The following is a 72,089-nucleotide window of genomic DNA, read 5'->3' as shown; positions in this document are numbered from 1 at the left end:
TGAAAAAGTTTGAGAACCAATGGCTTAAGTAGCTTATTTTGGGCTTGTTTTCCTAGACCTGGTTGCTTGTTTCTCTCGCAAAACCTGGCAACACTGTCAACTCACCGCATTGAGACGCAGTGTCGCTGCGTCGTTGTTTCTTCAGACGGTCGTATTTGGACCTGAGAGCCTCGTTTTCAGTCTTGACTGAACACATCTCTTCTTGGAGCTCTTCCACCATGGTCTCATAAAGTGTCCTGGTCTCTGACAACGCGTTTCTCAGCGTGACGTCCAGAACGGCGGCGTAGCGCGACTTGAAGTCGCTTTCTGACGACATAACTGACGACATAGTAGCACTGTTGTGTCTTCTGTTTTTCAGTGGGTGACCGTTATTAACGGTTAACACACATTGATGCCTCTTACTTACAGGCAGCTTCTTACTTACAGGCAGCTTGTGAGTTGGGCAGCTAGCTAGCAGCAGCTCCAACAAAGTGAACAAACAATGAAAATAAATATCTATATCCGGGTCATTTTCTTATGCCTATTCTTCTTTTGGGACGGATGTGTATTACCGCCACCACCTGGACTGGAGTGTGGAATAGGACAGTCTGTAGTTCTCAAACCTTTTCATTTTAAGGACCCCCTACACCATAGTTGTACCCTTTTAGTAATGTTTATATGTGCTCTTTTTTGTAATGTTGCTTGTTTTCTGTATGGGGACTACAGGTGGAAATGGAGATGGCCACAGACCCCCATTTGATACGATTTATAGACTGGGTCCCTAATCTACACTGCAAAATCCTCAGTGTTAATTTAACTGTCAATTGTACGCTTTCCGAGTTAACGGTCCATCAATCACGGGACCACTGAAACCCCCCCAAGGACCCCACTTTGAGAACCACTGGAATGTTGCAAAACCCTTTTAACAAAATCAGTTTATTTAAAAAAAAAAAAGGGGGGGCGGCTGACGGTATGCCTTGCCTGCTGTTTTCTCCAAGAATCCTGACAATGAGAAGTCACAGTGTTATAGTGACTGTTGAAGAAGGTGATTCCTCTCAAAATTATATTTTCTTCAAACCTGTACAACATGCTCTCAGACAAGTAATTGTATTTTCTCTCCTTTGTTTCTAGCACGCCATCCTCCTATAAAGAATACATCACATGGATGCACCTGGGATGTGTCATCAGTGTTGTAGCCTGGGGTCATAGGGTGTTTCGGGTCTCGCAACATACACCCTCGCCCAGGTGACCCAGCCGGGGTTGATCAAGCCCCAACTTACATCCCAGGTAGCTACCCACGGTCAGTCCTATAGGGAAAGACAGGGCCACTGTCTTTCCGCTTCTCCGGAACTACTCTGCCTGAACACGGGGAGGCTCTGGCACGTGGAGGGACTAGGCTCTGTGGGTGGCCTCCTGGCCGGGCTCCTCCTTCGTCTCACCAGGTCCATGACCTGAGCGCTGTACCAAATCCGCTGCACCAGATCCAAACATTTCCTTCTGGCGTGATGGTTCCTTGGGCCGATACCACTAGATTGGGCCGTCTAATGGTATTAGCTCCACTTGCGGTTTGCTGGAATGGCCCTCCTAAAGGCTTCACTGTGGGTTTGTTGGGCTTCTTCCTCACGGAAGACACAGCCTGGGGCGCTAACCCATACTGCTCCCGGTATGCCGTCTACATTCCGGCTGTCACCTTTCTCTCCGGTGGTCACCAAACTATTCCTGGTTGTCACATAGTCTAATTCCTATGAGCCACTATAAATAGAGTCACTAACTATAAAGAATACATCACATGGATGCACCTGAGATGTATCATCAGTGTCATCAGTGGAGATGATGTATCATCATCTCCCAGGCTAGCACCAATATCAAGTGGTGGGTGTCTCCTCCAGCTAAACGAGGCACAATCAGAAATCCACCTATTCAGCCAATTCTACCCTCTTCCAGTCACACCTTGGCAGCTTGTCCAAAAATATCAAGCATGCGGCCCCATAATCTGGGCATGATCTTTGAATCCTACTTCTCCTTTGATGAACAGGTGACTATAGGATTGTACAATACTGCTAATTATAGGTGAGACACATTGCCAAAATGATGTCCTTCTTTTGTAGACCTTGAAAAGTGAATTCATGCTTTAATTTCATCACCCTTGGACTGTATCTCCCTGTACTCCCGGCTCAGTAATAAACAAAAAGCTCTCTCCCGTCATCAACTGGAGCAAGATTCTAAATGATTCGAAGAAATGCAACCATATTGCACCCATCCTGGCTTCTATCCATTGGCTGCCAGTGAGTTTCAGAATTGATCTGATGGCTTTCAAGCCTTGCAGCAAGGCCTGGCTCCTTTTAGAAATGCTGGTCCCATATGAGCCTGAGTGCCTTATCACCTACAGTAGGGTGATCAGGCAACACACAAGCCAAGTTTGAAGTCAATCGGATGAATCCATGGCACACACACACACACACACACACACACACACACACACACACACACACACACACACACACACACACACGCTGTGATTGTGCATACTTTGTTTAATGGAACGTGTAGGTCTACATGCTTAAGTGTTTCTTTTGCCAGAATATCCACCTACTCATTTTCCTCCACACAGGTAGGCCTACCCATAAGAATTATGTTTTAAAAAATCCATAATTAATGATCATTTATAGCCCTACATACATTTCCATCCTGTACATTATAAGAAATATTTAATTGATAATAGCTGTTATGAATGATGATCTAACAGAACATAATGGTTGTTAGTGCAGAAAAGCTGACAGATGTGATAACAGTGTTATTTATTCCTATTTCCTGGCCATCTGCAGTTTGCGTACCAGGCAAATGTCAGTGTAGAATAGATGATGGCATGATCACCTACCTGCTAAGCAGATGCTATACTCCCCTGGAGAGCCTGGGCAGCACTGTGGAGTCATGATCTTTGACTTATTCAGTGCCTTTAACAAGATCCAACCACGCTGAAAAGCTCTCTGTGATGCAGGTGGACCAAGGCTTCATGGATCACGGACTATACCTCACTCGCAGACTGCAGTATGTCAGACTACAGGCCTGCCTGTCAGATGTGCTTGTGCTGGTGAGTATTCACCCTCTACACCCCCGACTTCTGCTTCAACTCGGGAACATGTCACCTGGATGACAATTAATCGCTTTTGCTAGTGGACTGTGGACTACTAGGATCCGATTGCACACACACAACTATTTACAGTATGTCATAATAAAATATACAGCTACTGAACCTCCTTTATATGGCCTGATTACATATGATACAACGATGAGACCTTAGTCCTATACATTGTGGTGTCAGGATAACATCTTAACATCAAGCATCAGTCAGTATACACACACATGACCTAAAGTCCTCACCCCACCACAGATAGATTGTTAACTTCCTCTCTTCCTCACCAAGCTCTCAATCTCCAACAAAAAAGGACATCTGCCTGTTGTCTCAGGTTGTCCTGGAAAACCTTGAAAAACTGGAAAATTACTAAATAATGTCCTGGAAATTATGTTCTTGTCCTGGTAGATTGTGGTAGCCAAAGTGTATAACAGAGCTTAAGTGATTAATGTTATAATCTAAATATGCAAAATAACTAGCAACTGAAGTTTTCAAATAATGGTGGGAGAGAAGTAAAGGTAACCCCAAAATTGTACTTAAGTACAGTAAATGTATATTTACTTTCCACGACTAGTTACTGTAAGTTTATTAAGTTTTTATTCTTGTCATTTTGCCAACGTATCACATGGTCGAAAGGGTCCAGACACCTGCATGGTAAGACAAACCTTGTGAGACATGCTGTTGAAACGTGTGAAACAAAGATAAGAGCAGGTGATTTACACACCCCTTCAGCACATCAGTAGTGGATTCTTATTGAGGGGCCTTTTTATTCCATCAGGGACTACCAAGCAAAAGTATATTCTCTGTTCTTGCCACAAAAAACAACTCCCCATTCCTTACATTGGTGTCAGAACTGGGATTGGCAGCTATGCTGAGAGGAATAAACAAACTCATGAAGTGCATGCAAGCCATTGAAGGGGCATGACCAAAAAAGAGAGTGGATAGCCTAATGTTAGGGGTCAACGAGAAGAAGACATCACCATCCTACCCGATGGAGCCAGCGCCTTACAACCAGCAGCTGGAGATCGTCACCTGGGGGAGCAGTCAAGCATGACTGCCCCATCAAATCAAATCAAATCAAACTTGATTTATAAAGCACATTTAAAAACAACAGAAGCTAACCAAAGTGCTGCACAAGGTTGAAACAAACAAAGCATCAATAAGCGCCCATTGGCGCACAGACAAATACAGTAGGCCTACATTGTTAAGACACAGTAGCGGATCAAGGGCAATTAAAAGCCAAAGAGAATAGGTGGGTTTTAATGAGGGATCTGAAAGCCCCAATGGACTGGGCAGATCGATAAGAAAAATTTCACCTACTCCTTTACACCTGTAAACCAGTGATTGCCAATAAATCTGATTCTAATTCCGATTCTGACAAGAGCGATTCAACTGGCCAGCCATTTAAGGAGTGATGCAGCACCGTTTTGGCCGCCAGGCCTGCTGATGACGCCCAAGTTGTCAGCTGCCGAAGAAAAGAGGGAGAGAGTCTGAGTGCTGGATCTCCCCCAGACAGTATAAACGACACGGTTATCTCACCTTTGATGCTACGAGATGCTTTGCTCTCGAAAGCCTTCATCTGGTGACTCTAGACAGAATTACCCTGAGAACACCTGTACATGCCAAGGACCTTGACGCAGCCCTAACTGAGGTGCCCCCCCCCGGCACGAGGCACAGAGAACATCAGGCAGATTATGAGGGGAGCAACAATGAAGAGGTGTCAAGTTGCCAAGTCACCACTGCACCTCCACGATGACTACATTGGGGGACCAGGAAAACGGCCTGTCATTCTATGGAGGGATGTTACTGATGCTGAAAGCCAGGCCATTACACACCATTGCCTGCCACCAACCCCTGTGTCTCTCTCTCTCTCTCTCTCTGTGTGTGTGTGTGTGTGTGTGTGTGTGTGTGTGTGTGTGTGTGTGTGTGTGTGTGTGTGTGTGTGTGTGTGTGTGTGTGTGAGTGTGTGCGCGTGCGTGTGCACGTGCGTGCGTTCGTGCGTGCGCATGTGTGTGCATAAAGATGTCAATAATAATTCCCAGAACCTTTTTGCAATGCAATTGAATTAATAATCTAATATGTCAGTGGCGCGGGAAGGGGGGGGGCTATGGGGGCTGCAGCCCCCCTGGTGATGGGAGCAGCCCCCCTGGTGATGGGAAGAAAAAAAAAAAAAAAAAAAAACGTTTTATTTTATTTTATTTTTTATAATATATATATTTTTTATGGATCATAGCAGTCTGTTACGGTCATGGATGAACTTCAACCTGGTGTTTGCACTGTCTTTCTGCCTTTTTGTGGGGAAAAACACAGAAAACCCCCAAAAAATCACAAAAAAAATCGCGCGCGGGCGCGAGGAGTCCCCCCCGACGCACAGCCCCCCTAGGTATTAAGGACTTCCCGCGCGCCTGTAATATGTAATAAGAAAATTCAGCATTAGGGCCAGTAGTCTCATCCTGCAACATTGTTTGAAATATAGTAGGCCACTAGTACAGAATAGTAGGCCTGCAGTATGTACATAATTAGTCAGGGGATATAAACAGGACAGAAATAAAATCCTTACCAAAAGAAATCTTCACCAATGTTTGTAAAAGTGTCTAGTAACACATCTCACAAAGACTGAAATGCAGTTTCCCTAGGGGAATTTTTGACAGCTGCTGAAAGTTGGGGTACCCACCATAACCTTGCACCAAAACCACTCCTTGGGCTAAAAACGGCCCAATCTCAATGGGCTTCTTACACAAAAAGTATACCTGTAAATTGGAAAAGGATGGCTATGGCCGTTTTTAGCCCAAGGAGTGGTTTTGGTGCAAAACAAATGCTTGCAATGGATTCAGAATCATAAAAACACCTTAGTTTGACCTCTCACATGCTACTTAAAACAGAATTAAAATTTGTTTTTGTTCCCGCATAAGGTTATGGTGGGTACCCCAACTTTCAGGAGCTGTCACAAATTCTCCTAGGGAAACTGCATTTCAGTCTTTGTGAGATGTGTTACTAGACACCTTTACAAACACATTGGTGAAGATTTTTTTTGGCAAGGAATTTATTCCAAGATGTTTTTAATATCCCCTGACTAAATGCCAAAGTTTGACCCAGACTAATTCATTATGACTTTTGCTTTATTGTTAATCTGTTTAGATTTAGAAATACTCAATTAAATTATCTGTACTTTACTTGAGTATTTCTAAACTCAATTTCTAGGCGACTTAAGTACAGTACGCCTACTCAAGCAAAGGTACTTCTTTACCGGCGTCCACACTGGATATAGTCTTTCTTTCTTTCCTTCATTCCTTGGTGCGTCCTTATTTTCTTCGTCTCCTTTTCACCACCCTCCTGTCCAGTAGGTTGTGGTAATGCGCCTCTAAGCTGCTTTGACAAACACCAAAGAAGTCTCGGAACTGCGCATGCGCACACGGGGATTCAGACAGTCAGTGAGAAAAGTTGAGGTCCAGAGTTGTAACAGGACACTACAGTATTATTACACTTATGAAAACATTCGTCATCTGTTTTATATCAATAGCTATCTTTTATTAAAGTCTCGTGGGACTCACTCAAGTGACATTGTATCGATTGGAAGTTTTTCTCGCGACGTTTCACTTTTTTCTGCAGTTTATTTTGTTGGACTAACTTGCCTACATGACGCCATGGCTTCCAAACCTCAGCGAGAGTAACGGATAGACAATAATAACAAGATCTAATATCTATTATTGTCATTGATCGATCCAGCGGAGAGAGGGCGATGCGTTCAGAACAAACTATTTTTCTGGAGTTTCAGTGCAATTGCGGTTCTTTTGTGTAATAGACTCTTATGACGTCGCCATGGTTTCCAAACCTAGCCTCGCCCAGTAATAACGGGACAAACAGAATCATTATAGATCACTGATTTTGATCACCACCAGGACCAACGATGAGTAGTCTAGGCATCCCAGCCAACGCGCTGCTGCTGCTCCGCGCCTGTGACGAGGGGGACTACGAGACCGCCCGTGGGGTCCTGGAACCCGGCGGGGGGTCCGCCGGATCCAGGGAGTCCGCAACCGGCAGGTAGGGGCAGGGGTCATCAATAAATGATGATAAATATAGCTGCAAGCAGCGGTACAGGGGCCAAGGAATGAAATAGAATATAGGCAATATGATAAAGGCAATACAATATGCACATTAAGCCATAGTAACAGAATAGATTGAACTTGAGACAAAGCAGCCCATGCAATTAACAAATGAGCATTCTGAGCATTCTGAACAGCTGAGCAGAGGGCTGAAGGATTGTGGATATTGTAATGTCTCTCTATTGTGTTGCTTATAATGCAGATTTCAAACTCTGTTATCGTGACAAAAGCAATTTGTTTTACTTCATCTTTCTAGAACACAGATGGAGTAGTATTCTAATTTGGCTTATACATTTTGTCACCATAGCGTCAGTATGTGGTTAGTCTGCTTCATATTCCGACAGTGGATGATGGGGGTGCCCTTCTGCCACTGTAAGAAGTTAACTTTAAACCAACAATATAAAATAAGCTACGTAGCGCCGGCATTTTGTTTTCAAAGGTCAATATTGGAGGTCATGGTCCTGTTTGTAATGATAATAATAATAATAATAATAATAATAATAATAATAATAATAATAATAATAGTAATAATAATAATAATAATAATAATAAAGACCTTAAATGATTCCAACAGGGGAAACAACTTTTTCAGCTTGACCCAGCTGGACCCAGGTCATATTTTGCAATATGGGGAGAGCCCATTCATGGACACCTCAACCCATGGCCAGGAACAGGAATCGAACCCTTGACCTTCGTACTTACAGGCTGCCACACTATCAATTGAACTAAAGCTCTGGCCACCATCATGGTGTCTGTTGATGATACTACTCAACTAGTCTAGATCATTAGTCGTTAGTTAGTCATTAGTCGTTCACAAACCAGAAAAGTGATGTCTCCTTGAAACCGAAACTAGTGAAAATAGCCGATCTACAAGCTCACAACGCGTTGCTATCCGAAAAGTTGTGAGCTTGTAGATCGGCTATTTTTACAAGGAAATATGTCATACATTGAAAATAAATACCTAAAAGTAGCATTTCAGGTGCAGTAGCATTTCAAGTGACAAATGTTTTCCTCATAAGGAGACGCATACGTGTATTGAAGTTTTATTGCTGTCGGTTCATGAGGTAGGCATAGACACTATGGCACATTAGGAGTCCACTATTCAGGGCTAGGTCTTAGTGTTTTTGGTTATTATTTTATTGATTGATTGATTGATTGATTAGAACGATTGCGATTAGGCGATTATGTACTAACTGTGACAGACTTACTGGCAGGCAGAGCAGACTGCTGCGGTCGGACGCCTGGTCATCGGAACCGTCGTGCGACGGCGTGTCCCTGGCGCCGCTGGTACCGGTGGACTGCACCGACGAGGACGGCAACACCCCCCTGCAGTTCGCCTCGGCCAGCGGACACGAGAACCTGGTCCGCTTCCTGCTGAGGAAAGGAGCTTCGGTGGACAGCAGAAACAACTACGGATGGACGCCTCTGATGCAGGCTGCCAGGTACTGTTGCCTGCCTAGCAACGTGTAGGGTTGGGATCCATTTTAAACGATTCGGGTTCCTTAACGATTCCCTCTTAACGGCCCAATTCTTTATGGATTCCTATATTTAAAAGAAATCTAGTGTATCATTTTGGCTTTCATTATAATTTTTCATAAACACAAATTCAATCATACATACAGTATTGCATCATATCATTGTAGTGGTTCTCAAAATGAGGTCCAGGTACCCTCTGGTCCTTGAAATTAAAACGTTTGAGAACCACGGGTATTGTAATTGTATAGCGGACGTGAAGTCCACATACCAGCTCTGACAGTGTGATAAACCCTGGCAACGCGTAGTACATACACTCTAGTGATTCTCAAACTTTTAAATTTCAAGGACACCCATAACTCTTGAGACAAAAGGAAGCAAATGGACCTGTACCGGTCAGAGAGGGTCAGAGTTACAGACCCATAAGGGTCCATTTGGTTCCTAACTATCAGTCATGTAGCCGGGGACCCTCAAGGACCCCTGGGGATTCCCGGACCCCACGTTTTATTTTAATCAAAAATAACTGCCCCAATATCTAACATTATAAACTTGTGTAAGACAAGAAAGGAAACAGTCTTAAACATCAGATCAATCTTGTCTTTGGTCAGATGTAGAAAGTTCTGGTACAAACATGCAATGCTTGCTCAGGGTGGAGGGGACAACGTCGGGTCTCTGCTCTATATGCAAAGTGTCTTGAGACAATGTGTTTGGCACCATAATACAATTGACTTGAATGTCATCAATACAATTAACATGTTTATTTATTATCATCGTTTTGTTTTGTTTCTACTCAGGTTTGGTAACCTGAGTGTGGCCCACATCCTCCTGGAGAACGGTGCAGAGATTAATGGCCGCAACCGTTTGGGTGCCAGTGTCCTGAGCATGGCGGCCCGTGGAGGCCACACCCACGTGGTCAAGCTGCTCCTTGAGGGCGGGGCATACGTTGATGACTTTGATCACCTGGCCGTCGGGACAGACGGAACCGTCCCCAATGGTAACAACAACAACAGGTAAGGTGCTGTGCATGCTGTAGTTATGCTCGGTTTCAGAGATCTGACGTCTATTACAGACCTAATAGAAAATAACAACGAGCACTCTCAGTCTGTATCTGGTGCAGTTTGCGGGTGCACGGCTCACAAAGATCCACAGTAAATAAAGCAATAGTCCTTCTGGTACTTTTAATTCATACGCGTTTTAATTCATTCGTTACACGTTTCGCCGTCAAGCCTTCCTCAGCGTGTAACATACACGCTGAGGAAGGCTTGACGCCGAAACGCGTCCGTGTATGCTGTTGTCCGTGCTGCATATGAATTAAAAGTACCGGAAGGACTTTGGAGTGCTGGATATTGCTTTATTTACTGTATGTTACAGACCTGTCTTGATACTGTGAAACTAAAAGTCAGTTTGTGAAATGGATGGAAACTGAGCCTGTAATGAAGAATTCATTCTGATCAATTTCAGTAATTATAAATCCTGAAGAATTATCTAATGACTGGCTGGAACCAGATGCTTCAAAGCTTTGTTCATTGACATTTTAAAATGGATTAAGTTCTCAGTCGCCACGACTGATTTCAGTCATTTTTTATAACATTAAAAACAGTATTATCAAAGTAGAAATATAATACATTTTCAGAAGCAATTGTTTTTTGCTTTAATCCCTACCAAAATCATGAATTAAAGGGCCTATAACCCATCCAATAATAGCCCAAGAAATCAGACCACCTCAAGAATCAGTATCCAATCTGGACATCTAAAGTTTAGATTCTAAACCCCTCACTTACATGGTACACATGAGGACGCACCAAAAGCAACAGTGCCCTCTGGTGGCGACTTTCACCAAAAGTGGGGCAACAATTCATAAACAGCTATGATGACTATCACTTTTTTATAAGTCATCTGCACCACTCAAACATGTACAGCTGGATGTCCGTTGACAATTAGCTAGTTTAAAACAAGTGTTGGTGCATATCTTCCATAATCAATGAGAATACATTTGAAGCTCATCCAGCTGATAGCGCTGCCTTCTGTACCTTCTTCTGTATGATCTGAATCAGAATTCTTTATTTAGCCACATTTGTTTTACATGCGGAATTTGGCTTTGCAAGGTTGGTGCAAAGGACAGCAACACATATTAGAAACATTTTGCACATGAAATGGTGATGTAGCCCAGGCTGTCCATAGATATTGCTATGACTGTGCTTTTTGTACGATATGCAAACCCTTGTGAGAATACTTCTTTACACCTGCTAATATAGTACTGTGAACGCCGCTTAGAATTCCATTTGTTGTAGCCTACGTGCTTACACCCCTAACATACAGTACATAATACTGTAATAACCATGAATACGTACGGAATGAAAGTGTAGAACAAATAGTTTAAACATAGCTACAATTACCTCTACATTATTGAAAATATTTATGTACACGATAATATACATGGATAAGCTATGTACAAGATGTACTAACAGACTGAATATACAGATTGTGCACAGAAAAGTGTACATTTTTGGAGTTAAATTAACATTGAGGATAACACTGTGTGTAGCATAGCATAGTATGTACCAATACATAAAGACGACGCTATACTGTGGGACTTGTGTTACACAGCGTGGCTGGCTTTGGTGGTGGTGGTGGTGGTGAAGGTTATGTGAGCAGTCGACTCGGGGGCTATGGCGGTGGTGGTGCGGGAGGATGCAAGGACTTCATGGACATTACCGCCCTGATGGTGGCCTCTCTGCTCGGCCACGAGGCCGCGGTTCGCCTTCTGCTAGAGTGGGGCTCCGACGTCAACTTCTGTCAGAAGACGAGCGGCTGGGGGGCACTGATGCTGGCTACACTCAGCGGGAAGGTGGGTGTGATGTTACTGCTTATATTATTAGCAGCACAATTTGTGACGATTTGAGTTTATTTGAAGCTAAAGTGTGATGCCACTCTCTCTCTCTCTTGCTCTATTTGCACTCTCTCTCTCTATACACACAGGGATTTTCTTGTCTATACTTACATTTTCTTTATTTTAGTTTGTTTATGTTCACTATTTAGTTATATTGTAGGTAGAGGCCTTGTATAAGCCCCTTTGGGTTTCCTGTTGTTTCCTAATGAGGCACACGATGGTCGCTCTGCTCGTTCAGTTGTCTAATTAGCTCTGAAGTAACAACAGTTCAGTACAGTAAGGACACAATCTGACATGGTTACTGTCTGTGTGTAAGTCTTGTTGATGGTTTATATTGTTGTATACTTTGTTCTTTATGGATGGCGTTCTGTTTTTGTGTGATGTCTGTACCCTGCTGTATCTACAGGTACAATTATTTTTCTTGCCCTGTAACTGTATCTTACGCTGCTGTGCTGCCTTTGGCGACTGAATTTCCCTTGCGGGATCAATAAATGTCTTATCTTAACTGCTCAGCTAAATATAGAAAATGTCACTGTTTGCACAGGTGAGTGTCTCCCAGCAGCTGGTGGAGCGAGGAGCTGACCCTGACCGGACCAATGTTCTGTCCAAGACCGCCTTTGAGCTGGCACTGATGCTGAACCAAAGAGATATTAAGGCCTATCTGGACTCCATCACCAGCGTACGACCCCACACAGGTGTGTGTGTGTGTGTGTGTGTGTGTGTGTGTGTGTGTGTGTGTGTGTGTGTGTGTGTGTGTGTGTGTGTGTGTGTGTGTGTGTGTGTGTGTGTGTGTGTGTGTGTGTGTGTGTGTGTGTGTGGGGTCACTGTGCTGAACTGCAGATACAGATGGCGTAACAAAAAAGCCAAATAATGGCCGATATATCAGGATGACCAATGTATTGGTCAGGCTCTAGTTGTTATGCAAGTAATGTGGGTTGAGTAACACCGATAATAATGAAAGTAATACTTAGTTTTATAGTACCTGTATCATATCAACTCATAGGTGCTGACATACTGTCATTTTATCACTCCTACCCGGGTTGATTAAAAAGTATGTGATAAATATATAAATTATATAAACAAACTTGACTCCTCTGCTCCTCATAGACGATGAGAAGAGCAGACCAGATGTCTTCAGTGCCCTCAAGTTAGGTGAGTGAAGTTTCTTACATGGGAAATACATATGTATGTCAATTTTAGCTAAAAAGATATCAGCACGTTTTGGTTTTTTCTTTGTTTGTTTTTTCTTCATATATATGGAGCTATAGTATACTGTATATTCATGAACAGATGTGTGTATGTTATCCAGGAAATTCCCAACTAGTTAAAGAGATCCTGGAGGAAGACCCCGCCCAGGTGAATTCATCCAATCAGGAGGGAGCATCGCCACTGATGATGGCGGCTGTAAGTGGCCAGTTGGAAGTGGTTCAGCTGATGGTGGAAAACAACGCCAACGTGGATAAACAAGATTGTGTCCACGGATGGACAGCGCTCATGCAAGCCACCTACCATGGGTAAGCGGGAGATCTTGTTAAAGGGACTACACCATGAATGTTAACTGTTTCTTCTTCTTTTTTTGTGTGTTTTTGGTCTCCCCTATCTCTCTTATATCCCCAAAAATACCCCAGTTTGAACACTCAGGCTTTCACAGCAAATCTGGGGTTTTCTGTAAATTGGTCTCAAAACAGGCCAAACTGATTTGGTCCCTGACGTGACGTCACGTCAGGGTACAATCCCTCCAGTTTTTCAGTTCCAACCAAAAAAGATTACAAAAAAAAAAAAAAATCATTTTTCCACACAGAACCAGGAGATAACATGCATACAAACTGGCTCAATAGTGCCCCGTGCCAAACAGGACAATGTGGTATTGCAGGTGAAAGTGCTTTATAAGCCAGAGAGAAGTTGGAATGAGTATATCTGAGGCTTGATTTAGGCTCAAACCTTTTGAAAAACGTTTCAATTCATGGTGTTTTATACTTAGTTGGACGTGGGTGTCGAGCTCCGAAAACAGCTGGTCTACAAGCTCAGGGTGTCGCAGAACATGGAAAGTGAGGGAGACTGGTGGAGACAGACGCGTCGTCCTGGAGGAGAGAGGGCGCGACACGATGCAACACTTTTGCGACACGTTTCGAGCTTGTAGCTGGGCTATTTTCAAATATCCGAAGTATAAAACAGAGTTAAAGTGGTTAAAATGTTCCTCACCCTAACCCCCTAGAACCCCCCTCAAGGACCCTTGGGGGTCCCTGAACCCCACTTTAAGAACCACTGAAATGTTGGAGAGAAAGGAGGAGGCCGTAGAGTCGGAGGGGAAGGAGTCATCAGAGGGAAGATGAGAGCAGAGTATAGAAGATGAAAGTTCCGGTTAAATTGAGTGGTGACGCAGCATGTGCGTCGTGGATGCTACACCGACTCAGCTCAATCTTACACATTGTCACATGCTACGATACATACATGTAGTGAAACAAAATGAAAATTCAGGCTGAGTGTCAGGCTGGCTCATACCCATTTGCCATGTGTCCCATGTGCAGCTTTCAACGGTTTGTTTTGCCATTGAAGACGCCATTGTTTCTACTTTATCTCCCAAATTAGATGTTCCCAGTGCCCCATATGTACTTTGTATTGTTTTAGACTAGGTGGGTATACTATCTAGTATTTGTGTTTTCATTGCTTGTTTCCATTTTGGTCTCAGTTGGTGTGGTTTTTCTTCTTCAGTAATAAGGATGTGGTGAAGTACCTGTTGAACCAGGGTGCGGACGTGAACCTGCGAGCTAAGAACGGATACACCGCCTTCGATTTGGTCATGCTGCTTAACGACCCAGGTAGAGTCTCACTTAATCTTAGTCTTGAAAAGTCTTTCTCAAAGAAATGAGCAAATTTAAAAAATATATATATAACAATTATACTCATGCAACCCACTTTTCTCAGACGTATTAACCTATTTAGATCTGAGGCCGATTCTAGAAAACACTTTTCTGAAAAAAACGTAGGTCTGTTTCGGTCAAATTTTCAAAGAAAATAAATATTGTGACGCCCATGTGCCCATGTGTGTTCTCCCTTCCTCCTGTTGTCCCACTCTTCACGTCTGTCACTCTCTTGCTCTCAGACACGGAGCTGGTGCGTCTGTTGGCGTCGGTGTGTATGCAGGTGGATAAAGAGAAGGGGAAGCAGCGCCGTGTCACTTCCGTGGCGCGCTCCAAGAGCCGACACGCCCTCCACAATGTCCCCGTGCCCCCTGACGACAGAGGTGGTCTGAAGGTAACCGTTTGATCACAATATGTGTATAAACACATTATATTGTCTAGTATATTGAACCTGTGTTGGTTCCAATGTTATTATGTAGTCAAAAGCTCTTATTACCTTTCATTGGTTAAATATTTATAAAACCCACTGGCTCACATAACCACTTTCAACCTGGCTTCCCTATTTTGAGCCTGTCATTGCAGGTGAAAACTTTCAACAATGTGACACATTGTGAGCACTGCTTTTGTGTCACTGTTGTACGACTGAATACAAAGCAGGCTTAAGTGGTTAAAGGATGAAAAATTGCATTAATTTATTAAAAAAATGGAGATACAAGGTTTCTGCCTGGCAGCGAAAATACACTGTACTGTGAATATGTGTATGAAATCAATTTGTGCTTTAAAATGCATTAAAACACAGTGATGATGTGACTTTCACCATAAAGGATACAGTAAAATGTATTGTGCTGGAATGCCTATCTCAAGCAAGTCTCTCTGCAAGTTGATTTTCATACTGTATTGAAATGACACAGATAAGGTTGAAAATTGGTGAAGTGCTCCTTTAAGGTATTTGCTTCTACCCACTTGCAGTCTTGGTGGAACCGGATGTCCAATCGGTTTCGCCGGCTGAAGTTGACTCATACCCTGAGGCACGGCCTTTCGTCCAATCGCCTCGCTCCGTTCCCTGACGACGTTGAGGTCTCATTGGATGCCACCATGAAGGCGGACGGGACATTTAATGAGGCCATTGGGGCGCTGGCTCCCCCTCCTGCCCTGGCAGGAAATGACATCAGCGCAGCCTGGACCGCCAAGAGCAAAGACAAGAGTGAGTCATGTTTAGGTTTTTTAACGATCATGACACGCAGTGATTTACAGTAAGTGGAGGTGAAGTGGCATGGTGTTCATTCTTGAATGCAATATATTTGTACTGTCTTGCAGCACTGCAAAAAAAAAGTGTGTTATCAAAGAGAACGTTTAGTGATATTTGATCTTTTTACAGGTGTTGGCAGGACAGAAAAGGAGGACTTTCTAATAACTACAATGGTAGGCACGTTTAAATGGAAATAGGAATGGTTTAAAGCTTTGTTCACGCTTGGTTGGGCTTATGAATGATTTCACATGCAGCAGTGAGTACCTGAGTAGAGAATAATTTTACCTTCATCTACCGCGGTAGTAGTGTTTCACCTACATATATTTTAGTGTGGCAGCCCGCCACGGTAACATAACCCCCACACAAATGTCCTCCCTAATCAGCTTATCTACTAGGAGCACGCTTACTGTACAGGGCACTACTGCAATTGAAGGACTTAGTTGCTTTTATCTCACATTCAAATCACGTCAAACTCAAAAAACAAAACATAGCATAATTGGCCAGTTGGAATTAGCCTGGTAAACCCTCCCTCCGGAAAATCTCATTTCCATTTGATTTCAGGAAGGAGTCTGGCCTGAAGGCTTGTATGGGCGTTTCTAGCGCATTACCAAAAAACCGAGCCTATCAGCGTCGTCGCTCATCGTTCTGTGATTGACAGCGAAAGTTGGCCAATCAGGTGGCGAGTTCGAGTGAGCCCGAATGGCACCGAGTGCAGCCTGAACGCAGCCGACAAAACACCGAACGGCAGCCATCTTTTCTGTGCGCTATTTTCTCCGCAGTTTTTTTACTTCAAAAAGCTCTCAAACTTCTATTTTGAGGCACGGAATTTACTTATAAGATATCGTTTAACTTCATATATGTGGTCAATTAATCATGACAGAGCCTATTTAAAAATAAAAATTTTGAGAACCGGCAGGGGCGGGCAGTGACACGCATGTATCCGAATAAGGCAACCTATTTTGGGCATGGCCGTCTCAAAAGTCCCGTTGCGTCACATTAGTCTGGAAGTGGTCAAAATGCACTGGCTGAAGTGGGAAACAGCTGATTGGCTGAAGGGGTTGTCAGTCAACGGTATTACTCCCACCCAACTCCAGCTCACAGCCAAAATTGCAGAATGGGCGATCATGCCAGACTCACTCCTGAAATAAATTACAAATGAGATTTCCGGAGGGAGGGTTTACCAGGCTAAGTTGGAATAGCGGAGGTGTTAATATTAATCTACATAATATGTACGTTAGTGGTGTGGACCACACTGGTAAGCCATGGAATCAGTGGTGGAAAGTAGGAAGATTACTTTTTATTTTTCTTCTCACAAGCTGGAAATTCAGAGGAAGTACAGAAAAAGAAAAACGACAATATGACATGACTTGGCGCTCCAAAATTCTTCATCAAATAACTTTCTGGCATGTGAAAGTGTGTGCCTTCTCACATTCCCTTTGATAATTTGGTGACTTATATATTTGGGTCCATCTCATCACAGCTGAGGAACGGCGCACCTCTGACCCGGCTGCCCAATGACAAACTCAAAGCTGTGATTCCACCCTTCCTGCCGCCGTCCAACTTTGAGCCGTGGAACTCGGACCGCTCACGACTCCTGAAGGACGGCAAGAGCGAGGCGTCCCGCCTGCCTATGCCCCCGCAGCGGAAACTCAACAGTAGCGGCAGTTCTGATATCGTGAGTGTGTGTGTGTGTGTGTGTGTGTGTGTGTGTGTGTGTGTGTGTGTGTGTGTGTGTGTGTGTGTGTGTGTGTGAGTGGAAGAGGGGAGTGTATCTATGTTCCCCGGGTTCTATGTTCCCCGCTTACCTAACCCTAAACCTAAGGTAAGTCGGGAACAGAGAACCCGAGGAACATAGAACCTGGGGTACATAGGGATGACCCCCGGAAAGGGAGAGAAGGGCAAGACATTTAAATTATGATTTGTGTATAGATTCTTGGACATGGCGAGGGACAGAGGGACAGTTCTTGAGTCGGACAACCACCATAACCACTTAAACATTTTAATGACAGATTTAGCTTCTACAGTACATCTGCGAACTTCACATGCAAACTGCTGGAACTAGCTGCCTATCCTAGCACAGCAGTCACCAGCTGACCAGCACAGCTGAGGAAGATGTCAGAGTGGGAGGAGCCCTTAGTACACAGTCAGTATCCACAGAGGAATTTACTGATGAAGGTTTAATATCAAGGTTGAACAGTGGCGGAGTAATATTTCTTTTGTGATTAGGTCATTCTCAAATCTTTCATTTGAGAAGCTGTTTTGTTCATTTGGCGGAAGAGCCAATTTCAACTACCTGTTGTACAATCATAGCCCATCGATTGTCTCTTCTCTCAATCTCTCTCTCTCCCTTTCTCGCTCAACATGTGTGTGTTTGGTGTGTCAGACATCCATCAGTCGCGTGGTTAGTAGATCCATCAAGTATCCCAGCGCCAAGGGTCCGTCCTGTTCCTCCTCGCCCAACAACTCTGGCCACTACCACTCCCCACACTCCTCTGGAGGGTCCAACGGCGTGGCCGGCCTCAACCGCTCAGGTACACTCACATTAGTACAGCGGCCAAGCTCTCATATTATAGCAAATTGTGCACTTTTTGAAGCAAGCAGAGAGAGAGAATGGTTGTCATGCCATTCAGTGTAACCTGGGTTATATTATAACTAAGAATACCACCATTTTGAGCTAATAAAGCTAATAAAAATGTTGATCCTCTACTTTTAAATGACAAACAAAAAAGCAAAACATTTTGAAGGACCATCTAAAATGTTGCTGTTCTTTTAGTTTAGTTATTGTTTGTTTGTTTGTTTGTTTGTTTAGTTATTGTTATTGTCAGGGACGGCCAATCTGACCTGAATCAGGGCTAAAAGTCATTCACTCTGAGCCCAGCTTTAGACATTCAGCAGAGTTCATCCTCAATACGTGTCAAACTGCCAAACTCATGGCTGCCCCCACCCACCCACCCATCCATCCATCCTCTCCACCAGGTGGCAGTGCTGACAGTGTGCTCTCCCAGATTGCGGCGCAGAGGAGGAGAGCAGCCGGACTCGCAGACGTCAAGGACGTGAAGGCTTTGGACGGACTGCTCAGTCCCACGCCGGCCCCGCCCCAGATCCAGGCTGAAGTCCAGCCCCAACATGCCTCTGTGGTTAGTACATTGGTGCACCACTGTTGTCGTTATAGTTGTTGGGGTGGACTCTGCCGTCCACTTGAGCTAGAACCATTTTTTACCCATTAAGACCGGGAAAGCATCTGTGTTTTTTGGGGGGGGGGGTTTTTGGCTATTTTTAAAAAATCCAGAAAATGTGTGCAAATCTTTGAATATATATATTCTTTTTTTTAAAAACATTTTTAACTAAAATCTTTGCTTCTGGGGGGTCCCTGGAACAACATGTTTTGAGATGGGGGTCTGCGGCCAAATACATATAATTTTGGGGGTCCTTGACATGAAAAAAGTTTGAGAACCACTGATATTATAGGAACATAAGTTTTTTTTTTTACTATTATAATTTTCAAAAAATGCAGATCTACAAGCTCATAGCGCTGCACTCTGTGCCACGTATATCTGCTATTTTTTGAATAGCCAAACAAATCTGAAAATGACACAGATGCGTTCCTGGTCTTAATGGGTTAAATCAGCACCCACCTAATTCGGACATTATGTCCAATACACACATTGTTAACCTATTTATTGGACATAAGGCCCTATTCACTGGTGAATGGCTTTTTTTATTGTCTCGATGAAGTGATTCTATACAACATGTTAACCTCGGCTTCTTCTCAACCGTTCCTCGTAAAAGACCGAGTTGAAGAAAAGACCCCAGTCGGGTAATTCCTCTACCTCCAAGAGCACCTCGCCTACCCTCACTCCGTCACCCTCTCCCACACCCAAGCCCCCTACCGGGCCGGGAGACTCCCTGTCCTCTGCCTCTTCGCACCCTCGCTCCAAGAGCAGCGGGGGCTCCAGCAGTGGCACCATCACAGATGAAGGTGAGAGCCATTTTGAAAGCAGATGTGTCGGCTCATGCAATTACCACGGTACAAAGCTGACTTTGAACAAATCATTTTTTTTAGATACATTGGTTTTACCTCTAGGCTTTATGCCCTCATGTTTTAAATGTTTTGTTTCAGTTTATTAGATGTTTTTTTTGGTGTGATGATATTTTTTTTGCAGTTGCCTATTGTAGCACTTTGAGATTTTCACAAATGTAAAGTGCATCATAAATAGAATCCATTATTATTATTATTATTATTATTATTATTATTATTATTACTGCCTAGTAAATATCCTTTTGTTTTCTGCCTTTCTCTGCTCTCAGATGAGCTGTCCAGTATCCTGAAGAAGTTATCACTGGAGAAATATCAACCCATATTTGAAGAACAGGAGGTATGTCCTCCTCTCTCCCTGCTATTAGCAGGGCTCTAAAAATGCCCTCCCAATGCATATAATCCCTGTCACTGGTTTGGTCTGGGGCGGGCGTAGACAGCCATGTGCTTTTTTTGGTCTTGATTCATATATTAGCACCTGAAGAGTCTCTTTCTCTTCTATATCCAGGTGGACATGGAGGCATTCCTTACCCTCACAGATGGTGACTTAAAAGAGTTGGGGATTAAAACGGATGGACCCAGACAACAGATCCTGGCCGCCATCTCTGAGCTCAATGCAGGGAAGGTGTGTTAAATTGTATGTTCTTAGTCGTGAATGTGTGCTATATGTGCATAGATCTGGGTGTGGAAAGACATTCTGAAAAAAGTATTAACAAGAGCTTGTGACTTAATACTAACTACATTGGTGGAACATAGGTTCTTTTCCTGAAAAGTAACTTTTTTGGACATACAAGGTTTCCACCCGACAGCGACGATATGCACCCTGTAGATGTACACATACATGTAAAATAGATATTTAGACACACATACTGCGCAGTTAGCACATACACAGATCAATTATTATTTAGAATTAGGAACCATGAACACAGTGCCTTCATGCACCTCAAAGTGTGCTATGACTAATGTACATACTATTTTTGCTATCATCCTATAATTCTACAAAGCTCTGTGAGTGAGTGAGTGAGTGTCTGCGTGCGTGTGTGCGTCCCCAAAATCTCTTCTGCCCGGTTCTCCTCAGTGCCTGGAGCAATGGATTTGTATTTGCACACAGCCATTGACCATCAGCATGTGCACGGAACACCGACGCCCGTTTTTCACTTTACCCAAATTTGAGCCGTTTAATAGCCTTTTTCCGAACCTCTGTTTGACTCTACGGCCGGAGTTTTCGGCGTTGCTGCGCATGAGTGGCTAAGTGCGCATGCATGTGCAGCCACGTACGTGCGCATGCATGTACACATGTACTCTTATATAATTATGTAACAATAAAGTCTTGACTTGAATCTGGTAGGTTCTCTTGTCACTGTACGACCTCTGACCTTAGTTATTATCTGTTACACAGGGTCGAGAGAGGCAGATTCTTCAGGAAACCATTCATAACTTCCAGTCTTCCTTTGGTAGCAGTGCCAGTAACCCAAGGCCTGGGCAACCATGTTGTGAGTATCTACTTATGGGGCCTTTGTTGTCAATGAGCTACTGTATGGACCTTGTGAATGGTCAAAAAGGCAATCAGGTATACAGAGTAATAAATCACTAGCCTGGAATCCAGACTGATTCGCTCCGTTCAGCTGACTTTTTTTCATCACTTCACTTCTCAGTCTGGCCGTCTAGCATTTGAGCTTGCATTTCCGAACATCACCTGTTACGTAGGCACGTCATTGCTGAATGGATAATGCTCAACGAATCACAGTAAGAAGGGAAGTGGCTTGAATTTTACATGGGAAGGCTCTGATCCGCCCCGCCCACACACCATTACATTGGAAGGCTGTGGTCCCGCCCCCCCCCCCTCCACAGACCAGTCAAGTTCCTCTGCCCTGGTGTCCTCCGAGACCGCCCCTTTCACATAGGAAGACGGCCAGACTGAGAAGCGAAGTGATAAAACATAGTCCGCTGAATGGACCGAATCAGTCTGGATTCCAGGCTAATAATTTGGTCTGATAAATGGATTAGACCAAAAAGTGTGTTGATGTCCTGTCAGGATGGCAGAGAACAGCATACACAGAAATGTCATTCCATATTTGATATTATATTGGATTCATGGTCAGTACAAAACCAGCAGCTGAACCCAGTTGGGTTGGATGTGCCAACCAGTTCACCTTATTGTGCTTTTCTTCACATAAATAATACTGTGACAATGGGATCATCTCTACCCCTCATTCCTCACATCTTTCTTTCTTTCCATCTCTATTTTCATCAGCTCCAACTGGCTGGACGAGAAACCAAGTCTGTTCCTCCAACAAGAGATAAGTCTCGCCACCCAGGTCCCCATTGGATAGAGTATGACCTTTGCTGGAAGTTCCCCCTCCGGTCACAGACAACCCTATGGTCAGCGGTGACATTCTGGTCACTGCTGGCCAAGGTGCAGGTGATGTGGACTCTCCTGGACAGCAGTGTTCCATGTTAATACTCCTGCATAGGCATCATGGAACACTAATGGCAAAAAACACCAGGCTCCCAGGAGACGCATATATGGGATTCTCCATAGACAGACTTCCCATCAGGATTCTTCTTAGGAGGGGAATCCTGTTTTCTGCTGCTTTCAGACCACATTCCAGTAGTGTGAGTGTAGAAATGATCGTACTTTATGTGCAGATCAAATGTGCATGCAAGATTACCGGCTTATCCAAGAAACGTGCAGACCAACGACTTACCTACAGTATGTGCAGGGATGTGGAACAATATTCCGGCACTTTTCTTTTCTCCACGTGAGGAAATATAATATTTGCAGTGTGCATAATCCAGTTGAAGTTTACACACATTTTTAACCACCTGAGCTATGGTCTCAATTCTGGAAAAATAACTACAAGATCTACAAGCTCTCAACATGTCGCAACATGACATGTTGTGAGCTTGCAGATTAGCAATTTTTGGCAAAGAGTTTCGTTGAGTTTTCGGGGGAAAAAGATGTGGACCTAGTAAAGATCCCTGGGGGACTCCTGTTGAATAAGTAAATAGGGTTTAAGTGGTTAAGCACTTTAAGTTGTCATATTGACATTTTTAATTCTGATGATTAATTCACTGTGTCAACTCGTGCAAGAAAACATTCCACAGTGTCGGTAGCCTTGAGCGGTACAGTGAATTATTTATTTCTTTGCCATTATATCTAAATGTTAAATGTCCTTTCATTTTTGCAACAGCTAAAAAGTAATAGTTTACAATGCCCAAGGTGCCTATGCCCACCTTGGGCTATGGGCTGAGAGGTGAGACTCAACACGATGAACCTATTCATAAAGTCAGTCTATACATTTGATCGTGTGGTCAGTAATAGTTGAATAATGTAAACATGCGTGCACACACATGCATGCATGTCATAGGTGCGCTCTGGTACTTACACCGATAGCACTATATCCCTGCCTACTTGTGTATGTTGGTGAATCTGTATCTTTCTTAATCGATATGCATGCATTATATGCCTGTGATTCTTAATTAACATAATACCATGCTCTGGTTTCTCCATGTAATGAGGACACCACCAGCATTGTATTGGCACTTGTAAGGAGGCTTCTGTTGCAGTTTCAGAGCATGGTCAAGCGTTTGTTAAGCAATGGATAAACATACAGTATTCATTGTTGAAATTCAGTTACAATTTAGTATGTGGATGAATGTCCCCCTGAACAGTGGTGTAGACTCAGGTATACACCGTATAACCACTGAAAAATCTCCCAAGATTTCCATATGTCTAAATAAAAATGTCAATGGATACACAATAGTATAGTTTTGTGACAAAACTTTTACTTAAGTGATAAATACCAGGTAGAGTATAAGTGCAATACATTACGTTTTGCAAGGGATAGCATTTCCTCTCCTCCATTCACACTTCCATACATAGAACTCCGTCTGTGTTATGAAGCGTGGCAGGTGGGGAGGGGCTTTGAGTTTGCTTGTGACCTTGACCTATAGTATTGTATAGTGTACTAAAGGAGATATGAGCCTGGACCTGTTCTACTCTCGCTGCTTCCGATGACGTTGTGGAGTGCAGATGACCCTGCCCTATACTGAAACGGACCTGAGTTGGCTCTGTACTTGGTCTGCTCTCGATTCCTTCTACACCAAAACTATTCACCGGAAATAGCCGATCTACAAGCTCAGTTGTGTGAACTTAGAGACGTAACGTAGATCGGCTATTTCCGGCGAATGTTCCTCCCATAATAAGGGTCGCTAGGGTTCAAGTTGTTAACGCCTGGGAAGTGAAGGTCGCAAAACATTTTGCAGATGTTACTGAAACAACAGGAGATGTAGGCTGTTGGTATGCATATTGAATTACATTTACTGCCGTAACTGAAGTTAGCTAGCTATATGTGTGTGTGTTTTGTGTGTGTAATTTAATTCATGTTTATAAGTGCCTTTTCAGCCTTCAGTTTTTTAAGGAGTTCTGTCTCTGAAGCTTAATCGTCTTGCAACAGTTATCGGATGCTTCCCCCCTGTGATTAATCTGATACGTAGCCTAAGGTTGATAATGGTTTGGGAAATGAGTGAACATACTGTTTTAAAGTGCACTTGTGCTTGTGAAGACATGCACAGTTTGCTGTTTGTGTCCTCGTACGGCTGTCACAATCATGACGATTTTACTAGACGATTAATTAACATAAAATTGAAATAATTGTGATTAATGATTTAATTTTTGGCATTGAACATGGGAACATATGAATAGAAATTTGATTTCTGTTTGCCTTTTAGGCTTTGTAAACAAATTGCACAGGACAGATGTGACAAATAACTTCAATATATAAAGAAATAACTGACATTTAATAATTTTATACTTTCAAAATCCTTTTATTATAGTTGAAATAGCCGATCTACAAGCTCACAACGCGTTGCACTGTGAAACATTGTGAGCTTTTAGATTGACTATTTCTGCTATTTAGTATAAAAGAATAGAAAATCTATGATCATTTTAGAACGTGCAAACGATTGATAATTATGCAAATAATTGTGATTATCTCAAATTATTGCGATCAGATGATTACGCAACAATTGTAACCTACCTATTGCCAAGTTCATATTATTGCTGTATTGAATGTTTGTGACTGAACTGCAGGAATATTCACTGCTAATAGCCTACCACTATTAAACGGATAAGCCTATTCAGCTTTTCTTTTTTTTTTTTTAAATGAAGTGCAGTAAATGCAACAGTTCCACACCTTTGCATACAGCAGGTGGCAGCGTTACCAGCATCAGCTAAACCCCAATTAAATAGAAGCAGTCCTTTTGAATAATAATAATAAATAGAAAGACTTTTAATAGAAATAAATCAGGATGATATATTTCACACAATGTGTTATGCTGACATACAAATATAAAGCCACCCTGTTCACTCCAGAGGATTTTATGTTATTTTATTTCCAAAGACTTTTTAAATATAATTATATGGAAATGACATAAAACGAGAAACGTTCTGTAAAGTTGACTATACAGGTAGCAGAATGAATCAATTTGGACTGCAGAGTAATGTGATCTGAGTGAAGGAAGCTGTTAGTTGTACATACTGTATTGACTGTACTGAGTTGGTACAACATTGGCCTATAAATGTACATTTTAAATGTCTAGCATTCAAATCCAGTTATTTTTGCAATGCTCAGGAAGCCTTTACTATTAGAAAATTAAATGTATATTGATGATGAAGTGTCCCCGTATTTGTCGAGTGGTGAAGTCAAGCAACAGCATTGTAAATCAAGTTCAATATTCATCATTTAACATAATGCAACACTTTTATTTGTTGTCCAATTATCCAATAATAATGCCTGTATATCAAGTACAGGGAAGAGCCTGTCCACCCCTGTTCTGCTCTCCTGTGCTCTCCTCTCCATTGCCCCTCTGTGTTATCTCATGTCTTCCTTGATGATCTTAAGAAGCTCGTCCTCTCTCCCTCTCGTTCACTTTCTCTCTTGTTGGTTTTCCTCCTCTTCACTGCTGTGCACGGCCAGATATACCAATGGTTGATAACGTGCAAGTTCAGATCGATTGGTCAAACCCAGAGGTGTAAAGTAACTAAGTACTCAAGTACTCTACTTAGTTAAGTACAATTTTGAGGTATTTTTTACCTTACTGGAGTATTTCCAATTTACAATACTTTTACTTCTACTCCACTAACATCTCAGAGACAGATACTGTACTTTTTACTCTACTACAATTATTTGAAAACTTTAGTTACTAGTTACTTTGTCGATTTTGATTATTATTACAAAACATACATTAACCACTTCAACCCCTCTCTTTTATACAGTCTATGCTTCAACCCTACTTTGGCTATTTGAAAATAGCCGATCTACAAGCTCACAACGCGTAGCTTAGCGACGTGTTGTGAGCTTGTAGATCGGCTATTTTCAAAAGAGCTTTATACATGACGAACTTGTGAACTGGGACATACTGCATAATGAGTACTTTTACTTTTGGTACTTGTGCCAACCACATTATTCATTGTAGGATATACAAAAATAGCCACGTACATCATTTCCCTCTCAGCTGTCCTGCTGCAAGTGTATGAATGACTTGGCCTACATATTTCCACTCTAGCATAGAGTTACAAAGGTGGGTGAGAGTTTATTATTTGATATGGTTATATAATGCAGATTGCAGTTGCTTTAGGAACAGGAGGAGATCAAGTTCTACCAACAAAACTTTTCAGTTTTCTTTTTCTTGTCTTTTTTGCATGGTATAGCCTCTATAGTTCTGTTTTCCATTAAGGTGAACAGGTATTCTGTGTTGATGAGAACGTCTTTGAACATTACTGTGATTCCTTGTATACAGTAGGTGGGTTGTGCCAATGGAACAATGTGCACAAGATGACTGATTAGATAATGATGAAGGGCTTGGCAGGATTTAAAGGAATGCAGTGTGGCAACTAGTTCGATGCCGTATCCTGCCAGTCAGCAGAGAGATTGACATGGAGTTCCTGGTGTTTTTATTGTTGACCTGTATCATTATTTTCTCCCTTTAAAATACAAGACGTGTGTGTGTGTGTGTGTGTGTGTGTGTGTGTGTGTGTGTGTGTGTGTGTGTGTGTGTGTGTGTGTGTGTGTGTGTGTGTGTGTGTGTGTGTGTGTGTGTGTGTGTGTGTGTGTGTGTGTGTGTGTGTGTGGCTGGCAGGCCAAACTCCACGGTTGTGAGGGTTAAGAAAAACCATAAAAACGTATGCTTGTTGCTTAGAGCTAATATATGTTTCATGCATGTAACAATAGAGAGAGAGAGAAAGTGACCCTGGCAGGTAACAAACATGTTTAAACTCTGTGACCTTGTTAGGTTTCCTGTCTGTAGAAAGACAGAGACTACTGCCTGGAACAGGAAGTAGGCCGGAAGTCATTTAACCACAGCTAGAGTGTTTCTCTCCATGCAAAAGATCACAATTGCAGAGGCGAGATTAAACAAGTGCTACAGCGCATGATGCCTGTACTCTAAAAAGTAAAATGTAGCAGAGTAGTTTTTGTCTCATTGCAACATATTGCTTAATGTCACGTATACCAAATAAGGGAGTTGCTCCATCCTGACCAGACAAGAGTGAACTGTGGTGTATGTGGTCCCATTGTTGAAATTTGCAGAAAATCCTTCTAACGGCTAGATTAGCGACCTAGTTGTTAACAAGGGGGGGATTTGTGGCAGGGCGCACAGTCGCCACATCTCTGCACCTCAGGTGCTGTGACACGGCCGCTCAGAGCAGCAGCAGCACAGTAGAAACTAGCAACTTCTGCTGTGTCATTATCTGTGGTTGGTAGAGTGTGGCTTCCCGGTTATAGTGCTGACCCACGATCCTTTAACAGTATCCCTACCTGGAAATGCATTTTGTTGTGTACAAAAGAGCTGGAGAGACAGGGGAGACCCCTGTTACTGAACAAACACTCTATTGCAATGATTACTATCAGATTATAGAGCTATACTATTTAACACTTATTTCAGACACATGTAGAGTTTGCATGGATAAAAGGGACACTTTTTTAATAAGGGGTGTCAGGCCAGTAAGGCCAAAAGTTTTGAGCAGCAGTGAAAACTTGTCACATTGCAACAAACAGAAGTATTAACCGGATAAGTCATTATAAAACACTTTATAATGTGTTTGTGATTGTTGATATAAAGCCTTATGAGTATTTATGATGCTTTTGACTAATTGTAGAGTGTTATAAGCAGATGATAAGTATGTTTGAAATGCATTATGGACTTTAAGTAAAGTGTTACCAATGTTACATCTGTGGTGTTATGCATAAAATGACCAGGCAGAGCATATTGGCGGTTTATAATATGGCATAGATCATTGAAAAGTTTTGGGTAGCTCTGTGGTAGCTCCAGATTAGCCATTGACTGTAGACACTCCATCATCATACCACCCCTCCCCTTCCACACTGGGAGCATTTATTGTTCTTGCAGTGTGGACTTTAACCCTTTATGAGATAAATAGGACAATATAACAATGACAATAAAAAATGTGAAACAGTGATTGAATGGTTAAGTTAGTTATGAAGTAACGCAACAATATGCATGATCGTCATTGTTTTTGTGTGTTTCGGGCAAATATGACCCACTTACACAAAATATGTGGGCAACGTTCTTAACACATTAGGAATGTAAAAAAAGAGAGCAATAGGAAAACGTTTAAGGTGCTTCCGCCATTGCCCCACCGTCAGCCTGTGTGTTGCACAATGCCAAGGACACTGGCACGGTTCACTTTTACACGCAAACATGTTTTTAATAGATGTTTATAACCTGCAGTGCAGTAGTGGAAAAAGTTAAATGTACTTGAGTAAAAGTACAAAAGTATTGGTATCAAAAAAGTACCAAAAGTAGAAAGTACTTATTATGCAGGACGTCCCATTTCACAAGTTTTCAAATGTATACAAATGTATAAAAAAAAATCTGAAAATAGCAGATCTACAAGCTCACAATGTGTCGCATTGTGAGCTTGTAGATCGGCTATTTCCAAATGCCCGAAATGTATATAGGGCCGATGTGGTTACTGCATGTTTTGTAATAATAATCAAAATCTGCAAAGTAACTAGTAACTAAAGTTTTCAAATAATTGTAGTGGAGCAAAAGTGCAATATTTGCCTCTGAGAAGTAGTGGAGTAGAACTAGAAGTGCTGAAAATTTGAAATACTCCAGTAAAGTAAAAAAAATACCTCAAAATTGTACTTAGTTAGTACTTAGTCTTTCTTGTTCATTCCTTTGGTCTTTTATTGTCTCTGTGTGTGTTGTCTTCTCTCCTTGATCCATGATCATATCTGAATTGTAGATTGTGTTTGTATGTATGTGTGTGCATGCGTTTGTGTGTGTGATTGGTAGATTGTGACTGACCAGTTCCAGTTGTTGGGTGTTGGTTGGTGGATTGTGTGAGTATAGGAGGCGTCCTGGTTGCTGATTGGCCTGGGGAGGACAGCTTATACTGTAGGATATAGGTGCAGTCTGGTTTTCCCCTAGGCCAGGGGAGGGCCAGGGTGTAACACTGTGTACACTTCCACTAGACTACACACAACATTCAACTATTACAGTTCAATGTCTACTGTCAAGAACCATGGACGGACAGAACGCATGACAAGTAAGGACTTGAAATGGTGTTACATTGTACAATAGAAGCGTATGTCTGTACTATCTTCATTGAATAGCTCCAAATTTTGCCTATTTGAAGCAGTTCTTCATTAATAGTCCTAAAAAAGTAAATTGAAGAAAAAAATTAAGACATCCTGCACTCTGGCTACAAAAATGTAAAATATTCATTATGGTGCTTCAGTGTAAAAAAAAACACATGTCCTTTTGTCAAACTAAAAGAAGAAGACAAATAACAGTATAATAAACAAATAGGGCAGTAAAGAGGGCAATTGTTTCACAGTGAGGAAGTTCAGAAGTCTCCTATTGTACTGCATTGGAGAGCTGACGGAACTTTACTTTGTTTCTTTGACAAGTGTGTACATCTTGTTCTACTTTGGATTAATTCATTTTGTAACCACTGGGTGGGATCCATTGATTATCTCCATTAAATAGAATACAGTCACACTTACAACATTCGTGCCAAGCGAAGGCACAATGTCATTCTTTCTACAACATGGAGCTCTCATTTAGCATCAATGTTGACACATCAGAGCTCCATCAGTCTCTGGAGCCTGGAGATACGGTGGTTAATGTGTGTCCTCTAGTGGACACATGGGGGAATGTCTCAACATAGTAAAAGACTACATTAAAGGCCATTGTCGTGCCAAATTGTGTATCCCCATCATTCAGAACATGTCCCCCCTTTGCAAGAGTGTGTCGAAATATGTTGTATTATGCACTATGTACGTAGAAAGCACAATGTTAGAATCACCTCCTTTTTCTTCTCCTTTTCTGAAAAACAACAAAATGATGGAGCTTGCGCAAAAACGAATTTCACCCACTTCTTTTACACCTGTAAACCTGTGGTGTAATGTGACAATAAATGGATTATTATCACGTTCTGTTTTTCCATTTCCTGAACCGTAACAGTTTTGGACATACAAAGTTTCCACATTGATGATATACATATTGTGTTTAAGGCTCTCTATGTCGTTCTCTCTCTCTCTCTCTCTTTCTAGTGGACACATGGTGGAATCTATCAACATTAAAACTACTGTAAAGGACACATGGTAGGCTCATTTACAACAGAATGATCAAAAACTTTCTCGGCCAGTGTTGAGCATGCTGAAATAATCTGTAGATAGTCACTGTATGTAGGAAGACTGCAGGTATGCAGTTATTTTGTGTGAATTTAGAGTTTAGTCATTAATCTGATTGTATCTGAAGTTTAGTCACTTAAACGTCACACTTCCATTCTGATGCTACTTTTGGATGTTGTCATAAATGTTTGTAGAAATCCTCAGTTATCGTGTGTGTATATCTAATGTAACATTGTTTACACAGTGTGTTTAATCTAGTTGGCTTTGCTTTCACTGCCCTATATGAGTCTATTTATAAATAAAGTAAATGAATCCAAGTCGTTTTTAGAACCATTGAATATAGAAATGTACAGTACATTAATTCCCTGATGTATGTAAAGTTTGTGTTAAGTGTCTTCACACCCAAAACATTAAGACAATGAAGCTGAGACCTTAACATCCTCTGTGTGTACCAGGCATCAGTCGTAGAGACACTTGAGGAACGTATCTTGAAAACTCTGAAGGAGCTTGGAGATGAGGAGTTTGTGGAGTTCAAGTGGCATCTGCGACAGCCTGTAAACCTTGAAGGCCTCCAGCCGCTCCCAAAGAGCAGCCTGGAAAAAGCTACGAGGACAGCCACTGTGGATCTCATCATACAGGCTTACCGCTGTAATGGATCTCAGATCATGCTGAATATTCTGAGGAAGTTAAACAGGAATGATCTATTGGAGATAATCGACATACTACATACAAGTAGGTGAAGAGAGGCTAAACATGTTTAGTTAAAGGAGAATTTCGGACTAGCCTTTTTCTTACCTTTATATGATGTTATTATATCCTAGGACGAATGGTACAGTAGAATTTTTTCATAACTACATCCGAGTCCGCCGCAGCTAAAAGCGGAGGGTCCATGCTCTAGATCGCGTATTTTAATAGCTTCCTTTTTTTCTCCTAATGTTCATAATGACAGAACACTGTCCACGGTGTTTTTGTCTCAAATGGGCCGCCGTAGTGTCACAGGTGAAATCTCGTCTCTCGAGACTTCCGGAGGGCCGCATTCAACACAAACACCATGGAGAGCGTTCTGTCATTATGAACGTCAGATCTCACAAAAAAATAAAAGAAATAAAAAATATGCGATCTAGAGCATGGACCGTCCTCTCTGATAGAAAAAGGCTAGTCCGAAATTCCCCTTTAACACTATATTTAAAAACCCTGGTAGATTTTGTAGATATTCTTATCTAGAGGGGGAAAGTAATACTTCCCCCTCTCTGTCCACTAGTGTTTGCACATATCAGAGAGTTGTGCAGCTACCTCTCTCAAATAGGGCCAATAGTAAACAAACATTTATTTCAATAGGATAGATTCAACTCTGTGGGTTAGCTGGGTAGTAATACGTTTTGCTCTCTACCACTACGATGGGCTGTAGAACAAGGTACTTGACCACTATAGCCTTCTCCAATCGAGCCAATATGTATCCATATGATGCACTCAGTGAATTAGGTTGCTTACTATGTTGTTTTTTCTTCAGATTACCGTCATCTCACTCTGGATTCAAACACAGTACACAGAAGACTTCGGTTTGTGAACAACAGAGAGGTGAAATGGAACAACGGTGAAGAGATGTCATATCGTGATCATCCACACAGATTTGTGGATAATGAATGGGCCGCCGAATGGTCACAGGTTCTGTGTACAGAGGGTCTGACTGGACGCTGTTACTGGCAGGTAAAGTGGATAGGAGATGTTTCTATAGCAGTGACTTACAGAGGAATCGGCAGGAGTGGAACGGATGATGGCTGTAAGCTTGGATTCAATGACAAGTCCTGGAGTCTGAGATGTAATCATAACGATGACAAATACACCGTCAGACACAATAAGAAGACAACTGACATCTCTGTCCCTCGCACACCCTCTGACTACTTCAATAGAACCAACAGAGTAACAGTGTATCTGGACTATCCTGCTGGGACGCTGACCTTCTACAGAACGTCCTGTGACACACTGACACACCTGTACACCTTCAACTGCAGATTCACTGAACCCCTCTACCCTGGGTTCGCATTGGGATGCTGCTGTGCCGAAGTTTCTCTATGTCAGATAATGTAGAATGGAGGAACATACACACACAAAGGCTTAATTCTCGATGCATCAGACTAATCATTTAATAAAATGGCACACGTGTTAAAAAAAAGATACTGTATGAGTAAATAGTATGAGATGTGCTGATGGAAGAATCCTTTTTACTCAATACCATTAGATGCACCAGTTCAGCAAACAAAAACTTTTCAAAAAAAAAGTCTGCCGCGTGTTTGTCAGCTCCTCTCTGTTCTCTTAGAAACCGTATGACTTTTTATCCAGCACACTTCCCATAGCCAGCGGTCCATCCACATGTGATTCCTTGTATCAGTACTTTTTTCACATGTATGAGGTTTGTCATTTACTTGTTCACATTGTTGTTTAGACAGATGTTAGGCTTGATGTGTACCTGCTATGCTAGTTACTTAGCAGCACTTAATGTTTTTTTTGGCACTCAATTTACTTGTTCTGTCACTTTGCTGTAGTTGACTACGGTTCATGTCATTTACTCCCATCTTGGACTTTTTAAGTAGCTCTGAATTAAAGAGTCATTCAATCATGATTTGCTTTCTTCATTACATTATTTTGTTTTCATTGCATATTCATTTAATAGTATTCTCCTTGTTCATACTTTATGGTATGATAATTTGTGCAAGTATAATAGTTGAATAGTTTGGTCGTTGATACGCCGTCATTGTTCCTGTGTGTTCATATTCATAGTATTCTTATGACAATATGGCCACAGCTCATTGGTCATGGTTGTTATGTCAGGATAAATCAGTTACTGATTTAATTACAATCATCTGTTTGACATCATGATTCTAAACTCTGAATTGTTGGAACAAATTCAACAACTCCTGACTCCTAAAGAAACATCACAAAGACATCACATCATATTGTTAAGATCTGATATATGTCTGATCAACCAAATAAAAGAGGCTGCATGACAAACGGAAGCAACACTGCTGGCATGTATAACAAAATGGTTTTTTTAATGAATTCCATTTGAAAAAAAAATTGCTATGGCTATAGATAGCAAAGCAGCATGTGAGGCAGAAAGTTGAAAGTTTAAGTAAAACATTTGAAATGCATGAAGTTATCTTATTCCAGTCTAGTTTGACGTCCAGCATCAGTCCAATCGATTAGTACTCATTGATTGCAGTGGTGTAAAGTAACTAAGTACATTTACTCTAGTACTGTACTTAAGTAAAATGTACTTTACTGGAGTATTTCCAGTTTTCAGTGCTTTTACTTCTACTCCACTGCATCTCAGAAGCAAATATTGTACTTTTACTCCACCACAATTCTTTGAAAACTTTAGTTACTAGTTACTTTTTAGACTTTGATTATTATCGCAAAACACACTAACCACTTCAGCCCTCTATACATTTCGGCCATTTGCAAATAGCAGATCTACAAGCTCACAATGCATCACGATGCGACACATTGTGAGCTTGTAGATCGGCTATTTTCAAAAGATTGTTTATACAATTTTGAACTTGTGAAATGGGACATTTTGCACAATGAGTACTTTTACTTTTGTACTTTAAGTATATTTTGATACCAATACTTTTGTACTTTAACTCAAGTACGCCAGGGACATTTGGGTCAATGACTCTTTCACTGTCATGGCCTTAACACATCACACCTGCAACATAGCCAACAAAGGCAATGTCTTTCGGCTAATTCCCATCGGGGTCGCCACAGCGGATCATCTGCTTCCATCTGTTTCTGTTTGGAGCATCTCTTATCGAATCCATAAACCTCCTCTTTGGCCTTCCTCTTCTCCTCTTACCTGGCAGCTCCATCTTCAGCATCCTTTTCTCAATGTACCCCCTCATCTCCCACCTCATGTCCAAACCATCTCAACCAGGCAGATAATATAGTCTCATTTAATGCATTATACCTACATACCTACCTACCTATTCACCTGGTAATGCTGTCACCTCTGTTGATAAATTTGCATGTGTGGCCGCTGGCCATAGATTGCTGTTTTGTGACGTTGTGTATAGGGTACTAAAGCGAGAACAATAGCCTAGTGCTCGTGCACACAGCGTCATCTAAATGGCGTTCCGACGGTGAATAAATCCCCACCACACCGCTGGTGAGGAAATGGCATTAGTGATAAACCACTCATTGACTTCTTAAATATTATCGCTATGTCTTGGTGGTGCCTCTACCGATGATGGACTTCTTTGTGTTTCTCTCAGGTCTCAGCAGGATGTTATAACACTTTGGTCCAAACAGTGACACCAAAAGACCAAAACTAGATGCTAAAATAGCAAATACCTCCACTACATCTGCATATTTGCCTGGAGAGCTAATATATGCTGGTATGAAGGCTATCCACACAGCACAGAAGATCAACATGCTGAAAGTGATTAACTTGGCTTCATTAAAGTTGTCTGGAAGATTCCTGGCCATGAACGCTAGGACGAAGCTGAGGAGTGCCAGTAAACCAATGTAACCCAGTAACACTGAAAAACCAACTGTTGATCCCACGACACACTCATAGATTATCTTATCATTGTAGTATTGTGTGTTTTTATAAGGAGTTGGTGAGGCAGACACAAGCCAGGCTGTGCAGATTATTGCCTGGATGGAAGTAAGAGCCAGAACTGTTCCTCTCTGCTGCATAGCACCGAACCATTTCAGAATGTCTGCACCCCCAGGCTTGGAGGCCTTGAACACAGCCAACACCACCATAGTCTTAACCAGGATACACGAGACACACAGCACAAAGCTGATCCCAAATGCTGCATGCCTCAGCTGACAAGTCCAGAGTGTGGGACGGCCAATGAACAAAAGTGAGCACAAGAAACATAGTTTGAGTGACAGCAAAAGAAGGAAGCTGAGTTCTGAGTTGTTGGCGCGTACCATGGGTGTGCTTCTATGATAGATGAAGATTCCCAGGACAATGGCACAGATAAGTGTGCCCAGCAATGAGATGGTTGTCAAGGAGATACCCAGGGCCTCATGGTAGGAGAGGAACTCCAGGCTCTTAGGGACACAGTGGTCACGATGGGGACTGGACCAGAAGTCCTCTGGACAACTGGTGCACTCTATAGAGTCTAATGAAGACAGCAAGGTTAAAATTATAGAAGTACAGTATTGTCTTAAATATATCCTATTGTACATTGCTCCGTAATGTAAACCTACCAGTCTCATTGCTGATCTCTCCCTCAGAACAAGCAATGCAGTCAAAGCAGCAGACAGGTTCCCCTTTCCTTCTGGCCACACGGGTTCCAGGGGAACAGCTCTCACTGCACACTGACCGAGGAGGCTACAGAGGAAAGTAGCAATGATAATTGAAAAAAAAAATTAAAACTAAATTGCATTCACATCAACATTAACTATTTTAGAATGCCATATTGACCTTTGTAGATTCAAAGTTCCAGACGATTCTGTCTTCATCAATGATGAGTTCTTCACCTGCAGAGGCTGACTTCTTGACCACACCTACATTGAGAACCTTTGTGCTTCCATCAGGGAGCCACGCCCAGTTCATGACATCATAGATTGGTAAAGCATCACCGTTTTCATCAAATGATACATGATCACCAAATGATGTGGTGAAGTTGATCTTTTCCAGGTAATACATGAGCTAGAAATGGTCATGAGCTAAATTATGAAGAGCAAACTTACTTTAAGGATAGTTCACCCAAAAAAAATATGCAAAAAAAAAACTTATTTTCAATCAATTACAGACCCCATGAAGCCTTGAATTCATGGAGATTTTTTAGTTTTTGTCGCATTCATGAGCCAATAATTTGATGACCGGTGGAAAGATGCTAATGTCTCCGGCAGGAGACTCAAAGTTGACACTTTGAGTCTCCCACCTAATTATTGGCTTAGGAATGTGACAAAAACTAAAACATCTCCATGAATTCAAGTCTCCATAGGGTGTGTAATCGATAGAAAAAAAGATTTGGGAACATTCATATTTTAGTCAAAATGTGGGGCATTAAACCATCTGACCATTAAAAAAGAGGGCAATACAGGTTTCCAGCATGTGTCTTCAACATAGTAAGTATAAGGATCCCCCAAAAATCTTCTATGTAACTGTGTTAGTGTTCCAAATACTAATGAACATTTACTGCCATGCATTTAGTATTGCTATACATCATTATAAGCAAATTGCCATCTTTACATATTCATTAATATTCTAAATTTGAGTCCAACTAGCAGCATTAACAGGTAAACGGAATTAGTATTACACCTGCCATGGCTGTATTGTCTGCAAACTGGCACAGCTGTCCTCAATGAAAGGCCCTCTTCCTAGCACACATTGTAACATGTCATGGAGAGCATGGGCCAGAGCATACACGGCCTTGTACACATTGTACTCTGGTCTGAGGTCAGACACATCCAAAAGGGCAGTTTCTGCTATCGCTAGATCCTCTTGTCCAGTACACACCCTTCCACCAGCATGCACCCACCCTGATGGAAGGGGCGCAAATTTACACTGAAATGTGTGCTCCCAAAACTGCCTCACCTGAAGGAACACAATGAAGACTTTTAAGCATGAATATAATACCTTGTGAATATATAAATATCTCATGATCCACATGGAAACGGCATGGCTTCATGTAGGCATCATGTACAGTAGCCAGTGTCAGTAATCTATTTGGGCAAGTTTCAGGCCAAAATTAACTTCCACTATTTTAACATCTAATTACATATTTCCCAAAAATCTTAAATAGTGCGATAATTTTTTTTAAGGTATATGTTGGCCTACTGGCAGTGTTCACAAGAGATTTGGCACTGATCGGTTCAACTGTTTGCGAGATTAGCTCCAGACAAAGAAAAGACGGCTAGCCTCTTATAAAGCCATGCCATAAAAACAGATCAGTATGTTATTTCAGCTTAAATATTCAATTTAACTAAAGACTCACTATGGTGTTGTCATGGCTGTTTTCAGGATGTATTTTCAACAAGAAGTCCTTGAGACCTGGTATCTCTCCACGACGGATGGCAATGCCCAGGGTGCCTCTCAGGTATGGCATGAATTTGGCAGTCTGGAGTCCAGTATATGTTGTCCAGGCCTCACTGGCCATCCATTGCAGACCTGTCACATTCTGCTTTACCACCTAATGTGTTCAACAAAATATATAGGTATAAAGTAGGGATGCACAATTAATCGGTCATCATATCGGTATCCGCAATATCCGCCTGAATAATGCAATATCGGTATAGAATCGATACAGAAATAATATATTGGTAGCTGAATAATTCAAGAATTACAGTTACTGTATATCAGGTGTAAGTTATACCTACTGGAAACGTCTAGTGCAATATTGGTATTGTATTGGTCCGTTTGACTATGTAATTAATGTGTAATCGGCCAAATTTAAAGACACATGGAATGTAATGTCATTAAAATAACCTAATTAGTAGTGAGGCATGTGAATTGTGTTATTTGTTTGCTTATGCTTATTGCAATGCTTGCAATCTTTTTTATATATGAAAATAATAACTCAAATATAACTCATTTTGGCTTTCTTATAATTACGAATGCCTAAATTAGCATATATCCAACCTCATCCATGAGATGAACCATATGGCCCTCATATGCAAATGCAATGACCACACGAGCTGTGGATCTCTTCATCCCAGTGACAATCCTCTGTAGTTCAGATGGGTCATGGTCCCAGGGCAGAACCTCCACATATGCCAGACAACCCAAACCAGACAGTGCCAGCTCAGACTCCAAGGATCGGGCAGCGTTGCGTCCATAGTCATTATCAGTAAACAGCAGTCCTGCCCAGGTCCACCCATACCGCCTCATAACCTGGAGCATAGCTTGCACCTGGATAAATAATGGAGGGAATAGTGCTTACTAAGTAAATGTACTACTATGTGAATAATAAGCACTGCTTAGACTAGGTTATTCACATAGTACATTTGTGAATCTCCTGCACAGATTCCACAATCCTTCTCTGTTGACGCTATCACCAGAGACCTTCTGGTGACAAAGGCTTAGCCTTAGTTTGTTTATTTGAAGAGGTTTTCTTTATACTTTATTTATTTCATCTGGGATATATCTTTTAAAATTCATTCATTTCATTTTAAGATAAAATATATTTAAAGTTAATATTTTACAAAGAAAAAAAGTATATGCCTTAATGTGTACCTTACAGTTACAGTAATGTATCTACCTCAGGAATACAAATGCATTATTTAATTTGATATAGTATTGAAAAGAGGATAAGAGAAAATACAGTTGGTAAAAAAAATTGTAAGAGGGATGGGACTAGAAGGATGCTTTGGTTAAGTGTGTGGAACATATACTACTTGATACCAACAGATCTTTAGAAATTCACCTGGAAAGCATCACTTGGGATTGTTCTAAAGAAGGATGGGAATGTATCCTGGTCACTCAGACAGGAGCAGGTGGAATAGTGACTTACCTGAAAAAGACACAAACATCTGTTCTGTAATACACCAGATTCATTTATTTTATTTTTTATTGTTTCCCTTGCAAGCAGAGCATGTGATAACCTTCATAATCACAATGTAGTCTTCTAGACCCTGTACTACTCCGTTGTGCTCTTAAGCACCATGGACAGCGACTCTCAGAAAACTCACAGCAACCAGGTTTTAGCCCCTAATGAATTACCTGGCAAATGTACAGTATACTTTTTTTATTAAGAAATATTAAGATTAGATTAAGAAAAACAAGTAGGCTGACAGCAATAAAGTCTATGGGGTTATCACTGCCACCGCCCCCCCCCCCCCTCTTCTCTCTCTGCCTTTCCCCAGCAAAATGTGTTATTGCGTCAAAATCAATTTAACCACTTTAACCCTACATTAGAAAATAGCTGATCTACAAGCTCACAACGTGTCATGATGCAACGAGAAAAACAAGAAATAAGAAATAAAAAAGTCTAATATCTGTTCAGAATTAAGAGTGGGATCTTGCGAGACCAGGCACATACATTGTGCGTACCTGTTGCAAATGTTTATTGCATCATAACTTTGTAACCTTAGGCCTATTGTATGTATTGATCACAGTGATTGATATATAGTGTTTAAGGTTACACATACAATGTCCATAGCATTCTGTATATCTCTCCAAATACCTTACACCCCAACTCAATTATTATATAAATAAAATACATTATGTTATATCTGACTATAACACCAACCCAACACGGGGCCAAAGGATGCATGCATTGACACATGCATGCATTGTACTCAGACCTTTTGAAAACATGCTTCATGATCCATTCATATCCTCTGCTGCAAGTAAATACTTTATAATAATACTAAATATGCCTTTCAAGCTGTACAAATACATTTGTAAATAACCAAATAACCAAAATGACGTATATAAAATTGGTGATGTTAAGGGGTTCAAGTAGGAAACTTACCATGGACACTCTGTACAAACCTAATACACTAGAGATGGCAATAGAATGTGTTGAGGTTTCGTCACCCACAATTCCAAGTACTGGAGGGGAGCCAACACAGCTCTCATCCAGCTGAAACTGCTCCTCTCCCCCACTGACCAATGACAATGCTGCACGAAATGCACCTCCAAGAGTGAGACAAGTATCATAGAGACTATATCCCAGAGTCACATTGGGTAGTAGGCTGGGGTTTCTGTTGATCTCAGAAATGGCAAAAGCCATGGTCTGGGCCTGCCTGAATCCTGCAATATCAAAACTAACACGCAAAATGTTTAATTTATCTTTGTATAAATATACAACATCAACTAATCCTATACTATGCATAACAACAAGGTCACTGTTCTCATGCTTGCTATTGCATTTGTGATACTCACCCGTAGCAAGTGAGGTCTTGCTGCTTGGAGGTGAAAGACAGCTCAGGGAAGACAGAGGAGAAGTGGATTGTAAACAAGCCACCTAGAATAAAGTCTCCAGGCCTGGAAATTCTGTTGAATTTAAACTGTGCCTGTAACTCACAAGAAGTGGAAGGTGAAGAAGACAAAGGAGAGAATGAAGAGAACAACATCAAGGTCAAGTACAGGTCATGTAAAAGCAGGTGTGTGTCTAGAGAAGCCCTCATGACTGCCCTCTGTCTAATCCCCCCGTTGTTGCATTTTATAGACAGCGCTAGCCCATCCTAGCCTGGTAAACCACCCCCCCCCCCCCTCTGGAAATCTCATTTCCATTTGATTTCAGTAGTGAGTCTGGCATGAACTCCTATTTGTCTATTTGGCTGTGGGCTGGAGCTGGGCGGGAGTAGTAGTGTTGACTGACAACCCCTTCAGCCAATCAGCAGTTCGTACCACCACAGAGCAACGTGACGCAAGGGGACTTTTAAAAGGGCCATGCCGAAAATAGGTTGCTTTATACGGACATGACTATCACTGCCCGCCCCTAGTTCTCTGAATGTTAATTTTTAAATAGGCTCTGTCAAGTTTTAATGGCCGCCGTTTGTTTTCGCTCGGCTGCACTTGGCTCCATTCGGATTCACTCGGGTTCCACCTGATTGGCCAACGTCCGCAGACTCACTCCTGAAATCAAATGCAAATGAGATTTCCGGAAGGGGGATGGTTTACCAGGCTAAGCCCATCGCCTGTGTCAATTTATGTCATTACACCCATCTGGGCAGAGGTAGTAGTAGGTTCAGGGCTTAACATACACGCATCAGCAATCGTTTCATAAAAAAATATCTCTCCGGGGCTACATTGGCAAAGGACTAAACTAATTATGGATTTTAGAAAATATTTTCAAAAAGAAAAGAAGACAAAAAAATACAAAAAGAAAGAAAAATCACATGCAGCCTTTATGTTTGTTTGATATTAGTGTTAGTGTTTTTGGCACAGTGGTTTAGATCTGTTTGTGCAGGCAAACACACAGAGTTTATTTGCCTCTTTCATTTGTTAATAACTGTCACAGTCCGCTCCTCGGGCCGTGGACTTTGACTTTGTTATTTAGACCTTGAATGGTCGTGGACACTTTAGGCCGGTTAGGCCGACTTTATTATTCAGACCTTGAATGCCTTATATGGTCGTGGACACTTTAGGCCGGTTAAGCCTAAAGTGCTGCATGTTCTACATAATGCATGTTCTATTTGTATATTTGTATTGTTGTTACTCTGTTGCCTTTTGCCCTGATGTTGTCTTATTTTGTAGTATTGTTTCCTGTCTGCCTTGTTTAATGTTTCCTGTCTTGTCTCTCTTACCCTTGATTAGCTATGTTCTCCACCTGTGTCCTGTTGTGCCCCAGCCAATCCTTGTGTTGATTTGTCTTGTGTTCACCTGTGTCCAGTTAACCCTGTGTCTATATATATATTCCCCTGTATGACAATTATTTGTCAGGTTGTCGTTTGATGTTAGTACTGTACTTAGGCTGAAAGCCATCTGTATATTCTGTTCCTGTTTTTGCCTGCCCCATTATGTCTCAGTTTGGTTAATAAACCTCGAAACCTTTTGAACCTTGATCCTTGCTTTGGTCGTACTGCTTTTGGGTCCTTCGAAGTCATTCCTGACAATAACACCATACAAACTAAATGAAATTATGTTTATTGGATACCCGCTTCGGTTTTATCTACTTTCTTTTCCCTTTATTTATTCAGGGAAGCCCATTGAGAGCATGCTCTCTTTTTCAAGGACACCCTGATAACAACATATACAATACATACATAATGAGAAACAATAACAAACATTTGAATCACATTACAATGTCACAGATGCAAATAAACATAGTGTTACATGAAACAGGTGCAGGCACTACAGTATGTAGTGCGTCCTCAAGAAGCACCCTGAATGTCTCTATTGAGACCAATCGCACCAGTTTCAGAGAGTCCTGAAGTTTGTTCCATTTGTGTGGAGCATAATACATGGAAGGGTGAGGGGAGGGGGGGATGAAGGCGAGGAACTCTGGTGACCAGGCTGACGCAAACCACCGTCCCTGGTAGAAGCCACCAAAACCGAGGGAGGGGGCCGCGTCAGTATAGAGTTGTATGTCGTGAGGGTTGGAAGTGATCGTGTCATAGAATAGGGTGATGCCGTTCCAGTTAGTGAGGAGGTGAAGCCAGAGGCGGAGGTCTGTGCGGGAGGAGTGATCGATTGTGACGTTGTCGTGCAGATTGGGAACGGAGGAGGCTGTGGTGAGGAGGTGAGAAATGAAGGGACGACCTTGGGGGATGATGCGGAGTGCAAAGTTGATGTGGCCGAGTAGGGCTAACAACTGTCGTTTGGTGCAGATGGGGGCCAGGAGGTAATTGTGCAGGAGGAGGGTGATTCTGTTTAATTTCTCCGGGGGGAGGGAGGCCTCGAAAGCTATAGTATCGAGGGTGATGCCCAAGAACTCGAGGCCGAGGGGGGCTCGACGACCAGAAAGTCGTCGAGTAGGTGAACGAGGTGGGGGATGTGATGGTTATTTGACAGGATCCAACAGAGGGCTTCGGAGAGTGAATCAAACAGTTTGGGGCTACTTTTGCAACCGAAAGTGAGCCTAACGGCAAAGTAAAAGGAGCCCTTCCAGGCCACCCCGAAAAAAGGCCAAAAGTCGGGGCGTAAGGGCAGTACCTTAAACGCGTTGGTTATATCTGCTTTGGAAAGCATGGCCCCGTGACCGGCGAGATGGATAAGGTTTATTGCGTGATTGACGGTGGAGTATTTCATGGAAAAATCGTGACTGGGGATGGTGCTGTTAATGCTGGGGATGTGAGAGTTGTGGGGAGAGGAGAGGTCCATGATGAGGCGCTTCTTCCCCGAGTACTTGCGGGTCGCCACGCCGATGGGGCTGATCCGGTACACGGGGAATGGTGGTTTGTCGAAGGGCCCCATCATGAACCCCTCCCTTACCTCCTTGGCGATAAGGGTGTCGACTGCGTCTGGGTCGATGATGGCGGATTGCAGGTTGTGGCAGGTGTGGGATGTGGTGGGGGTGACGGTCAATCCGGGGTGGAAACCGTGAGTGAACCCGTTGATTAGGAAGTTAACAAATGGCCGGTCGGGGTGATTGCGGAGGGCAGTGGTGAGGGCTGGGATAATGATGGGGGTTTTGAGGTATCGTGCTAGTCACGCGGTAGGAGTGGATGTGGGGTTGTGGGGGCAGGCTGGGCGAGCGTGAGCTCCCCCGCAGAACGAGCAGACGTGGAGGAAACGGCATGCAGATGAGGCGCAACTGGCGTCATTGAAGTTGTTGCATATTTGCCTGCCTGCCTGAAACAGGACGGGCCTCCCCTAGCGTCGTTAGCGTTAGAGGGCTGAACGGAGCGGGAGAAATTGGAGGAGGATAGCCTGGGGACTATGGAGGGGGGAGGTGCTGCGGATCGACTGCGGGGGAAAAGGGGTGGTGGATTGGTGGTAATGGACAGAAGTGGTTTGCTATTTTGACGGGGCTTTTGGGTGGCCGTGGTGCAGACGGCGGACGGGTGGGAGGGGGCTCCACACAGGTCGCAAGACCTGTGCCTGCCTGAAACAGGACGGGGGACCGTGAACACCCTGCAATAAAGTTCACGGTCCAGGGCCCCCCAGTATGTGTTAGTGTTGAACTGCTGTATGCGGGCGGCTGCTGCGGTGGCGAACAGCACATGATAATTGTAGTACCCCGTGCCGCCGAACCGAATGGCCGGCTCTAATACGTTGAACAGATACTGGTCCAATTCGGCCCGATGGCCGGGGTAGACTGACCCCGACCGCAAGGCCCTGGAGGAAAGGGGGGGGAAAGGGAGGGAGGGAGGAGGGGAGGGAGGATGGCGCACAGCGCCGCTCCGGGAGGGGAAGCAGCCAGCTGTGCTGCACAAGAGGAGGAGGCAAGGTGTGCCTTCCTGTTGGGGGGGCGGGGGGGGGCGCTGTGCCGTCCGGATGGAAGTGGACAGCTGCGCAGGGAAGGGAGGAGGGGAGACAGGGAGGGAGGGGGGGGAGGGAGGGAGGCGGAGTCGGAGCGTCGAGCCTGCGTGGGCGGGGCCGCTGGAGCGGCTGATCCTGGAACCGCTGTGCTGAGATGGGCCAGGTAGGCCTGGAATAGGTCGGCCTTACGGTCCGCTCTTTGGTAGGGTACCCCCCTCGCCGCGAGCACCTTCTGTAGGCCGGCGACAGTCCACTTGGAGATTGAAGGCAGCGGTACGGGGCCGTGCGAACTGCCGCCGGCTGCGACGGCACCGCGGCGAGAGGAGGACGCGTCCGCGGGAGCGCTCCGCTGATCCCGCCTCGGCTGCGCTGGAGGAAGCCGATGTTCGGGTTCTGACCCGCGGACGTACGACAAGGAGAAGCTTGACTCTGACACCGTATGGGAAAACGGTGACGAGAACAACTCCTCGTCGTCGGAAGCGTGTACGTGTAACTCACGCTCGTCCATGGCGGAACGGCGGAGGACGCACGCTAATACTACCTGATATAAGCTACAAACACTTGCACTGTTGTATTTAGTTTTAGCTTTAGGATTTGTTTAGCAACAGTGCTGCTGCTGAGATGTTATGAAGGAATGAAAAGGAACAAAGGAACAGCGCTTTACCTGCTGTTTAGGAGCGAGAAAGGCGATGGCTACTTGCTTGTTGGTTTGTTTGTTTGAAAACGCAAGCGAAATCAAACAGGTAAGTGATACGATAGCGGGTGTATTTATACTGTGGTGATTGCTACGTGGATTGGCTGAGAGATAAGCAGCGCAGGTGAACTTGATCATGAACGTGAGTGGCTGAGCAGAGGGCGGTCTCTACTCCCGAACCTACGTTGAACACAACTACATTATGTGTGTGCACGCACAAGCACAAGCACACGCACACGCACACGCACACACACACACACACACACACACACACACACACACACACACACACACACACACACTCAAGGCATGTTCGTCTCTCAAACGACCACTATAAGCCACTTGCATTTAGTGTTTCCACGTAGAGAGATCATGCGAACTAAACTACACACTAAAATACTACCCCTTTGGAAGTGAATGCAACTCGTTTGGCTCTTTCATTTGTCAATAACACAGTGTTACTGACAAATTAAAGAAGCAAATAAAGCGGGCGTCTGTTAAATACAAATGTATATGTGTAGTATACAAACTTTTTTCCGACGTGTTTATTTTGGGTTCCGGCTTGGATCAATGGAACTAAGTATACTTTATTTATCGGAACCATAATAATGAAAACTCACAATGAAAAATACCATGATTTTACATAATATCTTGTTATATTATACAGGATAGACTTTAAAGGCAGGGTATGATTATCTTTGGTTAAAATAAGTGTTAAATAGCTCTATATTCTGATCATTCAATGCTATAGAGCGTTTGTTCAGTAACAGGAGTCTCCATGTCTCTCCAGCTCTTTATGAAACAGTGTAGTCTACAGTGTTCTGCTATTTCAGGTCAGGATACCAATTTTATCCAATCAGGAAAGAGAACTCACTCAGACAGGATACAGATTAAACAAGTGAAATTGGAAGAGATGACAAAATTGGAACTCTCTCCTGATTGGCTGAAAGTTTGTCACCTACCTGAAAATGTATTTTCTGTTTATTAAAGAGCTGGAGATACATGGAGACCCCTGTTACTAAACAATCACAATGATTACTCAGAATATAGTGCTTTAACCTTTTAACAAAAAAATATCGCTTACCCTACCTTTAAGGGAGAATAATCAACTTTATACAAATGTTTTCTTCATGATAGATATTAAAATATCAAATATATCTATATACACTTATTGTTACGAAATACGAACATAAAATGTATTGTCATTGATTTCTTGGTTCTATGTCTTGGTGTCACCTCGACCCATGATGGACTTCTTAGTGTTTCTCTCAGGTTTCAAAACGATTATGTAACACTTTGGTCCAAACAGTGCCACCAAAATGCCAGAACTAGATGCTAAAATAGCAAATACCTCTACTACATCTGCATATTTTCCTGGAGAGCTGATATATGCTGGTATGAAGGCTATCCACACGGCACAGAATATCAACATGCTGAAAGTGATTAACTTGGCTTCATTAAAGTTGTCTGGAAGATTCCTTGCCATGAACGCTAGGACGAAGCTGAGGAGTGCCAGTAAACCAATATAACCTAACAACACTGCAAAACCAACTGACGATCCCACCACACACTCATAGACTATCTTATCACTGTGGTATTGTGTATTTTTATGAGGAGTTGGTGAGGCAGACACAAGCCAGGCTGTGCAGATTGTTGCCTGGATGGAAGTAAGAGCCAGAACTGTTCCTCTCTGCTGCATAGCACCGAACCACTTCATAATGTCTGCACCCCCAGGCTTGGAGGCCTTGAATACAGCCAACACCACCATAGTCTTTATCAGGATACACGAGACACACAACACAAAGCTGATCCCAAATGCTGCATGCCTCAGCTGACAAGTCCAGAGTGTGGGACGGCCAATGAACAGAAGTGAGCACAAGAAACATAGTTTGAGTGACAGCAAAAGAAGGAAGCTGAGTTCTGAGTTGTTTGCGCGTACCATGGGTGTGCTTCTATGATAGATGAAGATTCCCAGGACAATGGTACAGATAAGTGTGCCCAGCAATGAGATGGTTGTCAAGGAGATACCCAGGGCCTCATGGTAGGAGAGGAACTCCATGCTCTTAGGGACACAGTGGTCACGATGGGGACTGGACCAGAAGTCCTCTGGACAACTGGTGCACTCTGTAGAGTCTAACAAAGATGACAAGATTAAACGGACAGACAAGTACAGTATCGTCCTAAAGATACACTACTGTTCATTACTACATAACTTAAACCTACCCGTCTCATTGCTGATCTCTCCCTCAGAGCAAGCAATGCAGTCAAAGCAGCAGACAGGTTCCCCTTTCCTTCTGGCCACACGGGTTCCAGGTGAACAGCTCTCACTGCACACTGATCGAGGCGGCTACAGAGGAAAGTAGCAATGATCAATTTTAGTCTAAACTGAATTACATTCACATCATGAGCTCAGTATTTGCTATTTTAGACAGCTGAAGTGACCTTTTTAGATTCAAAGTTCCAGAAGATTCTGTCTTCATCCAGGATGAGTTCTTCACCTGCGGAGGCTAACTTCTTGACCACACCTACATTGTGAACCTTTGTGCTTCCATCAGGGAGCCACGCCCAGTTCATGACATCATAGATTGGTAAAGCATCACCATTCTCATCAAATGATACATGATCACCAAATGGTGTGGAGAAGTTGATCTTTTCCAGGTAATACACAAGCTAGAAATGGTGATGAGCAAAATTATGAAGAGCAAGAGACTATAAAACCTATTGTATACTGTACAATATACACAATAGTTACAATGACAGGGAGTGTTGTGTTTTGAGCAGCTGCTCAAAATATTACTTGTGCACTGTACATAGGGAAATTTATTTCGATGAACAATTTGCATTTGAAATTATTCAGGCACCACTGCAAATCAGGTTTATAGCTGAGTGCTGAGTGGTTAGTGAGCCCGCCTAGGGAGCCAGAGGCCCTGGTTGCCCCAGGTACGATTCCAGGCCACGCCAGCATATGTGTCGATGAAATGAAATTTGTCCCTGAGCAAGACTCTTAACCCCTAATTGCTCACAGGCCCTCATTGGAAACAAGCCCGCAAGGACTTTCATGAACGTCCTGTTAAAAAGGAATTATCCTATTCCTCATGTGCAATGGCCTCCGTTTCACTCATATTATTGAGTTTGAGTTTTGCAACCGCCTTCTTCAAATCCCACCAGAGATTTTCTAAGTCATGAGACTGTGACAGCTCAGCCACTGTAGAATATTCCAAGCTTTACAGTTGGAAGCATTGTTCGCAAATTCAAAGTTAAAGAAACAGTGGCTACACTAAAGGAAAATCTTTCTATCAACAGCTGCCACCAGACTGTTGAGGAGCAGAAGACCCTTGAGTGACTTCAAAAGAGGTTTGAGGTTTCAGTTTGCTCAATAAGGTGCATAATGCCCGAACTCCAAGACGCACACCACTACTGATCCAAAAGCACAAAAACAGTCTACTCCAATATGCTCAAACCCATACAAATAAGCCACAGAATGTGTGGAGTGATGACACAAAACGAGTGATGACACAAAACGTGAGAATTTTGGGCGTATGGATCAGTGGTATGTCTGGAGGAAGAAGAATGAAGCAATATGCTGAAAAGAACACTTTGCCAACAGTGAAGCATGGGGGTGGCTTAGTGATGCTCTGGGGCTGCTTTGCTTTGCTTTTTTTGCCTCTGGCACTGGAAAGCTGCACCGTGTTGAGAGCAAGATGGATTCAATCAAGTATCAGGAAATCCTAGGAGAAAATGTCATGCCGTCTTTGAGGAAGCTGAAGCTTGGGCATCACAGGACAATAATCACAGACTTTTTTGTGTTATGCTTTTAGCTCAAATGTCTGACTGTACCTCATGCTGTTTACATATCTGTCTAATAAAGTATTAAATCACAATTATACCTTAAGTCTATTAAGGCTTGGTTTCAGAGGAAGTTCTGGAAGATTCTAGAGCGACCATCACAGTCTTCTGACTTGAACCCCATAGAAAATCTCTGATGGAATTTGGAGAAGGCAGTTGCAGAACACAAACCCAAGAATATTTGCAGGGATGGAGTATCAAAGACACTTGTCATAAAGGGCCGGACTAATTTTTAACCTGCATTAGTCAATCTTGCGTTGAATTTGGAGAAGCCACTTGTAATATTAGTTGTGTTGAGCTATTTAAATTGTTCTAGTTCGATTCGTTCATTTCAAACAGTTGACAGTTTGAGAATTGTGCCAATTAACCTGATTTGCAGTATAGGGACTAAATCATTTCAAGTGCAACTATATATGTATGCTTCTTGCACATTTGACACTACTGAAAAAGATATGCATACCTTCTGCTCTTGCCTGTTTTAACAATTTTGTGCATTAAAAGAACAGAAAAAAGTACTTAAAACTAGAATGCACTGGCAAACTGTGATGATTGACAAAAATAAATTGTGTTTGTGTTTTGAGCAAAGAAACTCTCAGATTTGAAACATTCACTGTCTGGGAGTTAAATAGAGGGCATTATGTTTTTTTTTGTTTTTTGTGTTTTTGTTGTTTTTTACCAACATGGTCTTCTGTGTCCCAGCATGTAGTAACTACCTCGACATATAAGTACTGTATATACCCCAAAAAGCCTTCTGCCAAACATCGACACACATTTACAACCAGGCAATTAGTATCACTATACCTGTGCACTATAAGAACATAATATAACTATAAAAAATATTGCATTTTTCATCCTACTATATATTTTTTTCTTGCTTTTTAACAATGTAATAGTCACAAATTCATTATTATTCTAAATGTGAACCCAACTAGAAACATCAACAGGTAACCTGTGAAATAACATTACACCTGCCATGGCTGAATTGTCTGCAAACTGGCACAGCTGTGCCCAATGAAAGGCCCTCTTCCTGGCACACATCGTAACATGTCATGGAGAGCATGGGCCAGAGCATACACAGCCTTGTACACATTATACTCTGGCCTAAGGTCAGACACATCCAAAAGGGTAGTTTCTGTTGTTCCTAGGTCCTCTTGTCCAGTACACACCCCTCCACCAGCATCCATCCACTCTGACGGAAGGGGAGGAAATTTACACTGAAACGTGTTCTCCCAAAACTGCCTCATCTGAAGGAACAGGATACAAACATAAATATAATAGCTTGTGAATGAAAACAAAATTGCAACTTAAATACAAATTGAACCAAAAGACTCACTATGGTATTGTCAGGGCCATTGTCAGGATGTATTTTTAACAAGAAGTCCTTTAGACCTGGTATCTCTCCACGACGGATGGCAATGCCCAGGGTGCCTCCCAGGTACGGCATGAAGTCTGGAGTCTGGAGTATAGGATCTGTTGTCCAGGCCTCACTGGCCATCCATTGCAGACCTGTCACATTCTGCTTTACCACCTATACATATATATATATATATATATATATATATATATATATATATATATATATATATATATATATATATATATATATATACACACACACACACACATGATTATTTGTGTGCTTATTATGCAGAGAAGTATTGAGATCGAAGGCAACAAATGTACAATTACTGAACATTTAAATTGATTAATCTGAGAAAGTGATTAAATTGCATAGCAGTTCAAAACAAGACGGGCCTAATAGCAGCGAGACGTCCTTGTGAATCTCTAACGTAATATTATTGAGATCATATTGATTGCACATTTGTAAGAAATGTGGTGTTGATCGGTGAAGTGGTTTGCGAGAATAGTATTAGTCACACAGATGGACGGAAATACACTCTTCTAGGAGGCTCTTTGGCGTCACGCCATAATTCAATTGCAAACTATTTTCTAGATGCAAGGATGTCAATTCAATATGAATAATTTCAGAATCAGAATCCTTCTATTTATAATCATGAATCCCTAAATTAACATGTATCATATCCAAACCTCCTCCATGAGATTAACCATATTGCTCCCATGTTCAAATGCAATGACCACACAAGCTGTGGATTTCTTCATCACAGTGACGATCCTCTGAAGTTCAGCTGTGTCATGGTCCCAGGGCAGAACCTCCACATATGCCAGACAACCCAAACCAGACTGGGCCAGGTCAGATTGAAATGACTGGGCAGCATTGCGGCCATAGGCATCATCAGTAAACAGTAGTCCTACCCAGGTCCACCCGAACCGCCTTATAATCTGGAGCATAGCTTGGACCTGATGGATAAATAATGGAGGGATAAGACCTGATTAGGTTAGATTTTTCACATACTGTAGTGGCAAATCAGTGAACCTCCTGCATAGATCCCAGCAGTATCATACACAAATGAGAAATGAGAGGCGATATGCAATATCAATTAGGGATGTGTGTGTGTGTGTGTGTGTGTGTGTGTGTGTGTGTGTGTGTGTGTGTGTGTGTGTGTGTGTGTGTGTGTGTGTGTGTGTGTGTGTGTGTGTGTGTGTGTGTGTGTGTGAGTGAGTGAGAGAGATATGTACTACTTGATACCAACAGATGTTTTGTCTGTAGAAGATCACCTGGAAAGCATCACTTGGGATTGTTCTAAAGAAAGAAGGGAACTTATTCTGGTCACTCAGACAGGAGCAGGTGGAATAGTAACTTACCTAAAAAAGACACAAAAGATATGTTCTGCAATATAGTAGATTTTCTCTGAACAATTTCCCCTTGCGAGCAGAACATGTTAGTGGAGCAGAGCAGGGAGAAATACTGCTAACGCTCAATCCCCCACTAATCTGCTCAAACTCGCTCACCACTCACCTAGTTTCCCCCCGCTTGGTTCACATTTCCAATTACAGCAAAAAAAAGAAAAAAGAACGGGCTGCATTGTGTTTTGCTGCGACCACACAATGGCAGCTTTTGCCATCAGGAGGCCTGTTTCAGAAACCAATTGGACCACAATGCCATCTTTTGACAAACATGTAGACTACCCTATATTCACAGCGTAATGTCTAGAGATCCTATATAGACCCCTTAACAGACGACGTCACACTGGTTGCAAGTGTCATACTGGTTGCAAATGAAACCCATTCTGTCAGGTCTCGCTAGGGCGCGCAGCACTATCCAACACACATGAGGGGGTTGGGGTGCGACAGGTTGAGAATTGATTGCATGAAACAATCACCTGTGCATCCAGTCTCAATGTTGGTAAACAAATAATTGGTCTATAGAATATGATACGAACCTTTCAGTACCCTGGACAGTGACACTCACAAACACTCACACCATGCAAGTTTGAATCCTTAATGAATCACAGGGGCAATCACCTGCACCCGTGGACCCCCCCCCCTCCTCTCTCTCTCTCTCTCTCTCTCTCTCTCTCTCTCTCTCTCTCCTTACGGTTGCAATGCTATAAAACATATAACATGCTGAATATCACACCAATAATACAAATCTGCTTCATGCTCCATTCAAAGTCCGCCAGCTCCACTTACATGCAACTGCCTGCAAGTAAATATTATGTTCTTTGTCGGGCTGTGGATTGTGGAAAGACTACATACTGTTTATCATTATATTATATTTGTAAATAACCAAAAATAGCCTAAAATAAGCCACCAACTAAATTGGTGATGGTGAAAGGGGGTTCAGGTAGGGAACTTACCATGGACACTCTGTACAAACCTAATACACTAGAGATGGCAATAGAATGTGTTGAGGGATCGTCACCCACTATTCCAAGCACTGGAGGGGAGCCAACACAGCTCTCATCCAGCTGAAACTGCGCCTCTCTCCCACTGACCAATGACAATGCTGCACGGAATCCAACTCCGAGTGTGAGACAGTTATCATAGAGACTATATCCCAGAGTCACATTGGGTAGTAGGCCGGGGTTTCTGTTGATCTCAGTAATTGCAAAAGCCATAGTCTGGGCCATCCTGAACCCTGGAATGTCAAATCTAATAGATAAAATGTCACTGTAACCTTGAATATTTATCTAATTATCTTTGTATAAATATACAACATCGAATAATCATATGATACTATATATCAAAACAATGTACTCTGTTCTCTTGCTTGCTTGATACTCACCCGTAGCAAGTGAGGTCCTGTTGCTTGGAGGTGAAAGACAGCTCAGGGGAGACAGAGGAGAAGTGTATCGCAAACAAGCCACCCAGAACAAAGTCACCAGCCTTGTGAATTCTGTTGAATTTAAACTGTGCCTGTAACTCACAAGAAGAGGAAGGTGAGGAGGACAAAGGAGAGAATGAAGAGAACAACATCAAGTACACGTATGAAAGCATGTGTGTGTCTGGAGAAGCCCTCATGACTGTCCTCCTCTGTTTAACCCATTTTCCAAATCCTTCCAGGTCCAGTTGATGATTTTTATACACAGGGCTAGGCCATCCCCTGTGCCAACGTATGTCATTACATAATCACAACAGCCTGGCAGGGCAGAGGCAAAAGTAGAGGCAGGACTTACATCAACAATCCTTTGTGCCAATAACATCTCACCAGGGCTACATTGGCAAATAATTCGTTTTTTTCCAGTGAGTCTTTATCGCACATTGTTTAGATCTGTTTGTGCATGAAAATCATAGAAAATAAACGAGAGGAAGCCGTAGAAGCATACCCTACTTTATCATCAACTTAAAAAATGTATGGGACCATTATTTACAAATTGCATATCACGGTAATTGAAAATGTAAACTAGTGATTGAACTTATGAAGTATTTATGACAGTGTAAAGTCTAGCCAAATGTGAAAACACAGAAAGCGACATCCATAATCTATCCACTTTCCTCACATCATGCCTGCGCAAAATCGCACATATTCTGGCCCAAGACCATCTCAAACAGTAAACTTCTCAACATCACCCAACAAGATGACATGCACAGCATAATCAATAGATGCAGGTGGACCTGGATTGGCCATGTCCTCAGAACGCGCTCTCAAGAGTCGCATTACACTGGACCCCAGAAGGCAAAAGAAAGAAAGGGAGGCCTAAAACGACATGGCGTAGGGCGACCGAAATTCGCCACACACGTCGCAGACGACCTGAGGGAGAGCAGTGCCCAGCGTCGAGTCGGTCAGATCAGGAAAGGCTCTGGCCATGGCCCAGATGAGCAAACTGATTGCCATGGCAACCCCAGGCAACCCCAGCCCAGAGTGTAGAAGAGAGAGTAACGTCACGCTTTGATCTCGCCGCAAAGCGGGCTCCTATGGGCTATAGTTCCAAACATTGGAACTATCTCATTGAGATAGACAGAGCACTTCCGCATTCCGTTCTTACAATGGGAGTCGACGCTAGTGTCAGAACTCTCTTTATGGCTCTGCCCCAGCCTATGCTTGATTTGGCAAATTCCCCACACCTGTTGAAGTCGCCACACCTGCCATTTGATTACTAAGTCAGTCCACTTTCCACAGTCAGTTTACACTTTACACATTCTCCACAGATGTTTACCACTGCACAATGAGTTTTCAGAACCACCGATCCCCTCAATATGCCCATATATGGGTATACCCATATATGGCCATATACCGATAACATCTGGGATCTCCATATATGGCCACAAAAGGGACACAGACAGACAGACAGACAGACGGTTACAATGGGTGCTCTGACAACAGCGGTATAATGGGTATTGCATAACAGGGTGGAGCATGCATTTCCTATTTGCATCGTTCCTAACTTGCATCGTTCACGAGTAGGCCCAACGGGCACCTATCTAGTATTATAAATTGTTGATGTCATGGTATATTTAACATTTTGACAGTATTGAATTCATTCATCATGTAACCAATTGCAGTTAATGCAAATATAAAATGTTTAAACATCCGTTCTCACTAAGGGACACATCTCTTTGTTGTCTAGATGAAGTAAAAAATATTTAAAAAACATTGTCTTGATAACTCTACACAGCAGTTTACAAAACTCATTTGCATGATTATATGCATGGACTTCTCTCACATTCACATTCACATTAGGGCAGCAGTGGGCGCTAGGCGGTACCCAGCAGGGATGGAGAGATCTACTACTCCATTGTGAAATCATGCTATCATTTCTATCTACTCCCATAGGGTATTTTCTCTTGATTTTGTGTGTTCATTTGTTTGTTTGTTCTTAGTTTTTTGAGGCCACACACAACTTATGACTCTAAGCCTAAATCAATGCCTGTGCACTGTTTAAATACTATGGATAGATGGAAATCTTGGTCTGGACATTGCCCTTTTTCTACAACAACCTAACCATTGCCCCATGGCAGTGGTGGCTTATCCAACGGGCTTGAGGTGCTGAAGCACAGGGCACCAACCTTGGGGGGGGGCACCAAACGGCGTGGGAAAAAAATAAACGGCGAAAAACGGCGGGAAAAAATGCTCCCGAGGGGCACCGAACCGGGTCCGCGCCGCTACCCCCCCCCCCCCCCCCCCCCCCCAAAACGCACAAAACGCTCCCGGGGGGCACAGATCCAGGTCCAAGCACCGGGCACCACGAAGGGTTAATCCGCCCCTGCCCCATGGTGGTAAAAAGTAAAACAAAGAATAAAGAAGAAAAAACCTGTTGCTTAACAAGAACACTACAATTTCAGCTTTAATTTACATACTATGAAGCCATCTGATTTGTCACTTGGCAAGTATATCCCTGTTTCTGTGTCATCACTCTGGCCATGTGCCATTAATCCTTGCCTCTCAAGCCCAGTTACACACCTGTCTCCATTCCCTCTCAGCCCTGACAATAACTCACCTGTGTCCACTTCACTAATCAGCTTGCAGCCTATAAAGCTCATTCTGTTCCCTTCCAATAGCTAGGTCATAATATTATTGTAGTTGTTGTCACAGTGTGTGTGTTGTCTGACCCACTGTTTACCTGCCCAAAACGCCGTAAGACTGTTCTTTCTTTGTTTATGAAAGTATTACTGGACTTGATATGCCTTGCTTGTCATCTGCTTCTGGGTCTTCACCTGACACATGGTGACAAAGAAACTCTAAATTAAATCCTGTGAGTTTGAGCTCTGGGTGATGCAGAATGTTAATTCTCAGGAATTCTGTAGTGTGAATTAGAGACGCATGACTTCAAAGATGAATACACCTTTTTGATACAGACAGTTCTGCTGATCGACCGTCCTCAATTCCTCATTTATCTTCCTCCTCTTGCTCACAATGTCCATCCCTGTCCCATTGCTAGGCAGCAGCTATAATGGCATTTATTTCCCAAATTAAATAATTGAATAAATCACATCACACTGTAGCAATTCCTTGGACATAACCGTTTTATTTCAATATAAATATAAATGAAAGAAGAATTGATTTATCATTGAAGGAAACTGTATCAGTAAACAAAATGCATTGAATGAGACCTGACTTAAAACACGGTCATAGATATGTAGCCTGACAGGCGGTTCGACTCTCGATCCCGACGGCCTTTGCTGCATGTCACTCCCCTTCTCTCTCCCCATTTCCTGTCAGCCTATACTGTCCTGCATTAAAGCCCAAACAAATACATTTTAAAAAGAAAAAATAATGGGTTCATGTAAGAAGGGGGCATGTCTGATAAAAATAAATCAAATACCTAAATATTGTATCAAGCAACTTCAAAACTGTCTGGAGTGCACACAAAAGCCAGAGTAGACGTTAAAAAGATTTAAAGTGAAATAATTCTAAAACTAGAAAAAGTGCTCCTCGGAGCACATGTCTCCGCCAGGTCAGGTACAAATCAAGTACAAGTACAAGTACAAGTTTTGCACAAATCGGCCTCCAGGTGGCACTATAACGCCCATGTGAAAAATTGAGGCAGAGGTTCTGAATTGGGAGTGTGTGTGCACAGTTTCGCAGCGACCGGGCCAACGGTGCCGGAGATTAGCTGCTAACACACGGACAGGACACACGGACACACACACGGACGGACGGACGGACGGACGGAGGGTAAAACATAGTCTCTCGCCATGCCTTTCGGCCTGGCGGAGACAATGAACCTTTGGCTGTGTACTGTTGATCTTCTGATACCTTACCGTACTGTACTGTAATTGTGCTATTATATCATAAATTACAATTGGGATTCTGTCACGGCAGGGCTTTTGGTTTCTTGAGCGTGAGAAGGTACTTCCTGACCACCATAGCACAGCAGATCAAAATCTTAGCAATCAGCGACATGTGGTTATGTGAAGATAGTGAATGGATGATCAGTACAAACCTAATGAAACAGGCCTGAATATTGTTATTTGCAAATTAGAGATACGTTAGTACCGACACACTATGTATCAGAGTGACACTCTGATGTGTTTTATTTCACAGAATACTATTGGGAATCAAGGGTATGGGAGGGGTGAGCCGCAATATGTCATAGCTTTTCAACAGAGTACAAGCATAAAGTTGGGCCAGCAGTTGAGAACATGCTTTAGAAAAATTGTGGGAAACATCAACATCGATGTGAACATGCACATATTGGTCGGTCATTTTATGAAACCTTCCATTTTATTTTCAGGACTTTCGACCATGAAAATGTCACACAAAGGAGCTTTAACCATTTGAAACCCAATGCTTTCTTAAATAGTGGTAGAGTGTGCATTTGCTGATTTAAAACCTATACATAATTTTACATACCAGTAGTACTTTGACCAACAGAGAATGAAGAGGTGCTATATTTAAGGGATATAAAGTATACATAGGTCTAAAATCACCAAACTTAGCCTTTTAGGAAGGGTAATATGTTTTTTACCAACTTTAAATAGATAATAGATGTTACTGGATAACTGCTTTTAGTTTTATCTGGTAGAAAAATGAAAATGTATAATTATTGAATTTGTGCTTCTATGTCTTGGTGTCACCTCGACCCATGATGGACTTCTTAGTGTTTCTCTCAGGTTTCAAAAGGATTATGTAACACTTTGGTCCAAAGAGTGCCACCAACAGACCAAAGCTAGATGCTAAAATAGCAAATACCTCCACTACATCTGCATATTTGCCCGGAGAGCTGATATATGCTGGGATGAAAGCTATCCACACAGCACAGAAGATCAACATGCTGAAAGTAATGAACTTGGCTTCATTGAAGTTGTCTGGCAGATTCCTTGCCATGAATGCTAGGAGGAAGCTGAGGAGTGCCAGTAAACCAATATAACCTAATAACACTGCAAAACCAACTGTTGATCCCACCGCACACTCATAGACTATCTTATCACTGTGGTATTGTGTATTTTTATGAGGAGCTGGTGAGGCAGACACAAGCCAGGCTATGCAGATTGTTGCCTGGATGGAAGTAAGAGCCAGAACTGTTCCTCTCTGCTGCATAGCACCGAACCACTTCATAATGTCTGCGCCCCCAGGCTTGGAGGCCTTGAATACAGCCAATACCACCATAGTCTTTACCAGGATACACGAGACACACAGCACAAAGCTGATCCCAAATGCTGCATGCCTCAGCTGACAAGTCCAGAGTCTTGGACGGCCAATGAACAGAAGTGAGCACAAGAAACATAGTTTGAGTGACAGCAAAAGAAGGAAGCTAAGTTCTGAGTTGTTGGCGCGTACCATGGGTGTGCTTCTATGATAGATGAAGATTCCCAGGACAATGGCACAGATAAGTGTGCCCAGCAATGAGATGGTTGTCAAGGAGATACCCAGGGCCTCATGGTAGGAGAGGAACTCCAGGCTCTTAGGGACACAGTGGTCACGCTGGGGACTGGACCAGAAGTCCTCTGGACAACTGGTGCACTCTGTAGAGTCTAATGAAGACATAAGGTTAAAAGGATAGAACAGTACAGTATTGTCTTATATAGATCCTACTGTACATTGCTACATGATGTAAACCTACCCGTCTCATTGTTGATCTTTCCCTCAGAACAAGCAATGCAGTCAAAGCAGCAGACAGGTTCCCCTTTCCTTCTGGCCACACGGGTTCCAGGGGAACAGCTCTCACTGCACACTGACCGAGGAGGCTAGAGAGGAAAGTAGTAATGATCAATTTTAGTCTAAACTAAATTTCATTCACATCACAAGCTCGACTTTTTTTAGAAAGCTGAAGTGACCTTTTTGGATTCAAAATTCCAGAAGATTCTGTTCTCATCCAGGATGAGTTCTTCTTCACCTGTGGAGGCTGACTTCTTGACCACACCTATATTGTGAACTTTTGTGCTTCCATCAGGGAGCCACGCCCAGTTCATGACATCATAGATTGGTAAAGCATCACCATTCTCATCAAATGATACATGATCACCAAATGGTGTGGTGAAGTTGATCTTTTCCAGGTAATACACAAGCTAGAAATGGTGGTGAGCAAAATTATGAAAAGCAAGAGACTTTTACACAATTTACACAATAGTTACTGTACATTGACAACTGTTATTGTGTTAACTACACCCTTCAGTATTTACAACACAATATAAACATGAATTTCTCTCAGCCTTCTGTCACTATAGATGCACATTCCATAATACAAATGCATGTTTTATTTTTTAATATTCATGAAAAGGGGGTCTACCCTAGAACGCTAACGTTGAATATTATCACACCATCAGTAAAGTTGGGTATATTTTACTCTTCTTTAATGTTTCAATATAAAATATCACAAAAAAATTAAAACATCATCGGGGGGCTCATGTAGGCAAAATCTGTGAAAAATGTGGGAATTGTTAACAAATAATTCCTTAAAAAAATTATTAATGATGCTGGGAACTTCTTCTTTGGTCCACCCATTCCTGGGACATGTGAGCCTTGCCCAGTGAAGGCACAGTCTCCCTACATGACTGACAAGTGTGGGATTTTTTTCACTCTCTATCACTAACGTCGGGTGAAAATCACTCAAAAAACAGGGAGGGGGGCAGGGAAACACAAGCCTACCTTCGATGTTGTCACTGAGCAGCCACCCACCTCAGACATCAGCAACACAATGAAAATCACATAAGACATAACCATAATTGTGTGGGTGAAAATCACCCGACGTTAGTGTTCTAGGGTTAAGCATTTGAAAAGGTAGTTCACGCCAGAATGGGGAACCATTATTGTTTGTGTAGGGTGGAGGGCAGGGACATTCACTTTCTGGGCATTAAAAGGGGTGTACAGAACGTCTGGCCATTAGAAGAAATGAGACATAGAAAATTACCTTCATGCATCTGTCATAATAAGAAGTGTTATTGCTCCAAACACTGATAAAATGTTCTGCCAGGCAAATGTTATTACGAATCACTATAATAAAATGAATAATACTTATAATACTTTATTTTTCATCTTTTATTATAAAAAAATTGAATCCGACAAAACATTAACTAGCTCTAGGTAATCTGTGAATTAGTATTACACCTGCCATGGCTGTATTGTCTGCAAACTGGCACAGCTGTGCCCAATGAAAGGCCCTCTTCCTGGCACACATTGCAACATGTCATGGAGGGCATGGGCCAGAGCATACACAGCCATGTACACAGTATACTCTCCCCTGAGGTCAGACACATCCAAAAGGGTCGTTTCAGCTGTTGCTAGATCCTCTTGTCCAGTACATACCCTTCCACCAGCATCCACCCACTCTGATGGAAGTGGAGCAAATTTACACTGAAATGTGGTCTCCCAGAACCGCCTCACCTGAAGAAACCCAATGCCGATTTAAGCATGAATATAATACCTTGTGAATATTGAAAAATCATTGACTTCCATTATTTAATTAATTTAATCATATATTTTTAAAAAGAACAACTTACGAAAAAAATCATATTTCATGTGAAAAAAAGATGCGTGTAGGTATGAAATAGGCCTACTGGCAGTGTGCTCATGAAATTTGGTGTTGATTGTTCCAGTGTTTTGCGAAAGTGTTTTAGCTCTGGACAGTTATTTCTAGTACGTACGCACCCCATGTTTTTACGGTGAATGAAGAATCTCCAACTATTTTTTACTACTACAGGTTCAAACCGCGACATGCCGGAGTTAAGAATGTGCCTGGGTTCAAGTTCAACCATAGAGTTATAATATATCAGGTTCAACGGAAGCTCATTCACACGCAAGCGAACGCCCAGGCACGTGCGTCATTCGTGCATGAGATGATTTAACCCGGAAAAAGTTTATTTTAGAAAGGTAAACACTGCACGCCTAAATGAAATGTGAGCGCTGTTTTGGAGTTAGTACGCAGATTTTTTTATGTAGTTTTGTTGTTTTTCTTATTTTTTGGACTCTTTATTCACCGTATAGGGATTCAGTTGTATTCAAGACATCACGGGTGATGTGGTTGAACTACTCCTTTAAACACTAAATGAAACAAAAGACTCACTATGTTATTTTCATTGCTGTTGTCAGGGTCATTGTCAGGATGCATTTTTAACAAGAAGTGCTTGAGACCTGGTATCTCTCCACGACGCATGGCAATGCCCAGGGTGCCTCCCAGGTATGGCATGAATTTAGGAGTGTTTAGTCCAGCATATGTTGACCAGGCCTCACTGGCCATCCATTGCAGACCTGTCAGATTCTGCCTCATCACCTGTTGATTGTGTTTAACAAAACATAGTAGTATATTTAATGGCAAATGAACACAGCTATTTGTTCCATGAACTATCAAGACAAATGCAATTTAATATAATTTATAATAATATAATCATTTGTTATAGCAGTGAGACATGTAGATGATGTGATTATTCGTTTGCTCGTTGTGCAGAGAAGTATTCATTGCCTTTGAAAGTATTATTTGAAAGGTAAAAGAAGGCCACAAAAATACACAATTGCTGAGCATTTAAATTGATGAACCTAAGAAAGTGATTAAATTGCACTGCAATAAAGACAAACTTTTCATATATAAAGGAAAAATAAATTGACATAATAACCCAAACCTCTTCCATGAGATTAACCACATGGCCCTCATGTGCAAATGCAATGACCACGCGAGCTGAGGATTTCTTCATCACAGTGACAATTCTCTCATGTTCAGCATGTTCATTTTCCCAAGGCAGAGCCTCAAAATATGCCACACAACCCAAACCAGACTGAGCTAGCTCAGACCGGAATGATAAGGCAGCATTTCGTCCATAGTCATTATCAGTAAACAGCAGTCCTGCCCAGGTCCACCCATACCGCTTCATAATCTGGAGCATAGCTCGCACCTGGATAAAGAATGGAGGGATGCTGTAGGTGCTTAGGTTAGATCTTTCGCATAATGGTAAATCAGTGAATCTCTAACACAGAGTCAACAATGGAAAAGGTCTAATCATTCTCTTTTGATGCTGTCAACAGAGACCTTCAGCTCCAGCAGTAAAAAACGCACGCACGCACACACACACACACACACACACACACACACACACACGCACTCACGCACGCACAGAGAGGGGATAGATTTTGTCAAGTGTGTGGAACATGTACTACTTTGATACCAAGAGATGTTTTGTCCGTAGAAGTTCACCTGGAAGGCATCACTTGGGATTGTTCTAAAGAACGATGGGAACTTAGTCCGGTCACTCAGACAGGAGCAGGTAGCATAGTAACTCACCTGAAAAAGAGACACGAAAGTGTTCTGTAATATAACATTTTGTGGTAAAAGTTCCCCTGTAAGCAGAGCATGTAGTAGAGCAGGGATTCCTGCGTGTTCCACAAGGCTGTTCTCATGCGGATATCCCCCTGTACCTCTCACCACTCAAATAATAATAATAATAATTTAAAGTAAATTAAAAAGGAGTCGAAGAAGTTGCATTTTGCTGCGAACACAGTGTCAGCCTGTACTACAAACACATAGACAACCCTACTGTACCCTACTGCTACTGTACCTGCTACTGTACCCTACTCACTTTTTTCTCTTGCTAAGTGAGTGTGGTGTAGGCAAACAAAAGCTGACACTTCCAAATTGTAACCTTAGGCTTTGACTGACTAATGATGTAATAACTGTCACAAGCAATTCACAATCTGACTTTGCGGATTAGAAAGAAACTTGAATGACACAAATCTGTTCAGAATTAAGTGCAGGTTCTTAGGAGACCAGGCACATGCATAATGCTCACATGTATTTAGTATTATAACTTTGTTGTGACCTTATTATGCATTGATCACAGTGATTGATACTAAGGTTTAAGGTTACAATGTTATCACAACTAGCTTGTTCCCCACCTCAATTATATAAAAACACATTATACTGTGTGTGACCATAAGAGAAGTCCAACTCATGGTTGGGTAGAGAATCAAACCTCTGACACAGATGCATTGTGCTCAGACCTTTTGAAAACCTGTTTCACACTCTGTTTACACAATCAATATCTGCCTGCTCACTCACATGTTCTGCCTGCAAGTAATTACTTTCTACAGTATGTCAAAGCTGAAAAGATGACTATTATACATTGTTTGTCATAATTCTAGATTTGTAAATAACCCAAATCAAATTGGTGCAGGTGGTTAAAGGGGGTTCACGTAGGAAACTTACCAGGGGAACTCTGTACAAACTTAATACACTTGAGATGGCAATAGTACGTGTCGAGGAAGATTCACCCACAATTCCGAGCACTGGAGGGGAGCCAACACAGCTCTCATCAAATTGAAACTGCTTCTCCCTCCCACTGATCAACGTCAACGCTGCATGGAATCCAATCCCGAGCGTGAAACAGTTATCATAGAGACTATATCCCAGAGTCACATTGGGTAGAAGGCTGGGGTTTCTGTTGATCTCAGTAATGGCAAAAGCCATTGTCTGTGCCATTCTGAACCCTAGAATGTGAAAACTAACACAAAATGCCACTGTAGCCTTGAATATGTATATTTGTAGAACAATTCAACATCAAATAATCCTATATGTCAAAACAAGTTCCTCCTTCTCTTGCTTGCTATTATGTTTGTGACACTCACCCATAGCAACTGGGGTCCTGTTGCTTGGAGGTGAAAGACAGCTCAGGGAAGACAGAGGAGAAATGGATGGTAAACAAGCCTCCCAGAATAAAGTCACCAGCCTTGTAAAATCTGTTGAGATTAAGCTGCGCCTGCAATTCACAAGAAGAGGAAGGTGAGGAAGACAAAGGAGAGAATGAAGAGAACAATATCAAGTACAAGTACACATATGAAAGCAGGTGTACGTCTAGAGAAGCCCTCATGACTTTCCTCCTCTGTCTAACCCCTCCTTCTCCAAATCCTTTGTCCAGTTGCTACATTTTATCCATATGCCATCCTCTGTGCCAACGTATGAAACTACGTCAGTGTTAGGCCATCCCCTGGGCAAAATGTATGTCATTATGGAATCGTTCACAACGCCCATCTGGGGGGTCTAGAGGTAAGGCTAGAGTTAAGGCTTAACATATTAGAAATATTTTCATATCAAAATATTACGTCCTGCAATGTGTCAGTGACACTATCTCACCAGGGATACATTGGTAATTCACCCACTTGTGAAATGCATTATGGATTTAAGAAAATCATTTCATTACAAAAAAAAATCATGTGGCCTTGATGTTTGTTTGATGTTTTGGCCTTTAGTGTTTCCCCATGATTCTTTTAACACACAGTGGTACAATGTTTAGATCTGTTCATGCAAACACACAGAGCGTTTCACATTGTGAAAAAGGTCAACAACAGTATGCCCACAATAAGCACACTTGGATTTCACCCCCTTGGTGTTAGAATAGGCGGTATTATAGGGATTTTTTTAAATATTCAAGGACACAAAACATATTATTTTACTGAGCATTTATTCGATACAATAATCCAATCTCTTAGTGTTGGAGAATGCTCTGCTTTTGCTCTCCAACTGAATTTGTAATGCCAGTCTAAGTCTTAATGTCAGTGAGTTAAGTCTAGCCCACGCTCACCTGACTGGGAGGTCAGCTGACTGCATGGCGAATTATCAAGAATCACAATGTCACAATGTTGGTGTTTATCTCAAATCTTCATCTTTGAGCAACGTCGCAGGGCCCTAACCCCGGCAGGGCCCTAACCCCGGCAGGGCCCTAACCCCGGCAGGGCCCTAACCCCGGCAGGGCCCTAACCCCGGCAGGGCCCTAGCCGGCAACCTATATAACCTAATGAATGGGGCGGCCCTGCGTATCATTACTAATCTACTTGGAGGCTTTTCCGGAGTCTGGGGCCATGATATGAACTAAAAGCAGCCTCACTGTAGGTTTTGTAACCTCACTCCGTCAAATGAAAGAAGCTTGCGACACACATTTTGTTTCACAGCGTATTGCATCTGAGACTCCGGGCGCAGAATCGATGACAGACGGAGTTTTATTTTTTCAAGATACTAGGCAGGTGATTGGATGATCCCGCCCCTAGCAGCCGCTGATTGGTTCGTATGCGCAGCGGTTCGGGCAGCTTTACTCTGTGAGCAATCCCAGACCCTCCTTCCTGAAACCAAATGCAATGCAATGCATGAGATTTCCGGAGGGAGGGGGTGTTTACCAGGCTATAGGTTTTGGTCTTGGAATGAGAAACTGCTAAATGGCGGAAAATCATGTTAGCTGGAAATGGACGTGGCATATATGGGGATCCAGGGGAACAATTATTGATTGTATGAACAACACACACACACACACACACACACACACACACACACACACACACACACACACACACACACACACACACACACACACACGTGAGTGTGCAGGCAAAGTTTGATTGGTCCAGTTGTGTCTGTGTGTGTGTGTGTGTGTGTGTGTGCGTGCGTGCGTGCGTGCGTGCGTGCGTGCGTGCGTGCGTGCGTGCGTGCGTGCGTGCGTGCGTGCGTGCGTGCGTGCGTGCGTGCGTGCGTGCGTGCGTGCGTGCGTGCGTGCGTGCGTGCGTGCGTGTGGCGCCATGAGAGAAAATGTGATATAAGCCTGAGACTCCAACATGTCAGACAACATAATCCCACTACATCAGGTAAAGGAGTACTGCACATCGGGTGGGCATGTATTCTCGACTTGCATGGCTCCCGACTTGAGTGGCACCTGTGTAGGCCAGCACCCGAATGGCCAGTCTAGTATTACAAATAGTACAATGTTAATACAATGTACTATCATTGAACATCGTTAATCAACGATATCAACTGAAATGTACATGATTGTTTTAAATTTTGATAATTGTTTCTTTAAATGCTATGTACCCGGACATGTATTGTAATGTGAATACATTACTACTAAATTACTAATTACTGTGTAACTGAAAACACCTAAATGGGTGTGTTTGTGTTTACTGATTAACATATATCCACTGTGAATTAACAATAAATGATTTCACATTATTTTAGGGGAAACTGTGTATTGAGCCTACACTTTTAATAATTTCATCAAATAAATAATTAAATCGGAATGGCTGGTTTAGCAAGGCATTGACCCATGTGATATTTAATTAGTGTTATTTGTGTATTTGAAATTGCCTGTTGATGTGTCTCTTAGGCATGCAGGTTAATTAAAAACAACATGTTTGTGTGTTTGTGGAGCTCCTTGTAAGATGACATCAGTCAGCTAAGGGACTGTCATTTGGGATTAGAACTCACTACAGGAACCTCTAGTGAGTTGAAGATGCCTTGGGCTTCAACCTTGTTTTCCCTCACGCCTCATACACTTTAACTAGCTACTGTAACAACAGACCCAATCCTCCACTGCCATATGTTTTACATCTCACACCTCAGCCACTTTAACTAGCTAACAACATCCCCAACCCTCCACTCTTCCATCTCAGTTCCCACTGGAACGTGACTTTCAGGTGTGTTGCATCATGGGCCTCTTAAGACATTAAGAAGTGTATAAGAAAATGCTTTATGGTGAGTTGCATCTTGACGAAAGGAATGCATGGAAAAAGAGAGTTTGATTGTATGATGATGTCAATGTAGATAGCATTTGTGTCTTAACATTTTTTATTGTGAACACTACAATTTAATCTTTCATTGTAGTTATAAATAAGTCTCAGATGATTTCAGTTGATTGTTTGCAACCTGGTATTAACTACTATGACGATTTGAATATTTTCGGATTGCTGTGTCTTCCTTGGCCTGCTTGCAGTATACACGAAAAGCTTTACGTTCGGACCGAGACAGACGGACTGGAGAAAACATTATCTCCACCTTCCGGCCAGGAAGAGATAATTACGTGAGCCAGGGCTGTGATTTGGGGCACTGGGCCTAAGAAGGCTTGGCCCACAAAGTAATACTCAACACCGATTTCCAGTCAAGTGAAATATTACCTTTAACAAGGCTAAACTTAGATTTTGTATAAAAATTTGTATAAAAATGTTAATTGATGAACATGTTTTGACATTTTCAGGATAGCTTTGACTAATGCAGATGCCCTTAAACCTGTCAACTTACAGTACATAGCAGTGAGAACAGCGAAGACAATCAGTGTGACATGAAGTCAGTCTTTCCGGAATATTAAAGCAGCACTTTACACGAATTTTCAACCTTATCTTTATTTACAGTTTTTCACAATTGTTAACACACGTTTCTCAAAACAATAACGGCTTTCTCAAAACTGCACACACAAAACTGAAAACCTCACACACAAAATGCTAAACCCTACACTCCCTTCGCAAGATGACTCTTTGCCATCAAATCTCTTAACTGTTCACAAAATGGAACTCGTGTTTTCATTTGGTACACACAGCCATATTTTCAAATGACACACACATATCATTCATTACAGTACACAAAACTAAGCATGTGCTGCACACTACCATGCATTTACAGCACACTGCAGGGCAAAATTGAAAACACAATCATATAAATGGAACACCATATGAATGACAATGACTCTGGAGAATGAGCCATTTCTCCTTTTGTAAAATGACTCAGTGTAGGCCTACTTTTTTCATAGTCAAACATAAAACAACACACAAATATGCAGCCAAAATGTTTTATTTCTCTACATGATTTAGGCATCATGCCTCCGGTTCATGTCTGGCCAGAGGGCCTCATCCACATCATAGGCAATGTTCTCCCTATCCAAGCAGCGTTGGAAGAAACGCCTCGAGTGGCGCATGAAGCCCTGACAGACCCAACAGTGAAAAAAACATATTCTACTATTCGAGAATCGTTTGTTTTGAAAAAATCGGAAAAAAATCGGAATCGTGACCCCAAGAATCGGAATCGAATCGTGATATAGCAGAAGATTCACACCCTAACAGTGACGTCGCCACAAGCCTCCTCCATGGCCTGGAGCAGTGGGACCCGACTCTGTGGGTTCCGTTCATTTACCTTCCACCTCCAAGCTCAAAAGAACTCCTCAATGGGATTCAGGAAAGGAAAATAAGGTTGAAGGTACAGAACGGAAAAATGTGGGTGGTCCTGGAACCACTCACGCACTGGAGCAGCCCGGTGGTGCAAATTGCTCACCAGACCTGAATGTTTAGACTAGAGATTTGACTATTTGTGTGTTGTAGGTTGATGCTTTGACATTTTACGTGAGAAGTGTGTGCAACAACTGAACATTGTGTGTAGTGTTTGGACAACAAGGTGATGATGTAATTGACATCAGAGTGTAAAGAAGGAAAGTCAGAGTCTAATGCAGATAAGGGAGTGTGAAGTAGTGCCAAATTGGGTTGAGCGATTACATGAAGTTAAGGTTGAGAAAATTGTGCTGTATTTTCGCTTTTTGTGTGTTAACAATTGTGAAAAACTGTAATTGGTCCTCACTGAAGCCCAGTCCACACCAACGCAAAGTTGCAACCGCAACCACTTGCAACCATAGATATATATAAAGGCTAGATGGCTCAAGGGGGCGTTGCAAGCGTAGCTCAACCGCGGCCATCTTGCGCAGGTCATTCATAACATTATGTCTATGGTGCATGTACTTTGAAATAACCATAGCGTGCTCAATTTTCATCCGATTTTCAAACAGTTTGGTGTTTTGGGGGTTCACGGCCAAATATGTAGTTATGATACTGCATACTTATCTTTGGTGTTTAGAACGCTGGAATTCCTTGCCACTAGTTGCGTAGGTGTGTTATAAGATGGCACAATTTCCATCTACTCAATCTGAGTGTCATTGGTGTTTGACAAAATAAGTTTGACATTTTGTTTGAATTTACCAAACCTGCCTACCGGTGATGTCTCTGGTGGTAGGCAGGTCTTACCGCACAGTGACTTGACATGGCATGAATTATTTCATGCTTACAGCAACATAAGTGAACAATGGTCTGCAGCGGACATGAGGACACATGAAAAAGTAAATATTCAAAAAGCTAAATCAGTAAACTCAGAACACATTTTAATACCATGTCGAACAGACACACACACACACACACACACACACACACACACACACACACGTGTGTGCGTGTGCGTGCGTGCGTGCGTGCGTGCGTGCGTGCGTGCGTGCGTGCCTTGGTCTGTGAAACTGTCTGATACCATATTCACCTCCTCCTCTCCTTTCTCCTCCTGTCTCTCCTCCCTGACTCCTCCTTCGTACCGCACCCTCTCGCTTGCCAGATACGTAGGCTATATGTGTATCTTAAAGAAAAAAGAAAAAAAAATCACTCAAGTTAATTTGCACAAGTATATGTTAATAATGTACATAATGCATTATGTACATTATTATAATCATATCATAATGAGAATACAAAATAACATTGTATTGTATTCATACATATGTTTAAATGTTATCTTACTCACTATCTTACACACTATCTGTGTAGTCCTACATCCTACATTCTTCACTGTTGCAGAATAGACTCCGATCTGCAGTCTGTTTTAGTCTGACTTTAATACTGTCCAACCAAAGTACGTCATGTTTGCCACATACTGACAAATACACTGTGCAGAATCATCAATAGGATCTTTTCCGCAATAACTTGAGTTATTAAATTATGACCGGGGAAAGTGAATGGAAAGCTCTCTCCACCTCCCTCAACAACTGTTGTACAGTACATGTACCCTCCAGCAATTGGCCAATAAAATGATTCTGACGTTCAAACTGATTATAGAGAGTAAAAAAAATAATGAATGTGTCCATAATGGTGGAGAGTGGTGACTGGTGCGTGGGTCGTAGTTTTGACCCACCTGACCCATTGTGAGAAACCTACCTGACCCTGACCCTTCTCTGTAAAATGAAATTCCTTGTGTCAGTTATGTTTTTGGGCGGTGAAACCGCCCCTATATGTGAGGTTTGGACAGGGGGTCCCATTGCACCCCCCCAACCCTGCGCTGTGATTGGCCACCATTGTACCCCCCTAACCCTGCACTGTGATTGGCCAATCACAGTCTATTCAGGACTGTGATTGGCTAGTGAAACATGACACATGTGCATAGCCCTATAAATAGGACTATGCACTTAAAAAAACACATTTATGGTTTTTTTTAAGTTAGGGGTGTTGGTCCACAATATTACTTTTCTTTAAGTGAACTTCCATCACTGTGATGACCACTGTGACCACACCGCCCACTTCACACTGGGTGTGATTTTTTTTAATCATCAGTGAATCAAAGGTTATCAATCCATCAATTCCACATCTCACTGCATTCCCTTGGGCGTCAGCAATATAATCAAATATAAAGGTCTATACATTTGTGGAATTTATGTATGCAAAATGTATACTTGGTTCCAGGTGCTAGTCAGCCAGAGAGACAGACAGAGAAATCTCCATGACAACAATTCACAAAATGTACACATATTCTCACACACACACATACACCGCTGGTTCAGTGGTGTCCAGCTGTACACAGCAGCCACATACGGGTACACCCCCGCATTCCTAAACCCCCCCACTCCTACACACCCCCATTCCGAAACCACCCCCCCCCCCCACTCCTACACCCCCCCATTCCGATTATTTTTTTCGGAATGGGGGGGTGTAGGAGTGGGGGGGTTTTGAAAACTTGGAATAAACCCTGCCATTCCGAAAAATAGATATAAAATCCTTTTTTTTTTTGTGGGGGGGTGCATATGGGGCACCCCCCCCCCCCCCCCCCCCCTGCAAAAAAAAAAAAAAAAAAAAAAGTAATTTTAAAGTTTTTTATTTTTTATTTTTTTATTAAAAAATAATTTGTGGACTGAAGTTGGTTTGCTTCCACAATCCATAATGATGCAGAGATATACATCTTATCTATCTAACTTTTTTTTTTTTTGTGGGGGGGTGCATATGGGGCACCCCCCCCCCCCTGCAAAAAAAATATATATAATAATAATATTTTTTTTTTTTTAAGTATTTTTTTATTTATTTTTTATTATTAAAAAATAATTTGTGGACTGAAAAAAAAAAAATAATAACCCACTTGTCACATCTCACATGAATAGTATACGCATCAGTGGTGGAAAGATTACTCAAATGTTTTACTAAAGTAAAAGTACCAATACTGCAATGTAGAAATAGGCCTACTCTGTAACATGTAAAAGTCAAGAATTCAAATTTGAGTAAAAGTATCCTACAAAGCCCAAGTATTGGTATCAAAATGTTCTTAAAATACCAAAAGTAAAAGTACTCGTTATGCAGAAGGTCCCATTTCACAAGTTTTCAAATGTATAAAAATCCTTTGAATAGCAGATCTACAAGCTCACACACAATACAATTATTTATTTGATTTATTTGACGCAGAGAGAGAGAGAGAGAGAGAGAGAGAGAGAGAGAGAGAGAGAGAGAGAGATTTGTGAAGCTGTTGCATTTGACCAATGAAATGAATGAACCTCTGGATACCTCCGTTTGAAGATCCCGCAAGAATGAACAGCTAAACTGTTGATAAATAGATAGATAGATAGATAGATAGATAGATAGATAGATAGATAGATAGATAGATAGATAGATAGATAGATAGATAGATAGATAGATAGATAGATAGATAGATAGATATTTAGATAGATTTATAGACAGACAGACAGACAGACAGACAGACAGACAGACAGACAGACAGACAGACAGACAGACACGCCTTTTTTTTCGGTTTAATTTTTTTCATTTTTCTTTTCTGAAACCGCTCCATTAGCGGCGCTAAGGTGGAGCTTGGAGCTTTGGGGTCCATAGCTAAAACCCCAAAAAATGTATATATGTACAGTACACGTTGTGGAAGTGCAGATAGCCTAATTAATTTAGTTCGAAAATGCATCATTATGGATTGTGGAAGCAAACCAACTTCAGTCCACAAATATTTTTTTAATAAAAAAAATTAAATAAAAAAAACTTTTAAAAAAAAATGTTTTTTTATTTTATTTTTTTCCGGGGGGGTGCCCCATATGCACCCCCCTGCAAAAAAAAAAGTTAGATAGATAGGATTTATATCTATGCATCATTATGGATTGTGGAAGCAAACCAACTTCAGTCCACAAATTATTTTTTAATCAAAAATATTAAATAAAAAAAACTTTTAAAGAAAATGTTTTTTTATTATTATTTTTTTGCGGGGGGGGTGCCCCATATATACCCCCCC

At 42.2% G+C, this 72,089-nt stretch overlaps 4 protein-coding genes across 5 annotated transcripts; 2 read left to right on the top strand and 2 right to left on the bottom strand.

The window, feature by feature from the left end:
* Window positions 1–6,553: 6,553 nt before the first annotated feature.
* Window positions 6,554–24,833, top strand: anks6 (ankyrin repeat and sterile alpha motif domain containing 6). 2 transcript variants are annotated; one of them, XM_080417264.1, is made up of 19 exons: window positions 6,554–7,153; window positions 8,430–8,657; window positions 9,483–9,698; window positions 11,296–11,536; window positions 12,123–12,273; window positions 12,686–12,730; window positions 12,888–13,092; window positions 14,291–14,397; window positions 14,682–14,833; window positions 15,409–15,643; window positions 15,818–15,861; window positions 17,169–17,363; window positions 18,072–18,219; window positions 18,665–18,825; window positions 19,478–19,667; window positions 19,997–20,064; window positions 20,233–20,349; window positions 21,124–21,217; window positions 21,979–24,833. In XM_080417264.1, the coding sequence occupies exons 1-19, from the start codon at window positions 7,020–7,022 to the stop codon at window positions 22,026–22,028; spliced, it is 2,781 nt and encodes a 926-aa protein (XP_080273390.1). In that variant the 5' UTR covers window positions 6,554–7,019; the 3' UTR covers window positions 22,029–24,833. The 2 variants fall into 2 exon arrangements, with proteins under 2 accessions (XP_080273390.1, XP_080273389.1); XM_080417263.1 differs by having other exon boundaries at window positions 8,418–8,657.
* Window positions 24,834–29,116: 4,283 nt separating this feature from the next.
* Window positions 29,117–33,084, top strand: LOC308076798 (stonustoxin subunit beta-like). The gene is made up of 4 exons (XM_080417280.1): window positions 29,117–29,301; window positions 30,311–30,361; window positions 30,847–31,123; window positions 31,902–33,084. Exons 2-4 carry the CDS (start codon window positions 30,359–30,361, stop codon window positions 32,477–32,479), a joined length of 858 nt encoding a protein of 285 aa, XP_080273406.1. The 5' UTR covers window positions 29,117–29,301; window positions 30,311–30,358; the 3' UTR covers window positions 32,480–33,084.
* Window positions 33,085–34,606: 1,522 nt separating this feature from the next.
* Window positions 34,607–53,956, bottom strand: LOC308076906 (uncharacterized protein; the record flags this gene model as incomplete). The annotated part of the gene is made up of 22 exons (XM_080417423.1): window positions 34,607–35,520; window positions 35,609–35,732; window positions 35,826–36,053; window positions 36,669–36,944; window positions 37,345–37,539; window positions 37,989–38,258; window positions 38,773–38,859; window positions 39,823–40,103; window positions 42,351–42,701; window positions 43,061–43,441; window positions 43,582–44,075; window positions 44,132–44,648; window positions 46,150–47,046; window positions 47,137–47,260; window positions 47,356–47,583; window positions 49,728–50,003; window positions 50,093–50,287; window positions 50,809–51,078; window positions 51,397–51,483; window positions 52,479–52,773; window positions 52,907–53,037; window positions 53,861–53,956. 22 exons carry the CDS (start codon window positions 53,954–53,956, stop codon window positions 34,607–34,609), a joined length of 6,717 nt encoding a protein of 2,238 aa, XP_080273549.1.
* Window positions 53,957–57,622: 3,666 nt separating this feature from the next.
* On the bottom strand, window positions 57,623–63,855 carry LOC308076904 (extracellular calcium-sensing receptor-like; the record flags this gene model as incomplete). The annotated part of the gene is made up of 10 exons (XM_080417421.1): window positions 57,623–58,536; window positions 58,626–58,749; window positions 58,840–59,070; window positions 60,110–60,385; window positions 61,065–61,271; window positions 61,618–61,887; window positions 62,187–62,273; window positions 63,195–63,489; window positions 63,614–63,744; window positions 63,838–63,855. The coding sequence occupies 10 exons, from the start codon at window positions 63,853–63,855 to the stop codon at window positions 57,623–57,625; spliced, it is 2,553 nt and encodes an 850-aa protein (XP_080273547.1).
* Between the last annotated feature and the right edge of the window lie 8,234 nt (window positions 63,856–72,089).

This window comes from Gymnoscopelus braueri, assembly GCF_963280865.1.
Source record: "Gymnoscopelus braueri genome assembly, chromosome: 21".
In the NCBI taxonomy this organism is placed as follows: domain Eukaryota; kingdom Metazoa; phylum Chordata; class Actinopteri; order Myctophiformes; family Myctophidae; genus Gymnoscopelus; species Gymnoscopelus braueri.
Note: the sequence above shows the minus strand (reverse complement) of the source record. Positions and strands in the feature narration are given on the sequence as shown.

Bases quoted from the DNA above. Each gene is read 5' to 3' on its own strand.
- LOC308076798 (XM_080417280.1), top strand. The intron at 31,124-31,901 runs GTAGGTGAAGAG...TTTTTTCTTCAG, and splicing joins AATCGACATACTACATACAA to ATTACCGTCATCTCACTCTG.
- anks6 (XM_080417263.1), top strand. From the start codon at position 7,020: ATGAGTAGTCTAGGCATCCCAGCCAACGCGCTGCTGCTGCTCCGCGCC. The intron at 15,644-15,817 runs GTGAGTCATGTT...ATCTTTTTACAG, and splicing joins CGCCAAGAGCAAAGACAAGA to GTGTTGGCAGGACAGAAAAG. The intron at 21,218-21,978 runs GTGAGTATCTAC...TATTTTCATCAG, and splicing joins AAGGCCTGGGCAACCATGTT to CTCCAACTGGCTGGACGAGA.